This window comes from Arvicola amphibius, chromosome 4 (assembly GCF_903992535.2).
Source record: "Arvicola amphibius chromosome 4, mArvAmp1.2, whole genome shotgun sequence".
NCBI lineage: Eukaryota > Metazoa > Chordata > Mammalia > Rodentia > Cricetidae > Arvicola > Arvicola amphibius.
In genome coordinates this window covers 17,697,310-17,754,720 of record NC_052050.1, presented here as the reverse complement: position 1 = coordinate 17,754,720, position 57,411 = coordinate 17,697,310, and the positions used below count along the sequence as shown (strand labels likewise).

The window sequence follows — 57,411 nt, the reverse complement described above, 5'->3', positions numbered from 1 at the left end:
GGGTGACCTCAGACAATTGAAATCTCTCAGTGTGTCCATTTTCCTGACTTTAAAATGACTGCTGCTTGTGGTGTCTGTGAGGGGTGCAGGAGGGCGGTGTGCCTGGCACATAGTAGGTGCTCAGCCAGGAGCGGATCTGGTCAGCCAGGTTTCCAAGGAGCCATGGGCTGGTCTGTCTGGCTTGCTCCCCTCTTCCATGATATCCTCTTTGTTGGAAGTGAGTCTTCCCACCTTGATCTTACTAAACCCCCTGGCTGCCATTGACAGCGGCATTCTGGCGGAGGTCATGGTGTCCCAGCAGGTGAGGGGTGCAGGAGGGCGGTGTGCCTGGCACATAGTAGGTGCTCAGCCAGGAGCGGATCTGGTCAGCCAGGTTTCCAAGGAGCCATGGGCTGGTCTGTCTGGCTTGCTCCCCTCTTCCATGATATCCTCTTTGTTGGAAGTGAGTCTTCCCACCTTGATCTTACTAAACCCCCTGGCTGCCATTGACAGCGGCATTCTGGCGGAGGTCATGGTGTCCCAGCAGGATCGCAAGAAAAGGGGTGCCATTAGCAGGAAGTACTTCCAGGGGTAACTGGGCCACACTGTCAGCTAATGTTCCTGTGAGTGACGTGACTTCCAGGTTTCAGAGTCTGGCTCGCCACATGAGCTGGCTTCCTCACCCTGTGGTCTTTCTAAACAATCCCCCTGCCTCCGTTGTCATTCGTGTCTACTCCCTGCCTCTTGCAGCCTGTGCATGGCTCGTCACAGCCACGGTATTCTCTCCATGCGGCAGACATTCAGTGCTGGGGCTCAATGCATCCCAATACATACGGCTATGAAGAGAGGGGATCTCATGTGCATGCTTTCTGGGCCTGTCAAATGCTTTGGGCAGTTGAAAATTGGCTTTGGAAGGGCCATGTGTTTGCACCTGCTCCCAGGATACTGTGGCCATAGGAACAGATTCAGTGCTGTGAAGCACGGCCACAAACATATTTATCCAACAAAATAAGCAACTGATACACATTGTTATGAGTAATATTTGAAACTCATGGAAATCTATTTGAAATTCTTTAGAAAGGAAATCACCTTTGCAAGCTGTTATGTGCGGTGAATCCTCCCCCTTCCCCAAGTCTGCCCCCATCAAATTGTGCCAGAATTGGGGCTGAGGACATAGTTGGGTTGGTAGAGGGCTTGCCTAGCACACACAAAGCCGTGAGTTCAATCCCTTGCATTTCGTAAACCATGTATGTTGGCAAATGCCTGTAATCCCAGTATTGTGGAGCTACAGGCAGAAGGATCCTAAATTCAAGATATATGATAAGTCTGAGGCCTGGACCAGACAGCCTGTTGATATCTAGATAGATAGATAGATAGATAGATAGATAGATAGATAGATAGATAGATAGATAGATGGATGGATGGACGGACAGACGGACAAACAGACAGACAGATGGCTGTGGATATGGTTCGATCAGTAAAGGACTTGCTATACGAGCATGAACATCTGCACTGGATTCCAGCACCCAGTGAAAAGTCGGGTGCAGCAGCAAGCCCATATAATCCCAGATCTGCTGGGAGTGTGCAGACAAGAGGATCCCTGGGGTTTTCTGGCTATGGATTGGTGAGTGTCAAGTTCGGAGAGAGCCTGTCTCAGAAAATAAGGTGGGAAACACCAAGAAGGAAACTCAATGTTAACCTCTAGCCTTTACACACATTTGCACATTCACATAAACACACACACTCACACAACACACACAGAGAGAAAGAAATCCAAATTTGCACGGACTCTCTCTGCTTAAGGGCTGCAGCCAATACGACCTCGGAGAACAATCTCCCACTGCAAGCATGACAGGTGGGTTGGAAGAGGGGCTGTTTCCTTCCCCACAATGATCTCTGAAATAGGATGAGTTTTTCTGGTGTTTGTTTGAAATAGGATCTCATCATGTGACCTCGAGTTTATGGCAATTCTCCTGCCTCAGCCTCTTGGGTATAGGATTACAGGTATGCCTTTGCACCATTTCTTGTTTTTGTTACCTTGCTTTTAGAAAGATTTCTTTTCAGTTATGTGTGTAAGTGTGATATGTGCATGTGAGTGTGTGTGCCGGCAGTTGTGTGCTCTTGGCTGTAAGAACTAGAAGTTGAACTCTCCAGAATAGTATTTGCTCTTAATCACTGAGTCATCTCTCCAGCCCTACTTCTGTTATTTTTTAACATAGTTCCTTGTGGTCTCTCCACTCCTGGGCTCTTTCTTACCTCCTCTTTCTTGTCTTACTCTCCATCATCAGGCTAGCCTGAATCATTTCCGGGTCACCTCTGAGAGAACAGGGAAGGGCAGGGAATGTGGCATCTGTGTCCCCATTGTTTCTGTAATGTGTTTGGTGGGTTTTTGTTTGGTTGGTGTGTTTTGTCTTTAAAGATTTATTTCTATTTTGTGTATATGAGTGTTTGCCTGCACACGTGTGTGTGTGTGTGTGTGTGTGTGTGTGTGTGTGCGTGTGCGTGTGTGTGTGTGATGTGCATGCCTGGTGCACACAGAAGCCAGAATAGGCCATCAGATCAATGGAACTGGAGTTATAAGGAGTTGTGAGCTGCCATGTGGCTGCTGGATTCTCTGCAAGAGCAGCAAGTGCTCTTCATTGCTGAGCTTTTTCTCTGACCACTCCCTTTTTTGTTTATTTTTAAGTTTTTTTTAGAGTTTTTAAATTTTATTTTATGTGTATGAGTGTTTTGCCTGCATTTATGTAGGTGTAGCACCTATGTGTCTGGTGCATGCGGAGGCCAGAAGAAGGTTCAAATCCCTTGGAACTGTATCTACAGATGGTTGTGAATCACCCTGTGGGTGCTGGGAACTAAACCTGGGTCCTCTGCAAGAGCAACAAGTGCGCTTAAGCACTGAGCTATCTCTCCAGCCCTGTTTCTATTCTTGAGACAGAGTCTGGCGCAATGCAACCAAAGGCAGCCTAGGGTTTCTGGTCTTCCTGCCTCCACACCCAGAGTGTTTCATTACAGTCACATGCTCTGCACTTGGGCTGTCCAGGGCTGGGAACTGAACTTGAAGCTTCGTGTGCGCTAAGCAAGAACTCTACCCAATGAGCTACACCTCAGCCTCCTCCGACCACTTCTGCAACAGTAGGGAGGGCTCAGAAAACGAGAGCATTTCCTCTATCTTCACCCAGTATAGGGAGTCAGAGCGATGGCTTGGGGCTGCGAATACATAACTATACACATGGACAAGGCTGGCAGGACACTGCCCTCATAGGGCCCCTCAGAGTGATTCAGAAGGTTTCTCCTCTAGGCACGCCACTTCCAATTGGCAGATGACAGTCACTGCGAAAATGCCCCTCATGTCCTTGGCGTCTCTTCTGTGGAGCACAGCATGCAGAGCTGCGCTTGTCCCCCCTAAGGCATACACCAGCTTTGTCCTCTGCAAAGGGTACGGAAAAGCAAGCCTTTGGGATCATTACCTGTCCCCACGCACATGCCCTGAAGAGGATGTCAACACCTTTTCAGGAAGCCAGCTTCAGCCCTTTGGAAGGACCCCAGACCCCCAACTTTGACATAAAAGGAGATCTGGAGTCACATATCAGTCCCTGAACTTGCCAAGACAATGACCTCCACCAGCCCTCCCGCCTCCCTGGGCCGTATGTCCCTTGTTTGCGAAACATAGATAGCACCAACCAGCTCTTACTTGGGGCTCTGTTGTGGACTGTGAGGGAGCAAAAAGAATACAGTGACATCAGGCCTGGTCCCACTGAGCCCCTCGCATGGGTCTCATCCCTCCAAGATGCTTCTCCATGATAGCTCACAGCCCCATGGGAGGGATGTCAGACTCAGGCTCCAGGACCGCGTGCATCTGGCACTCAGGCATCATAGCAGGGTTGATTCTATGTAGGAAGGGAGAATGTGGGAAGCAGAAGGGATCTCACACACCAGCAAGAGACCCTTCTGCAAAGACCTTCTGAAAGCAGACGGGTTCTTTCATTTACTTCGGCACAAACGTGTGTGTAGACGGGGGGAGACCGTTCTTTCACAAACTCAAATCCTCACGTGTTGGCTTCTTCATCCACACATCTCGCTTTTAAATCATTCCATAGACAATGAACAGCACACTTGGGTGTCAGGGCAGAGGTCATCAGGATAGCACCCTGTGGTCTAGACAAGCTTACCCCCAAACCAGCTCACCAGGGAGGCCAGCCACTCTCCTCAAAGTCTTGGGTATGAATTGCACCAGCTCTTTGAACATGTCAGGTGTCAAGCACGCTGCTATTCATCTTGTTGCCCTATTTAGTCCTCCCGGTTCCTTAGCAGCTGACATTTTTAACCATTGATGTCTGGGTGTTGACAGTACTGAACTTTGCCCCCTCTTATCAGGGCAATAAAACACTAAGGTATACAAAGCACGTACCAGATGTGTGTTTGTCCTTTGCCCCCAAAACCTATCACACACACACACACACACACACACACACACACACACACGAACAACTGGACCTGCTTCTGGAGACATGAAAAGCAAAGCGTGTCCTGAAACTCTTAGTTCATGAATGAAATGCAAAAAACCAGTACCCATGCCGAGGATACAATAAAGACGCTGCCTTTTCCTGGACTTCCAGATGGAATTCCAGTGTTTTTCCCCATGCACCCACCTGAGCCTCTCCCAAGGAGAGGGAAGAGGGGCTCAAGATCTAGGTGAGTCTCAGGATCCTGGAGGAGGTGCTATTGCCAGCTGCCAAACTTCTCTCTTGATGCTATTCCTAGAATCTCCACCAGGTGTCACTCTCATCCTTACCATCCACCCAGACCCCAGTCCTAGGTCTGTTAGGGCACAATTCTCAGCAGGGATATGGTGGCCTTAGAGATGGGACCATGCTGTCAAGTCTTACAACATCACTTCAGGGAAGGGCTATAAATCAGAAAAGGTGGTTCAAGGTCACAGCTCCAGCGCTGGGCAGAGTGGAGAAGGAAATTGGCAGCCTGGACCATCCTCCCTTCCTGCCAGCCCAGCTGGATCTCTCCACTGTGAATTAAGAGAAAGACCCTCGCGGATGTCACCACTGCCCCACTCACCTGATTCCCAGACCTGAACTTTGGAGGACAAACCTTGGCAACTGATCAGGGTCACTCTGTGTTCGTTAATCACTAAATTGCTGAAGATTTGAAAGCGGCTGAAGTCAGGGAGGCTCCCCAGAGGAAAAGACTTATATCTCAAGAAATGAAGCCCTGGCCCTGGCCCCACTTAAGACCCAGAAGAGGGGCTGGGTGCGTGGCTCTTTGCTACAGCCTTTGCCGGAGAGTGCGATGTCCTTGTTCAGCTCTTCACCCTACCGCACTATTCCTGGCTCTTGCTTTTCCCGTGGAGCAATGCCGAGGAACAGCTAGAGAAGCAGGGCTGCGGGGAGGCGGGTGGTGTGTGCAGGGGTGTCATCTCATGCAGCCTCCAGCAGTGCCCCCAGTGGTCAAAGAGAAGTCAGTGGTACAGCCGGGAAACTGAGTGGAAGGTTGTTCGTTTCCTCCCAACACCAGCACTGAATCTCAGGGCATTGATGTTGTGCCCAGAACTAGAACTGGGCTCAGTGGCCTTGGCCCAGAGACTTGTACTCTCCATCAAAGGAACCTGGAAAAGCTTCAGCCAGCTTCCATGTGCAGCTTCAGGCTTGCTGATTGCCCCCTGAGGCCTCTGAGCCATGGCACCTGTCCCAGCTTATGTATCTCCCCATGGACAGGCAAGGGTCTGGGATACTTGAGAACTGATTTTGTCAACAGTCCTCACCTGTTAACCCTCCTGGCTGTGGGACCCCATCTGGCCAAAGACCTGACCACTGATAGCTGTGGGTACAGTCTTTAAGTACTAAGACAGAGTCCCACTGACTTCTTTTCTCCGTGGGATCCAGCATGTCAGTTCAAGAGTCACCCCATTCTGAGTTCTCTGTTAAGGCTTCCTGGAGTTCAGACACCCCCAAACCCCAGTGTTTCACCCAGAACCAACAGAAATACATGTCCACATGTCCACAGAGAAACCATATCACGAGCTCCTGGTCTCAATGCATCTACACTGCTGGCTTTCCTGGGCCCTGGCTGGTGTGCTGTCACCTCAGAAGTGGCTGGGAGCTTGCAAGTAGCCAGGACCACCGCTTTCTGAGCCTTTTTCAGTTCCTCTGCAGGCCAGCCCCGTTCATCTGTAACCTCCAGGAGGGGGAGGGCTGGGGGCACAAGAGGCTCTTGGGGCAGCAGGTGGGGGGGCCGGGGTTCCCCTAACTGCAGAGGCTAGCTTTACATACCCAGCAACACATGTCCTCCTTTATGGCCCGGGCTTTCTCTCGCTGCTTAAAGGCCACAGTGAAAAGAGCAGCGCTGATTCTGGCTGCCTGGCCGTCTCCTGGCAACAGGCCTGGCAGGAGGTCTTTCTTTCTCCCCCCCCCACCTCCCTTCTCTTCTCCACCACCCTCCCTTTTCCTTTCCCCCCTGTGTCTTGTGTTGTGTATCATTAAAACTTCCCTCCCAGCCACTTGGCAGCCAGTCACCAGGCCCTTCTGGGGCCAGTTCCCTCAGGGTAGATCAGCTAGCCCCAGGGGTGAGGATCCGAGGGGTCAAGCCCCCAGAGTGGCGGCTTTGTGTGATGGAATGAGGTTTAAACTCCAGTTGGCAACCTTCAGCACACTCAGAGGGGGCAGCCACTACTGTGTGCACGCGTGCGCGCTGCACCTCGGCTTTCTCTCCTCCCCCCGCCTCTTCCAGGACTCCAGTGTCTCCCGTGAGTGCTTGGAGTCTGCCAAGAGGGCCAATGGGCACTGCCCTGTGAGTACAACCCTTGTCCCAGACAAGCGTCCATGAAACGCTGAGGCAGCCACTACCAGGGACCCACAACTAGCTCCTATCTTGTGTCCGGGTCTGCCCTGAGAGGCTAGGGCATCAAGGATAGTGGCCATTAGTAACAATGGAGAAGTAAAACATCCAGTCACCCGGTATCATGACCAGATGCACTGACTTCATTGGACCATTGCAGTCTAGATCCTGAGATCACACAGCCCATCAGCAGAAAACTGGTTGGATACCTCGACTTCCCACCCTATCCTCCCAGCTCTTGTCTACTTCTAGAACGGTGTCTGAGGTAGGTATCTGAACCTGACCCATCCTCCTCTTCTCCTTCCTCATCCCTCTCCTGAAGAAAGCCTCTCATAGACCAGAAGGGCGATCCAGAACCTTGGCTGGCTTCTCTGGGCAGGTGAGAGGCAGTCAAGTTTCTTGCCCTACTAGGAATGTCTGGGTCACAGAGGCCTCGGTACTGACCCATGCTGTTACCCAACTCATTCATAAGGCTGGATTGTTGCCTCCAAATATATCTGATACATTGAGGCATGGATGATGCTCATGATCATGGTGATTCTAGATACCGCTATAGAGGGACTCAGCGCTACCCTTAGCTGCAAAGGACAGCCTCAGATGGTATTTTTTTTTTTTTTTTTTTTTTTTTTTTTTTTTTTTGGTTATTCGAGACAGGGTTTCTCTGCAGATTTAGAGCCTGTCCTGGAGCTAGCTCTTGTAGACCAGGCTGGTCTCGAACTCACAGAGATCTGCCTTCCTCTGCCTCCCGAGTGCTGGGATTAAAGGCGTGTGCCACCCACTGCCCGGGGACAGCCTCAGATGGGACTAGAAAAATGCATCATTCTGTATCATAAGAATCCAAGGCAGGATTCTGCACACAGTTATTTTCTCTGCAATGGCTTGAGAGGCTCAGTCTCTTCCTTCCTCCTTGTTCTATAGTCTCTCCACTTCCCTCTCAGTCAGTTGTTCTCACAGCATCCCACCAAGATATAATATCCCAAAGCAAGAGAACTGGATAACAGTGCCCCAAAGCCGGGAACCTCCCACTCTGTCTCTTTTTAAAAGCCCCCCAAAATGCTTTCTAGAAACCTCGAATCCTCCAGCTGGCTTCCCATCGTGTCTTCTTTGAGTCAATGTAACTCAAACCCTTGCAAATTGACTCTGACTAGTCAAGGTTTATCTCTGAGTCAGGGGAGGGAGAATGAATTTGGGCTTCTGCAGCCTAAATAAATTCTTTAAATATGTGTATTTATGTTTGTATATACTGATTTACATATGTATGTACCGATGGCCTACAGCAATCAGGAACTCCAGTTCCAGGGATCCTGACCTCTAATCCAGCTTGTAGATGGTACACACACATGCATGCAGGCAAAGCACTCACACACATAAAAATAAAATTTAAAAATCGTAATTAAAATAATTAATTATTTTAAGGATGCGTCTTTATCACTCAGCTCCAGCCAGATACCATTTCATACACAGCAGGTGTCACCATTGCAAGTGAGGAACCGGGTTCAGAGAACACAGGAGGCAGCCCAGGGTGACGCAGTAAGGAGGTGCCATTGGCCCCTAAGGCAACCACTCAGGTTCGTCCTCGGCAGACAAGAGAAATCCCACCTGGGTAGAGTCTGCTGGGATGTGAGCAGTGGCAAACCAAGGACCCACACAAACATCTGCTCCAGGGCCTCTGCTGGTGAGGCCACTAGGGTCCACTGAACCTTTTACTTGTGTTCGGGCTTTCGGGGCCCAGAGCTCAATTCTGGTCCAGATTCAGGTTCCAGCACTGGCTGCTGGGCATACTGGTCTGTGGAGAGATGATTGGTGCACAGAGCTCTGGAGGGTGCAAACCAGGGCATGCTGGGAAATGGTCTGTGCTATCTCCCGGGATAATAAATAGCAGGTTTATTCTATCCCATTTTCCTAAAGTGCCCTTACCAAAATCTTCTTTCAAGAATCTTTATGGCTCTTAATTTTGCTGTATAGAAACACTTAATTGATCCTCTGGGGCTTGACTCCCACCAGCAGATGGAAAGTCTCATATACTCAAAGCACTGTTGAGACTCAAGACCGCTTCTGGGGGCTGGCCACATACAGTGAAGTCATGAATGAGCCACACAAAAAAAACCCTACACAGAAGACCTGTAGACAGCACAACGGGGAACTCTGTAGCAGCACACAGCAGTTTGCTGATTGCATTCCTGTGCCCAGAGCCCAGGTAGAGTAGCAATGCTTAGTGAGGCTAGAGATTGCAGAGACCAAAGACGGCTCCCAGCCACCTTGGACTGCAACTGCCTGCAAAACAAGAAAGACCGCAGCAAACTTACAGTCAGTCACAGAGGAGTGACTGTGCTTGTGCATGCACACACACACACACACAACACACACACACACACACACACACACACACACACACACACACACACCTGACAAGTTCATGATAAAGCCAGGAATGGAACTTGGCTTGTGCCCAGAGCCTTGGCCAGCAGAGGCCTGCAGCCCTGAGGTTCAGGGTTCTGGGTGAAAGACAGGAAACATAGTTGGAAGGAAAGAGAAGGAAAGAGAGGGGAGAGAGAGATGCTACAATGTGTCTGCAGGGTCCTCCAAGCCTAAGAGGCCTCCAGGTGGCAGTGATTTCCAGCCAGGTTGACAAGCCCTCATCTCAAACCATCAGGCAAGGCGGATGTTTCCTTTGAGAAAAACAGGGCCCCAAACCCAGCATAGTAGCTGGCGTGGACAGATCTCTGGGGAGCATTAAGCACCTGAAAAGACCACAAGGAACCCAGTCCTCCCCTCTGAGACCTCAGTGCCCTCTCTAGGTACCGATGTTTATACAGGGCCACCACTAGCCCATCCTGTTCTTGGTGTCTGAGGTCCCCTGCTCTCAGAGCAGTAAAGGTCAACACATAGCAGACAGGCTTGGTATGTGCCATGTTTAATTTCATGTCGGTGTTAGGGGCTTCATGGAAAAAGAAAGTTGCTAGCTGTCTTAGTTGGGGTTTCTATTGCTGTGAAGAGACACCATGACCACTACAACTCTTAGGAAAGAAAAAAAATTTAATTAGGGTGGGTGGCTTACATTTTCATAGGTTTATTCCATTATCGTGGTGCGACATGGTGGCGTGCAGGCAGATGTGGTTCTGGAAAAGAAGCTGAGTATCCTACATCTTTCAGAAGACGGGAAGTGAACTGAGACACTGGGCGGTATCTTGAGCATATATGAGACCTCAAGTCCCCCTCCACAGTGACTGACTTTCTCCAATAAGACCACACCTACTCCAATAAGGCCACACCTCCTAATCTTGCTATTCCTTTTGGGGGCCATTTTCTTTCAAACCACAACACTGGCTCAGAGGATCAGAGCCATTGGGTAGGGGTTGGCCACTAACAGGGGTGGGGAGACTCCAAAGAGATGCTGAGGTGGGGGGTGTGGTGTGGAATAAGTCCTACAAGAGAGGACTCTGGGGTCCTCACAGATACTAGGTCAGGATAGAGGGAGAGGAACTTTCCTTGTCATTGAGATAAAGAAAGCCAGGGTTTCTTTACCATCTAGGTCAGGTGGCCTGTTGCATTAACATTTAATCTTATCAGCCCCCTGGGAAACATTAAAGTTCCATCCCCACATCCCGACTGAGGGAATCCTCCTGGGGCAGCTGCTTCCACTAGTGAGGCTGCCCTGCATGTCACAGTTCCTGCAAAAGACTCAGGCTCAGCATCACCTTCCAAATTGTCCCAGGGCCCTGGGGCTGCTGTGGAATGGTTGGATAAGGGGACACCTGGCATCTTGAGGTCTGGGTGGAAGGCACCGAGGCATTATGGGGTCCATTCCCAGAGATGCCAACCTGCCCCACAATAGCCAGTCTGCCAACTGTCTCTACGACCTGCAAGTCCTCCCAGGTGACTCACAGTGCGGAGGAGAGGGGAACCAGGGGTACCTGATTCCCAGGTAAGAACGAAGATTGCATATAGTAGATTAAAGGAATTCTCTCACGAGGATGCCTCATTAGCCAGGCTTCCCAAATATCCAGGCTACTTAGGACTGGAAGGCGGCCTGACTTTCGCCTTCCTATCAGTACCCCCCCCCCCGAGGGGGGTATGCGAGGCAACACAGAGGAGGCTCTGAGTTCTGGGACAGACACCCGCATTGGAAGGCGGGGTGTTGGGATACCCTACTCTGCTACTCTGCAGGTCACAGGCTTCCTGCACACGGAGACTCCTGTCTCTCCTCCTCCGAGGATGGGACCTGCATGAATGGAATCGTGCCCAATTAATTTCTTCATCTACCGACCACTCCATGGACCTCCTACTTCCTAGGCTACTCTCTGCTGTCCAATATCCCAGTGGCCTCCGGGAAACTCGCCTGAAATCGTGCGGGAGGCTCCTAGTGCTATTAGGAGACCCCTTTCTCCAGGTCTTGGAGTCTCCCGTTCCCTTTGGTATTGACTCTCTGCTTCAGGTCCACTGACCTTCGCACTATATGCCTCCCCGCTTGCCCGCCGTGGTTTTCCCTCTCCTCCATCCCCACATTGGACTGGGCTGGTTTGAGCCCCCACCCCCATCCCGCGGAGCCCCGGAAAACAGTTTCAGCAAAAAATGAATGGCAGTCAGTGCCTGAGTAGGAGATTTCCTCCTCCCTCCTCGCGACAGACTGGCAGCCTCGTGAGGGCGGGCGGGGGCCTGCCTGGCTGCCGAATTCTTTGTCTTCGAGGTGCCTCGGCAGGGGTCCGGTGGAGCCGTGCAGAATACACAGAGACTGACCGAGGGCTCCTGGAGGGAGAGCACTTCAAAAGGAACCTCCAGGCAGCTACAGAGGTGGGGGTGGGGGTCCCCATCCCAGGTCTGAAGTCCCTGTCAGTCACCTACAGCACGCAGGCTTCCCACGTGCCACATCTATTACTGCAGGTTGGTTCCCTTCCCCGCCCACCCCTTAGCCAGGAGACCACCCTTCCTATCCAGGACCGAGCCTCGTGTCCACTCTCACTAACTGGTTTTGGAGTAAGATTAACCTTTTACCGCCATGTGCAACCGACGCTGAGGTTGGGGTGCCTTTCAGAGAGAAGAGGCTCCTGTGAGATACTTGTGGCAAGGGGGCTCCCTCACTGCCTGGGCAGGGTCCATTCCTACGTTGCCACCCGCAGGCAGGAGGAAGAAAATTAAGCTTGTGTTGAAGGAAGGACACCTGGCAAGAGAGACGAAAGGGCTCCGGAATCCCCTCCTCTGGGGAACTTTCAAGTGGGGGGAAATCCCCACGCAGGCCTCTGCTCTCTGCCGCGGCAACATGCGCGCGGCCACTCCCCGCCGCTGGTCCCCTCCTCCTTTACTTGCACTTTTCCTTGTGTTTGTTTCCTACCCGCTCAACAGCACCTGGGGCTGCCTCGGGCTCTAGGATGCATGTAAGAGGCACCTGCATACACACAGCCCGAACGACCAGTTTTAGCCACACCAGGACAGCTTCCCACGCTTCTCTCAGACAATCAGCATCTCACCCAAAACTACCAAGGATCTTTGCCACCACCGTCTAGGGCTGGCACCTGTGGAATCTAAAGGCTCTAAATGACCCACAGAAGTCGTTTAGATTAGCCCCTGCCTCCACACCACAGTGGCGTGTTGGAGGCAAGGGAAGGCAACGTCCCAGCCCTCAGAAACACTAGTGTTGGGCTGCGGAACCCCAAGCTGTGGTGCAGAATTTGAGCCCGCATCGATGTTCAGCAAACTCTGGGAATCTCCTCCCATGAGAAGAGCTGCAATCCAGTACTCAGCTAAAATACTGCACCGCAGCCAGTACCTAGCAGCTAAGAGCCTGTGGAAGCTCTCTTGACTAAAACTTCAGCCCTGGGGCTCTACATTCCCGGATAGTGGCCAGCCCCCTCCTACTGCCCTCCTAGGTGAACCAGAAACGGGACTTCAGAACCTAGGGGGCGTCTTTTGGGAATGCCCAGCCCCTGGGGGCATTTCTGGGGGTGCTTATCACAGTACCATCTACCAGCCCCATGAGTGTTCAGCAGGTGTGTGTGTGTGTGGGGGGTTACCTTGAGGCTCCTTAACCCTCTTCTTGTCTTCCCCTTTTTCCCCCTTCTTCCTCCGTCTGGGAGCTCAAGCTTGTCCCACCCCATCTCCGCCCCTGTTTTCTGTCTCAGTGTCTCTATCCACTTCTCTCTCTCTATCTCCCCTTCCTCCCCTCTTTCATCTCTCCCTCTACCCCCTCCAGCCGAGGTTCGGGCTAGGAACGCGCAGAAGCAGTGACAAGCCCAGGCGGCTCTCCCGACCCTTGGTGCCCCCAGGGGCCAGTTCCTCACTCTTCCAACACCAGAAGCAGCAGTGTGCCGAGAGCCGACCAGCAGGGGCAGTGGATCCGAGCTGTGGGCACCAGCCGCCCGGATCAAAGGCTAGGAATGTCTGCTTCCCTGTGGGACTTCCCCCAACCCTGTCCACCCCTATCAGCGGAGAGCCTGCCGTTCCTGGCCAGGCACGTTTGGGTGGGCTTCTTTTCTGGCCCTCTACAGAGTTCGGAGAGCAGGTCCCACTAAGGTTCCTCGGGCTTGCTTTCTTGACCCCAAGTCAGGAGCATTTCAAGGGCCAAGTGTCTCCTGTACCCCGGGAGAGAGGCCGAGGGCAGATACCTAGGTGAGTCCTAATAACCTAGGCATAATCTCGACATCACTAGTGACTTAGACCTAGCTCCCAGACTCTGGAAAATAGGAAAGAAGGCCCCTTCGAGGCCTGGTCGCTTCCCCCGTGTATGGACTACAGTAGGTCATGGGATGAATCTGGTGTCTGACGGGACAACGCTTGAACACAGAACACCAGGTTCTAGTTTCTCATCCGCAGAAGAGCCAGAAATGCAGGTCAAAAGACCTGGGCACAGGAGAGGGAGGGTGCTGCTGGAGGCCCCCAACCACTACCGGCCAGGGCTGCCATCTTTCATTGGTCCCAAATGGTTCCACCCCAAGATCCAAAGGAAACTGCAGGTGCAGCTGAGGTCCGGCCTGCAAGCCCGCAGGAGAAAGTGACCGAGTCCTCCCGCAGGAAATGCTAACGGCGGCTGGTGTCAGTTGCAGGAAATGCAAAGGCTGCAGGAGGTCGCGATACCAATCTGACTCTTGACAAAAGACTCAAATGACACTAGCTCTGTCCCCCGGCGCCGCCGGCTGGCAGACCTTCGAGCCTCCGCTGACTCTCCCGTGCGCCCCTTGGACACCCTGGAAGAGACCTGCGACCGGCTGGCGGGGTCGCCAGCTCGCCGGCACGGGAAGGCGGGAGTCTGGGAGGGGTTGTATTTCCCGAGCCCCGATCCCAGTCGCGCGATCTGCAAACAACCCCTTGCTTTCTATTCTTGATTCCTTACGAGCCCAGTCCCAAGGGATCACAGTTCCACCGACAGAAAAGCGAGCCACCCATCAATGCCCAAACAGACCCATTCACCACGTGAACGCCGGGTCAAAGCCCCAGCTCCCTAAACCTGACTCGCGTGGTCTGGGGAGGGAGCGTCTCGGGCCGGCAGAGAATCCATCGTGCCGGGTCCTCCCGAGGCCTCCGTGCGCCCGGGGCGCAGGCTTTGCCCAAGTTTGCCGGGAGATGCCCTTCCCAGAGCCGGAGTTGTGGGCCGGGAGGGAGGGGCGCGTGATTGACAGGCTGAACTACAGACTCATCTCTTACCTTAGGCCGCGGGCGCTGATTGGCTGCTCGCTGACATCCTCAAACCCGGCTGCTCCGCGCTGGGCTCCGGAGGGGGGCGGCTGCGGGTGGAGGTGCGCTTCTGACAAGCCCGAAAGTCATTTCCAACCTCAAGTGGACTTTGTTCCAACTATTGGGGGCGTCGCTCCCCCTCTTCATGATCGCCGGCAAACTTCCTCCTCGGCGCTGCTTCTAATGGAGCCCCACCTGCTCGGGCTGCTACTCGGCCTCCTGCTCAGTGGCACCAGGGTCCTCGCCGGCTACCCAATTTGGTGGTAAGACTTGCCTCCTGTCTGCTTGCGGCCCCGATCTCTCGGCCGCGCCCGGGAACGGTGGGGGGCGCTGGCCGGGTCTGGGCAGCGGCAGGCCTAGGGCTCCTTTCTCCTTGCTTCCTCCAGCCCCCCAGCGGTCCACCCTTCCTGGATTTTCTGCTGGTGTTGCCTACCGAATCCAACTCCTAGCTTCTCCGATAATCACCATTTTCCCTGCTACCCGCCGCAGAGGCGGGAGGGCTCTCCCTACCCCTGAAGGTCTCATTCTCAGTCTTCAGCCTCTCCTACTCTAATTTGGGGGGGGGGGGGGCGGAGACCCTTCATTCGCTTACATTTGGATTTCTGTGCTGTCCCTGGGGCCCGGCCACTCCTCTTCTCCATTTTAGGGTCTATACATGGGCAAAATTATTCTGTCCTTCTTCGCCACCCTACCTCTTCCGTGTCTCGGTCAAAAGATTGCTTCCACAATACTCGCGTTTGCCTTCATATTTCAGACCCTAAGGGCTTTGGGGATCCTAAAATGGGACTTGGGGGGCATTTCACCAGATTTTCCCCACTCTGCTCTAGATTAATTTTGAGCCTCCGAAGTGAATGTAGAATTTGCTGGTCCTAGATGCCATTGCTGATCCGGGTATATTCGTTCTTTGCTTGTCCAGCCCGGAGAAAAGAGGGTTGGGGGCTCTTCGAAAATGTACTTGTTTTGGAGGGAGAGGTTTGTGTTGTTCTTTGAGCGAAAACCCAGTTCTCCATGTCAAATTCGTTGCATTTGGGAGACGGAGAAGGGAGGAGAAAGGAAGAGGGAAAGGGGAATTCTGTCCCTGAGAAATACGGATACAAAAGGCATTTTATAGTAAATAAGACTGGGAATGCAGGCGGAGTACTTCGGGGCTCACCGGGTGTGTGAGAGAACTGACTGGAAGATAAACAGCCTTTTGGGAGCCCCCCCGGCTCCAAGGATGCCCCCGTTCTCCAAGCTCCACTGCTGCTCCCCCCTGCAGGTCCTATAGGGAAGGCTCTAAAACCAGTTTTCTAAATTATACCCCAGGTCTCCCAGTCTCCAGCCTCCTGCATTCCGGAAAACTTTAATAAAAGAAACCTCCCCTCTTGGACAGCGGCAGGCGGCCTGGGGGTGGGAGGCGAGGAGGAGGAATTTGGGACCTGTGAGTAAGATGGAGACTGGCCCCTGGGGTGCAAGTTAGAGAGGAGGTAAAGTGCCTACCTGAATGTCCCCTCCTTCCTGCTACCTGCAAGCCTACAACATGAGGCTCAGAGCCTACCAGATGCTGGGCCACACCCCAAATCTTCCAGCTGCTTTAGGGATATCTGGGAGCTAAGCCATGGCCCGGCCAAGGGTCTATGTAGAGGGACCAGGAGTTGCCCCTGAGGCAGATACCCCAAGGATAGACAGGCTTTTCTCCCTGTGGACTTGGGCTGGTCTGAGGCCTTCTGTGTGGTGTATACAGAGCCTGTGCAAGCTGAGGGCAGCCAGGGATTCCAGGGTGGGGTTCTGCCAGGTGCCTCTTGACTCTTTTCCTATCCCTCAGCCGAGGCAATGCTCTACCTTCTCTGGGAGCAGAGGCAGAGATGCTTGGAGCATTCGGACATGGATAAATGAATGAGGAGAGTGGGCTTCCTAGTCCTGTGAACTGGAAGAGAGCACTTCCTGGGGCAGTACCAGGGGGTTAGATGGTGGTAGCAGTAGGGTTTGTGTGTGTTGGTGTCCAGGAATGTCTAGATAACCAACAAGAAGCGATAACAAGAAAACCTAGAAGGCTGAGACAGGCCCTAACATAATGCTACACACATGGCCTGTTTGGGGGTCGAGGGGGGATCAGGTGGCTGCTTTGTCTGAGAGAGAGAGAGAGAGAGACAGAGAGACAGAGAGACAGAGAGAGAGAGAGAGACAGAGACAGAGAGAGGAGATTTCAGAGATGGGTGGTTTGTCGGTGCCTGTGGTTGCCTCTGTGTATATGGTGCAGTGTGTTCTGGGTCTATGACCCTGAGAAGTATGTATGTGCACCAGTGTGTCTCTCTGGGTGAGAGCTGGTAATGCCTGAGACCTAGGCAACTGTGCATGTGAAATCTTGTGGCCTGTGCCCAGGAGATCTGTGGCCTACTGCATACAGGTATCAGCAAGTGGTTGGTTCTGTGACGTGAGACAGAAGTCTGGAAGTATCTTTGCTTGTGTAAAGGGGACCACCTGGCTTCTGCTTGTTATACTGGACGTTACAATATGTGTGTTTGGATCTGTGAGTTGTTTGTGCATGTGTCTGTGTAAGACCCTGCACACTTGAGCATGCCTTCTTGACGGTATAAGGGGGAGGCTCCGCAAATGTCTTTGTGCATGCTATCGGTGTTTGGGGCATGATCTGCTTGTGGTTGGAAGTATGAGAGCGAGCCTTGTACCGATACCTGGAGGAGGGCTGTGTCTAGGCCTGCTTCTGATCTTGTCCCCTGGTGCCAGTAGCATAGTTTTGTGCCAGTGGCTATGTGTCTGTGGCCGTGTTTACTGACACCTGACTTGTGGGCGTGAAGGACACCTGAGATAGAGTGCTTGGGCATCCATGGCCCTGAGGGGAAGGACCGGCAGGAAGTGGATGTCTTAGAAGGTAGTTGCAGACACAATTGACTTGGGCTCCCAGCTGGAGTGGGGGCAGGGCCTTCCTTGGCACCAGCGTGCCCCGTCTGCTTGAAGACTAGGGCCCCTGACCCTCCTTCTTTTGCAGTTTCCTTTCGGTCTTAGAGCTGGGGTGGGGCATGAATCACCTTCTTAGGGCTGGAATTGGAGAATGGTAGGCCTCGAATTCTTGATTCCCCCTCTGCCCCCAGGCAGGCAGATTCCAGTCCTTTTAGCGTGTGAGTCCATCACTGCCTGCCCTCCTTGGCCCACCCAGCGCACACATTCCCCAGGAGGGGTTTACAGGAGAATTTTGGTCCACATCACCTCAAGGAAGACACCCCCCCCAACCCCCAGTAACCTATCTCTGTTCTTCCTTGCTTAGGCCCTAAGACTGACAAACTGCAGGTGAGGAAGGGGCTCTGAGAGGCCTCTCACTCTAGAAGAAAGCCCTGTGCTCCAGAGGCTCTGAGCTAGGCAGTAGCTGCACTGGGCCAGGAGAAGTGGCAGCAAGCCTGATTTGTAGAACTCTCCCTGTCAGTACTAGTTAGTTGCTGGTAGAGAAATCTATCCTCTTTCTCGGGAAAAACCCATCTTCCGAGGGCCCTGCCTGTGTCATCTGTGCTCCACAGGAGATGCCCGATAAAAGGGGCTTGGTTGGCTGGGTGGCTCATCTCACTGTGTGACTAAGGACCGTTGACCCCCCCCCCCCATTCTGGGCCACTTTTCTCACATTTTATCCAGAGTCACCTGCCCACCCAAACTTGCAGTTTAAGGGAAGATGCTTGCTGAGGCCTCCAAGCCTGTCAGGATACCTGGGCTCTTATTCTACTCCAGGGCCCATCCCCCGCCCAAGCACCTATCTTAAGCCCTGCCTCAGTTTCTCCGTGTGTCACATCCTGCTGCCTCTCCCCTGCTCAACACCCACCCAACAGCCGGGCGTTCAGAGGCATGGGAACGTGTTCAGTCAAACCCCGGTGGGGGTCAGTAGGCTGGGCCCAGGGAGGCACCTGGAGACTGCGGGGGAGGAAGGCCCCAGGCCAGGTGTTAACACTTGTAACAGGCAGGTATTACAGCTGGCTGGGGCTAGAGCTGGTGAGGAGCTGAGCTGGCTGGAGGCTGTTGATCCCACAGACAGACAGACAGATGGGAGATACCAGATCGGATGGCCAAGCTTCAGCAGGGTGGTCGCCCATCCAAAGAAGATCTTGCCTTGGGGGATTCGTCTGGGGGAAATGAATGCAGGCCCCTTGGAAATGAGTTCATGGCCCTCCTGCCCAGCCCACCCCTATTGTGGCTGGAACCTCCAGCTCCAAAGGGAGCTCAGTTGGTGGTAGATCTGTTGGTATCCTTCTGATGGCATCATATATTGATTGTTAAGTAAACAAACAAAAAAAGAAAACAGGTCCAAAGATGTACTCTTACCAGGAGCTGTGTCCTTGGGAATAACCTACTGGAATATATAGGAATGAAGGCATGTGGGAGGGGGGAGACGCAGCTCTCAGGGGAAAGTCCCCCCAAATTTCCAAGTGTCTAATTGACAGCTTTGGGACCAGGAGGTAAAAGCTGGTGTGACCTGCTTCTCCATCTGGGGAGATTCTGAGGTCCTGGGGATCCGGGCTGTCTATCCTGTAATGAATCCTGAAGGCAGAAGAGGTGACCTGGGAGTCTAGATCCATTATAAAGCTGGTACCTGCTGAGCAGCTGCTGGCTCTAAACTCAACTAGAGCTCCCCAGGGCCCGCATTCTCTCACATCTGGGCTCCTGCATCCGATTAAAGAGGCATGAGGCAGACAGCAGGGTGGGTGGTGTCTCAGGTAAGAATTCCCAAGGAACAGACTGGTCCAAGCCAACTTCTCCCATTCAGTCACTACAGAACTCAGTTTGTGGAGGATGCAGCCAGCTGGGGAATGAAAGCTAAATCCAGAAGCCTCTGACCAAAGCTGCCGAAGAGAAGGGCCTTCCCTACCCCTACCTACCTAGAAGGCTAGGCCCCCACATATTTTCTTTCTTTTTTGGGGGGCAAGATCAAGACAGAGTTTCTCTGTGTAGCCCTGGCTGTCCTGGAACTTGATCTGTAGACCAGGCTGGCCTTGAATTCGGAGATCTGCTTGCCTCCTGAGTGCTGGGATTAAAGGCCTGTGCCACCACTGCCACTGTCTGGCTATCTATTCTGTTTCTATATATTCACACTGGGTGCTGAAAATTGTTCAGGCTGGGAGTAGAGAGACTCACGTCCAAGTTCTAAGTTTACCACCAGGCTGTGTGACCTGGAATGAAGCTCTGTCCCTCTCTGTTCCTTCGGTCCCTGCCTCTTCTGGGCGTCTCAGTGTCCCAGGCATATAATGGGGACTCCACAGCAGACACTTGGGACCTAGTGCACCCCCCTTTATCGCTGTAACTTGGTATACCTGCCCTAAACCCCAAGCCCCTGTCCCACTACTGCCAAGCCTTCATGATGCCCTTCCAAACCTCCCCTCAGCATTTCCTTCCTGTCTCCAGGCTGCTGGCTCACATATCTGTATTTTTTTCATGTTATCTGAGCAGCCAAGGCACAATGACCTCTCCCAGACTCGGTTTCCCCATATGAAAAACAAACAGAGTTATAGCCTCTACCTTGTGCAAGCTCCTAGGATACTTCCCAGAGACAGGAAGTACATCTCGATGTGCGACCCTCTCTCTGGTCCCCAGTCCAGACTCGACTCTTCCAAGAAACCTTCCCAGGTTGGTCTGCATGGCCCTTGTTTCTCCTTGTCCTATAACGCTTGGCATTAGAGCCCACAGACTTGTAACTTTCATCAAAAGTAGAGGAAGTTTAGCCTTTTGCTGCCCAGGGAAGGAAGAGTAAGGTAGATAGAGGTTCTGGGGTCTCCCCTAATCCTCCTGACACCCCACAGTCTCCCAAGCTTTGAAGCCACTGTCATTTCTAGCTGGGACATAGAGCACACGGCCTGGTAGGGAGGGGTAGGCTCGGGGCACTGGCTGCTGGAGCAGCCCCACGAGATGAAGTGGCTTCTGGAGTTGGGGGATGACTCAGAGGGTGGTTTATAGACAGAAGGCAGAAAGCCTGGCTCCTGGCAGAAGCCTGCTACCTAATTACATTCTCTGGGGGGTGGAGGTATGGGGGGGACAGTAGGGCAGAGACTTCTACCTCATTGCCTCTGGGCCTGATACCTGTGATGTCCTAGCTCCAAACAGGGTTCTTCTTAGAGAGTGACTCCATTGTCCTGAATGCTAGGCCACTGAGAGGAGGGGAATGTGGGAAAGGACAGAGCCCCATGGAGACGCCCCCAGGACAGACTGATTAGAAGAGTGGGATGCTGGGAAGGGTCCCTGGGTCCCCTACCCTGCTTCTGTGGGAGAATAGCTAAGCCACCTGGGCTGAAGACTTCTAGAATCTTCTCCATGTAGCAGCTCTCCACTTCCCCTTAGTGTCCAGTCCTATGGTTGCCTGTGAAGACCTTCAGGTTGTCCTGGGGCTTGGGTTCTGGTGACCCATGGGGGCAAGAGGCCAGGCCTGGAGTTCAGAGGCTGATACCTAAGTCTTTGTGGTAGACAATATGTTGCTTGGAACTGTGATTACTGCCTTGGGAGCCCAGAGGTTTTCCTGGTAGGATCAGCCTTGTACTAGAAGGGAGGAACCCCGCTAGCCCTCCTTTAAACTAACTTTTCTGGGAACCCCAGAGCTCACCTGGCTTCCTGGCAACACACGTCTGTCTGCCCATGCTGGCCAGTATGGTGACTCCAACAGTCTCTACTTCAGTCCCAGGTACTTTATCTCTGGTCCAGGGGCCAAGGAAGGTATGGGGCAGGCAGGGGTAGGAGTGCTAAGGCCTGCAGCACCGGTCTGCCTATTTGAGCTTGGTTAGTACAGCTGGCAAGAGTTGGCAGGGGTCAGGATGGGGACAGCAGACAGCTCTCTGCTTTCCCCTGAGGCAAGCCTTCTCAAAATGGCCTCATTAATGTATGTGGAGTGAATTCCAACAATGTCAGGCACACTGACACATCTAAAGGAATGATGGGGTCCCAGAAGTGCGCTGTGCTAGGGGACAAGAGGAGTCAGACTGAGAGATGGTCTCCAGGTAGGGGGTCAGGGGACCTGAGCTGTTGAACGTAGTTCTTCCTCTTCCAGAATGATGCGCTGTGCACGGGGGTCAATGGATATTTGAATCATCTGTGCCTGGTGGGAGACTGGGAACAGATTCCAGGGCAAGGTACAGACTATTAACTTTACACTCGAGCAGCCGCGAGGTGCTGGCTGAGTTGCCAACCTTCCCAGGCCTCAGTTTTCTCATCTGCCAAATGGACATTAACACAACTTCCCGGCCTGTGGAGCTGCTAAGAGCTCAGAATTATCAGTCTTGCCAGAATCAGCAGCTACCATTGCTAGAATGATGACCAGGGGGCTCCACCTCCTACCCAGGGGAGGTGCAAGAGTAGCTACAGTGGACCCCCAAACTCTGAGTAGAATCTGTGGGAGCAGAACCCTTGCTTGGGTTTAAGACTGAGTGACAGCAGGCATGCCCCAGTTTCAGCTCCGGAGGCTCACTCAGAGCCCACAGACCTAATCCCCACTGAGAACTGGGGTAGAAGGTCTAGGTGGAGGTGAGGGATATGAGGTCAAGGTGGGCATCTGCAAGGGCTCTTCTGAAGCCTGAGGGCATCAGGAAATCAAACACCCCCAAGGAACGCCAAGAAAACCCACAGTAGCTGTCTCTGTTCCACAAGCTGCTGGAGAGGCTGGAGGAGAATGTGTGTCCCTGTGCTGGCAAGGGGGATGGGAGCAACAGGACCCCATGCCCAGGTCTGCTGGGAGGGCCTTTCTGCCAAACCTGCCCCTGGGCGCTGAGTCCCACTTATCTGTCGGAGCCAGCTGGATCGGCAAAGAAAGCCAATCTCCCAGCGCCTGCTAAGAATGCAAATGGAGGCTTGTGACCATGTGAACCAGCATGCCGCCTCCCTCCAGCTTCTTGTGACCATGTGAACCAGCATGCCGCCTCCCTCCAGCCTCTCCACCCTTTATAATGTGGCTTTCTGAGGGTGTCACTCTGCTCCTCTTAAACCTCCCATGGCTCCCCACTTCCAGTCTAGAGCCCCTTTGTTTGTTTATATACCTATACAACAAGCCTTTCGGAACCCCTCTCAAACTCCCTCCTCAAACCCAACATCAAGTAAAAACACAAGCCCCCGTCCGAACTTATTCACTGGCTTCTTCCTCTTCCTCTGAGCTGGGGAAGGCAGGAAGACTCCAGGTTGGCCAGGGCTTATTTCTGCTCTGCTCATCATGGGTCCCACCTGGCTCAGGTCACACAGCTGGCAGCCCTGAACTGTAGAGGGGCGGTCGGTGTCTCCTAAGGCAACGGGACCTTTCCCTGAGCTGCTGCCACTGTTCTAGATGCTGGGGCAGCTCCACCATGTCCATTCCATTGGGCTGTGTTGTTCTTTCTCAGCCCGGATTGCAGAGTTTTTCTATTTATGTGTCCTTCCTCCAGATTTACCCAGCTCTTGCTATGCATCTGAAATTGGTAGGGCCTAGGGGCAGGTGTCCTTGGGTACTGCATGCTGTGTGGTGGTCTACACAGACCTCTGGGATCTAAAAGATATTCTCCCAAGCTTAAAGATGGGCAGGAATGTCACATAGGCCACACATGGCAGGAGGAGGGTTGGAACACATGCCCTTTCTCCTGCCCCACTTAGGTTTGCAAGAGGACTCCCTAGTTCGGATGAGAAACTGTTTATTCGCGTAATGCTTTGCTCTCCAAAAGACCATTCTGAGGCCAGATCTTACTCGACTTTCAACTTGCGAGCCGTGACTTAGTGTATGTGGATCCCACTCTCAGGACCCGAGGAACTCTTACTGGGAACAGACGCCTGGCCCCGGATGTGGTCAGACTGTCCCCAAGCTGGGACGGTATAGTGTAGCATGTGAATGTTTTGTTGCCCTTTGCTAATCTTGGCCAATCATTGGTCCTCTGTTTTCTTAACTGGAAGATAGGCAATGATCACCATGGTTCCCGCATACTGCCTGGGCCACCACCCTCGTGGCTCCCTTTCCTTGGCATCTAATCTTCACCCTGTGGGGGCCAGAAGGAATTGTGTCTTTGTGTGTGGGCAGGGAGAAGCTATGTCTGAAGATGGTTAGGAGGTATGTTCATGTGTGTATTGGAGTGTGAGGCCAGGGTACAACCTTGTGTGGCTCCTCAGGCACTCTTGTGTTTGAAACAGTCTCTCACTGGGACCTTGGTCTCACTTATTAGGCTAGGTGGACTGACTAGTGAGCCCAGGAATCTTCCTGCTTCTGCCTCCCCAGCAGGATTACAGGCACACCACCACGCCCAACTTTTTTTCATGGGTTGGAAAGACTGAACTCGGGTCTGGATAAGCCATCTTACGTCCCCAGCCTCAGAATCCAAGCCCACGTCCTCGCCCTGAGTGGGTGCCTCAGAGCTGTGGGTTTTTCACTTGACTTTCACAGCTAAACCTTCGGCATTCTTTGCCGCTGAGAAACTAGAATGCTGTCTCCCTTCTTCCAAAGCATGTTTCCTTTATGTCCCAGCCATTAGGAAAGCCAGAACCACACTTGATGCCGGATGCTTACATCTGTGCTGACCTCGAGGGGCATGTTTGCCCTCTTCTTTGCCAGGTCCAGCTCTTCAGGCTGCATTCTGTTATTTACCCAGAAACATTTTGTATTCTCAACTCCTCGCAGGTAGACCCCATGCCTAGTGCATCTAGAATTCTCCATGCTTGCTCTCTGTGTAGTGGTTACCGATGCTCCATAAATATTTTTTTTCTTCAGATGGGATGTTGGGCTGCTAGCTGTGCTGAATTCTTTCTGAAAAGAGTCAAGGCACACAAAAATGAAAAAGCAAAATACATTTTTTTTTTGGTTTTTTTGAGACAAGGTTTCTCTGTGTGATGGCCCTGCCTGTTCTGAAACTCACTTTGTAGACCAGGCTGGCCTTGAACTTAGAGATCCACCTGCTTCTGCCTCCCAAGTGCTAAGATGAAAGGCACACACTACTGCCAAGCAGCAAAATAGACTTTGTTGGCATGGTGGTAGTATACCTGTAATCCCTGTGTCCAGAGGCTGAGACAGGAGGATTACAAGTTTGAGACCAGCTTGGGCTATACAGTGAGATCCTGTCTATAAAAGAAGAAAATGGTGGGTGGGGAGAAAAGTCGCTGTTTCAGAGAAACAGCTCTGAGCAAACAGTTTGGGGATGGAGAGAGTGTACTCAGTGTCTATGGTCTCCTTCTCCCAGTCTGCAGAGACCTTGTCTTCAGGGATGCTTCTTGCAGGGATGCCACCACAATACGCTTTAGTCTAAACTTGAACGTCACATCTTACTTCCAGGGATTCTGTTTCTTTTTCTTCCAAGACAAAGCCTCCAACATTGTAGCCACGGATGATCTTGAACTTCTCATCCTCGAGTTTCCAGCCCCCCCAGTCCTCGGACTAGCACTCACCACCATGCCTGGTTTTATTTGGTGTTGATCATGTGTGCTAGGCAAGTGCTCTACCAATTTAACTATGCCCCGAGTTGGGGGACTCGGCGGTGGCTGTGCCTTCCCTTTGCTTGATCCCCAACACAGCTGTTTTGTCCCACCTCTTTCACTTTGGAAGCTAACTGGTGCTCTTGGTACCAGGTGGCACACACAAGTACCCAAGTAGCCCTTCCCCTTGCGACAGACCAGTTGCTGTTATTCCAGAAGTCACTGTGGAACTACCAACCTGTAAAAGGTTAAGGTCGGCAGGAGAATGGGAGCTAGCAGAGAAGATGGTCTTTGGATCGCACAGGGTGGCCTCCCCTTAGCTCAGGCTTCCCTGTTAGCCAAGCGCTGGATGGACAGCCTGGCTAGGCCTTGTCTGACCCACACCACTGCTGTTGAGAGCTGGGCATTGTGATACCTCTGACCCTGACACTCAGGAGGCCAAAATAAGCAGATTTCTATAAATTCAAGACCAGCCTGGTCTACATGGCAAGTTTCAGGATGTCCAGAGACAAGAGAAGCCCTGTCTCAAAAAACCAAAGAAACAAAAATAAAAACCTAACAGATGAAAGCAGAAGTGGAAGAGAACTTTGGGGTGAGGGAGGGGAGGGTAACCTGCCTGCCACCCAACAAGGCTTCAGCTTACCTCTCAACTCCTACCCTTGGTTGGCACCTCAGAGACCAGCCCACTTAGCCCCTTGTCTTTGGCAAAGAGAATGTCCAAATCAACCCTGGGTGGCCCTCCACCTCAGTGGAAACTTCTGCAGGGTGAGAGATTCTGGAGCCTTCCAAGGATAGCCATGACTCTGGCATGTCCTTGAAGCTAAAACAGTGCTCTTGTCTCCAGAAAGTGAGGAGCTGGGGGACAGGATTTAAGAACCAGCAAGTAGTCAACCCATCCTCTGGGTGCCCCGCCCCCAGCCTCGTGTGCATGCCAGTCTTAGATGCATGTACTCTCTCTCTCCCATTCTACAGGTCACAAACTGAGGCCCTGAGAGAACCACACTTCAGTGCCCAAGGCTTCTCAGCCAGTAGACCTCAGCTCTCTTTACAGTGCTGACTGCTGAAAGCCATGCCCTCCAGGGTTCCTAGCCCCTCAGTAATACTACCTTCCACCCCAATCACCAGGAAGCTCCCTAGAGGTCTATCTGCAGATTTAATCTAAGCCCAGATGCATGAGCATCACTGAAAGTTCTCAGTTTGCATTTGAAGCCTGGATGTACTGGTCCTGGAGTCTCCTTTCTCCAGAACAGTCCCTTAGGTTGCATGCCTTGAGCCATTTGTCCTTCAGGACTTTCCCAGAATCCTTCACTAGTCCTATGATTCATAGAACCGCCTTCAGCTCAGGTGAGGAGTGGTGCTTCCCTGGTCTTTGAGGCAAGAGAGGTCTGCTTTACCGTCTGACAATTATGCTCCTCTCTATAGGGCCAGGAGAGTGGAGTCCCAGTGCTCACACCCCCAGGGTCCACACCCACCCTCATCACACTCCAGGTATCCCAGAGTCTGGGGACACTTTCCCAGATGACCCTTATCCCCGTTCTGAGCTCTGGAAGTTTTTCCTACAGGGGTGAGTCACACTGCTGATGGCACCAAAAGAGATCAGGCAGGCTCTTTGCAGGGACTGTGGCTACCTGGAGGTTTGGCCAGGTGTCCAGCATGGAATGATAGAAGGATGAGCACAGCAGAGGCCAGGGCCTCTTTCTGTCCATGCCATCATTTTCTAGAATGAACTCCTTGGAGAAATAAACCTTTCTGGTATTTTTCCCAGGTAACAGGCTAGTATAGTTAAAAAAAATTGCATTGGTATATCACACACACACACACACACACACACACACACACACACACACACGGCTCCTGTGAGTTCAGGTCAGCGGGCTCAGTAAAGTGCAAACATTTGCTAACCCGAGGTGAAGGTTTTCAGTCTGTGGTACTAATCGTTCAGTAGTCCCACCCCACACACTCTGGCAAGGCTGAGAAAGCTGGATGGGAAAGTCGGTCTATCGAGGTTCTGCCAGCACAGGATCTGGGAGAGGGCTTGGTCCTCACTCCAGCCCTGCAGCAGGGGCTCACCTTCGCATGTGAGTCTCTTGCTCAACAGCAGTCCTGGGGACTGCCCCAGCTGTGTTCCCTCTCCACTTCAGGCCCCTCTCGCTAATCTTGGGTCTCCTCTTGACACTCTCAGTCTCAAATGACCTTCCCTGGTGCTTAGCCAGCTTTGTGGTTTCCGATGGTGTGATCAGAAGGACGGTGGCATCACCAGGTAACACAGCTGACTGCGGACACTGGCCCTGCCTGGCTCTCCTGGCTGCCTGCTTCCCTTCCGCCTTTCACTTGCGACGATTAGAGCATGGCTCCTGGGGACAGTTCTGGGCTTCTGTCTAGGTAGCCGGGTGACCTTATTTTCTCTGAGCCTCAACTTTTCCCTCTGTGAAACGGGGATCGTGAGGATTAAAGGCTGTAACATATGAGACAGACAGGGTCTGGCGTCTACACAGTGAGTAATCCTCCCATTTGCCATCATTAATCTCGCTGTACGTTTTGTTGTTCTTGCGATGCGTCACCTCGCTGCGCCTCTGTGCATCCCCTACCTTCTCTTGGGGAGGTTGGGAGGACTCCTGTCCACCCTGAAAGGTGAGGCTGGCACCATTCCTCACCGAAGCCCTCCACCAGCACCTGCCCCTCCCTCCTGCAATCTCAGTAGGACCGGCCCGGTCTTCATCATCCCTCCCCACCCCTGCCAGACAGCAGAGAAGACAGGCATCTTGAGGACAGGTCCTAGGTTGAAGGGACAGTGCTGAGGGTGTCCTGCTGGACAGAGGCTCAGCCTTTCTCCTCTAGGTGTGTTCCCCCCGCCCCGATGTCCTCCTCCTCAGGACGATCCACTGACACTTGTCGTCTGTTTCTTGGCTTCTAAGTCACATCTTGTGGGCATCCATATTATTTTCCCAAAGAGGGGCTCAGCTCTTGAGGACGTAGTTCTGCTCTGTGTCTTTGTCACGCAAGTGAGCCTCATATCACAACCTGAGGGATGAGGAGCACAGCTGGGCAGTACAGTCATTCTCCATAGCTAAGCAGGGCTTAGCTGCTTCCCACACAATGGGCAGCATCTCCGTCCCCCATGATCTTAGCAGGGCCCAGTTTTGAGCTTCTAGCTTGTGCCTTCCATGGACACACACCCCTTGCTGCTTATGAAGAAGAGCTGTCAGGGAAAATGGCATGTCTCAGACCTGTCACTTGGTGGCTCCCAGACTTTGGGGGGGGGCGGGAAAGGGTTACTTGAAAATTTCGGAGTCTCCATTTCTTCTATGTAAAATGGGGTGGGGGCAGTGTGATGTCAGGGAAGTTGTGAATTCCCCGCTATATAGGGGCTGAGCTGACAGTGACTGATCATGGCTGGTGTGCAGGTCATTCCAGTACAGCGAGGGTTGTCCAAGTACTCAGTGCCAGGAAAGAATGCGGGTCATCCTGCTCTAGAGAAAGGGCCACGCTGGGGAAAGCCATACACCCTGTGATGGTGTGTCCCAATTATCACCTTATTTGAAAACCAGAGTGGGAGTGGTTTGGTGCAGGATGCTAGTGATTCAATGAGGACACTGGCCTGACCCTGTGTCCTGGTGGCCTGCTCAGCCCCTGGCTCCTGGGAAGGGGTGGGCAAGTCAGATGTGGCTTCGGTGAGTTTTACTGGGGCTCCTGGACTGGTCTGTGCAGGTTTAATACGGCTGAGGCACCGGTCATTTCAGTCCTGCAAAGTGTGCTGAATAAGCCCGGCTGAGACTCCTGGGAGTCTGGGTTGCTGTGCACTGGGAGTCTGGGTTGCTGTGCACATCCGTCTTTTAGGGACGAGGGCCTTGCTGAGCCGCTTGGAGGCCCACAGACAAGAAGAGGTGATGTGCTGCTAGTGTGGCCAACTACCTGATATGTGTCCTCCTCAGACCACACACACACACACACAGAGCAAACACATCATATATGGGATGTCATAACAAGACGAAAACCTGAACTTCCCCACACCCTGAAGAACCAGAACATCTTCATCTGTCTACAGGCGTCTCCCTCCCCACCCCATCACTCTCTCCCTCCAGATGTGACCACATCCTGAATTTTGCCCTTCTTGAGAGAGGGGAGGGCGGGTGTCTGTCACTAATTCGGCTGAACTGTCCAAGGAGTCCTGTCAACTCATCCCCTTGCTGGGGTTACTGCCACACTTGGCTGCCGATATGGCTGCTGGGGACTGAACTCAGATCTTCAAACCTGCAAAACTTCCTGAGAGAGCTGTCGTCCCAGCCCCTACATATTTATTCCATGACTAGGATTAAAAAGCCAGCTGAGTGTGGTGGTTCACACCTGTAATCCCAGCAGTGGGGAGGCAGAGTAAGGTGGATCTCTGAGTTCAAGTTCCAGGACAGCCAGGGCTACACAGAGAAACCCTGTCTCAGACAGCAGCAGCAGCAAGAGATATGGAGTTCATGTGTGATTTTCTGTGATTTTCTCTTCTTTTTTGAGACAGAGTCTTATGGTATAGCCTTGGCTAGCCTGGAATTTACTAAGTAGGCCAGGCTAGCCCTGAACTCACAGAGCTCTTCCTTGGCTCTACCTCCCAGGAGCTAGGATTAAAGGTGTGAACCAGCACTTCTCTCTTTGTTCTTTCTGTATTATGTTTCTAAGTTCCGCGCTGCTGCCGAGTCTTTCTGTATTTCCTTCATGTTCACAGCTGTGGAGGAGTCACTATGTCTGCTCACTTTCTTCCACGGACACACATCTTTCTGTGTGCTCGGAGGAAAGCTCTCTGAAGACCCTAGAAGCAGCGCTGTCGGCTGTGGGAGGTGTGGCTAGCAACTCTTCCTGACGTTCAGCTGTTTCCTAGACAACGATTCCATCTTTTTCTCATCTTTCCTCTTCTGGTCTGGGACCTTCCAAAACTTTTTCAAGTTCCAGCCTCAGAGTCTCCCTTATCCCAGGTCTCTTCCCAGCTTGGCTTCTCTGCCCCCCCGCACCCTCAAGTCCTCTGAGCAATATTTGGGTCGCAGCACTATGTCTCAAAGTACGTCTCGTCACACCAGTCCTACACGGTCCTGCTGGGAAAGGCTTCTTGGGTCAAATAAATTTAGACGTTACCCTTGTCCGTCGGAATCCCAGTGGCACCAGGCGACCTGCAGAGGTGACCCTTGTTCTCATTTGTCTAGTCCTTTCCCCAGAGTAGTTAGCCCTGGAGCCTTTTCTCCCCTTAGGTATCAAGTGTTACTCGTTTTGGAAATTTCAGTCCTAGAAAAATCCTCCTGTCCCTTTTAACTTTCGGTTTGTTTTCGTGCTCTTATCCTCCCAACCGGGAGGCTGTAAATTCTTTTCAGCTTTTTTTGGACCATCCTGCATGAAGTGAGTGAATTTGGTCCAATGTCTCCATCCCAGAGGGGCTTGAGATGAATGAATGGCCGCAAGCGTGAGCAATGAATGAAGCAGCAGCAATCAGCTCATTGCTCTGAGGTCCAGCTGCGTCTCTAGTCCTGGGAGGAGTCAGAAGCTAGGGACACTTGAGGCTGTTTGGCCAGGGCCCAACCCTGCCTTCAGTAGTTCTGCAAAGCCTTCCTCCAACACCCACGTGGAATGAATCACTCAAATTAGGCCTCCTGTCACTGGTTCTGAGGCATCTGTTTCACAGGGAGGCCTGGAGCCCTTGCAGGGCAGAGGCTCGGTTCCATACGCCCCTCTGCTTCTCAAGAGCGGCTGCTTACTCCCTGGCTGCTGGGTGAATGCCGGCAGGGGAGGGCTCCTGTTTATCCTTCCCAGGGACTGGAAGGCACTGTAATGAAGTCTGCAGGCTCTGGAGCCAGACCAGAAGGTCCTTTAGCTGCCAGTCTCTGCCTCAGCTTGGAGACTGGACAGCTCCTCCTCTTCCTCCCACCCACAATTACTCCACTGACTACGCAAGCCAGCATGGTTTTGTTTTATATCAGTGAGATGGGGTCTCACTTTGTAGCTCTGACTGGCCTGAAACTCAATAGGTAGACCAGGCTAGCTTCAAAATTAGGACAACTTTCTGACTCTGCCTCCCAAGTACTGAAATTACAGTCATGCGCTACGACCCTGACTTTTTCGTTTGCTTGGGAGTTCTAGTTGTTGGTTTGTTTACATTGAGACAGGCTCTCGCACAGCCTGGGCTGGCCTGGGACTCACTGTTGGGTGGAGGATAAACTTCTGACCTCCCTGCCTCTATCTCCAAGTTCTGAGATTACAGGACCACACTCAGTGTATGTGATGGCAGAGACGGAACTCGGGGCTTTGTGTGTCTGATACAAGAGTTCTACCAAAGGAGCTACAACCCCAGACAGTTTGTTTGTTTGTTTGCTTTAAGGCAGGGTGTCACTATGTAGCTCTGGCTGACCTGGAACTCACTATGTAGGCAAGACTGTCCCTGAATTTATAATGACTCTCCTGCTCCAGCCTCCCAGATGCAGGGATTACAAACTGTGCACCACCATACGTGACACTGCTGGGGGTTTTGTTGCTTTGATCCTTTATTCATCCCATCAAACTGGAGCCCATAACAGCACCTGGTTGGGTTTTTGTGGCGATGTGGCGGGGGGGGGCGGTGTTGGAGGGAGAGAACACATAGGCAAGCAAGCAGGAAGTGGGGAGGCCAGAGGCTGGCTAGTGCCTTCACAGCAAACCCGGGAAGCTAAGTACATTGAGACAGAGATCTCTTTGAAACGGTGTGGATTGAGTGCCCTGTGCTGTAGCGGTGTCCTAGAATAGAGGGCTTACTGCCATGGTCCTCAACCTCCTGCTATGTGTGCTGGGAGATGTTTGCACACAGAAGCCAGGACCACTTTCCCCCAGGGTTAGAAGCTTCAGGCAGCAAGGCCTGAGGATGTTAGGGGCCTACTTCTCACCTCTGAGGGACACAGGATCCCTGATTGTCCTCCAGCTCAGGGAAACTTGTCAAACTTCATCATTCCCCACTTAGAATGGAGACCCCACAAGCTGCAGAGCCTTCATTCTAGACGTTAGTGCTGGCCACCCAACAGAGTGAGCATGGGGGCACTGCAGGCAGACTGAGGTGACATGCGGACTCCAGGGATGCTCACTGAGGAGCAGTGAAGGCTGGGGGCTTCAGTGACAAGCGATAGTCCCCTCAGCAAGGCAGGGCAGAACACAAAGTGGTCTGGAGGGCAGAGGCAGTTTAGATGAGAGTACCTAGCAGGTGGTCCAAAGATGCTGCTGAGCTGACAGAGCCAGAGAATCTTCTGCAGAAAGACTGAGATCTTTGTGGCCTGCTAAGGAAGGCATTCAAAACAATTCCTAGACCTTTTTCTGGTCTTCCCAGAGCTTGACTGGTGTGAGGAGTGGGGAGTGGGTGAAAGTCCTGGGTTTTCATCCTCTCTTCAGTGATACATGGTAACTGTGGTAAGGAAGGGCAGCCTGAATTTCCCAGAGATAAGGAAGGGCCCTGCTCAGTACTGACGCCTCAGCCTCAAGAGATACTTTATCAGGCTAGACCCAAGAGTGTCAAGGTTCCTGTCAGTCTCCTCTTTTCAGACTCACAGGTGGCCCCCACATGGATGCCTGTGGGATCTGAACTCAACAGCTAGCTATCATCCCTGCCTCCATTTACCTTTGCCCCTGTGAGTTGGTGTCCTGCTTGCATCTCTGTGTCTGAGGTTCCTTTCTTCTGAGAGCAGAAAAATCTGCGTAGTGCACCCCATTCTCCCTCTTGCCTCCTGGTCCGGGTCCCACTCGCTGGTGATACCAGATTCTGGCTGAACGCATTTATTCTGCACCCACTGTATGTACTGCACATCAAGGGTTGCACTTGGTTGGAAAGAATTAAAAAAAAAAATTAAAAGCAACAACAGTGCCAGGTGTGGGGGCACATACCTATAATCCCAGCTCTGCGGGGCTAGTGCAGGGTCATTTCCATATATCAGAGGGCAGCATGGGAAGCATAGTGAGTTCCAGGTCTTCCCAGTGAGACCCTATCTCAAGGTAATATAATACAATATGCCAACCCCCTATGGATTATCCATCCCAACCTGCCCTGTGACCCCCTTCTCTGGGTCTCCTCAGTTTTGCCTGGAAACTGGCTGTGTCCTTGCTACTGTCCCCAGCCCCTGTGTGAATAGCCCCACCATTAGCATACACAGTCTTCCAGGTGAGGGATCATGACAGCATTGGGTTAGTGTGGGCCACACCAGGTGCAGAACAAATGTGTTCTGCCGGAATGAATTGTTACCAGAGGATGGATCTAGGCTGTCAGACAAACTGGCATGGCTCTAGAAGAAGAGATCCAACCATTTCAGGCCCTGTGCTTCCTTCTGAGTCTCTGCTTTCTCACCGGAGCAGGGACAGCAGCCTGAACCCCTGGGGCTTTTTGAAAGAACACATCCAAATTCGGGGGTTCTGGGAAAGAGCTTTGCAGTCTCAAAGGTGCCCAGCTTATCTGAGAACCCACATCTTCTAGGTTTGGTATCTTGGAAGAGGCCTGCTAACCTGGAATTTTCTGTGGTTCCTTGAACCCATGTGTTTTACCCCTCTGATTCTGGAATCGGGTAGGAGGAGTCTCTTGTCTCCTGAGGATGCCTGGGATACGGTCCTGCTTTGATACAAATAACATAAACGTTAAAGGTATAAGATCCTTATCAACATTCAAGAGAAGAAATATCAGTAGGCAGAGGCCCTGGCGTGGGTCCAGTGCTCACCCTGAGGCTTTGCACACTGTAGAGACCTTGTCCCAATAAATGTCTCCTCTTGCTTTCTTAGCAACCTCAGTACCACTATCACCAGCTGCACGCCCCCAGACATGTCTCCTCGCCTCTACACCCGTGTCATCACCTGTCAAACGGAGATAATAACGTCATTGGGTTCTTTGGCAAATTAAAGGATGTATTTCATGTCAAGTGCCTTACGTGGTACCTGGCACAGAGTCAGGCTCAATAAATGCCGTCCTTTACAAATAATAATAACCATTTTGAGTGTCCTGGAAGTAGTTTCCCTCACTCGCTTCCACCAGAGCTCAGGAAACGATTTCTTCATGGCCTTATTCACTACTGTCTCCCCAGATAAGTGCCCCCCGTATTACTTATTCACCACTGAGTATGTTCCTGTAAAAGCTCTCCCATTTATTTCATTTATAGTTGTTTCCACAAAGAGGCCCTCATTACCTCATCTCCCCCTAGTTTGTGGGCTCCTCCTGTCTGAGGCCACTCAGGGCCAGAGTGACTCCTAAGGGATCTTTAGCCATTGGTCCATGTTGCTATCTGGCTGCCCTCATGCTGAGCAAACAACTCCTTTGTAAAAAAATATCTATAATTTGTCCAAGTTTAATGGTGCAGGCCTATAAACCCACCTGTTCAAGAGGCTGAGGCAGGAGGATGAAGTTCAAGGTGAACATATGCCTTTAATACCATCACTGAAGAGGCAGAGGCAGGTGATTCTCTGTGAGTTCCAGGCCAGCCTGGTCTCCATTGTAAGTTTCAGATCAGCTAAAACTGTATAGTGACACCCTGTCTCACCGAAGGTGGTTAAAAATAGGAAGCTCAAGGCAGCCTCTAGAACTTAGCAAGACTATCTGTCTCTATCTGTATATTCACATTTATATTATAGAGAAAGGGTTATTATATTTTATGCATATATGTTATATATTATAACATAATATGCATAGCTCAGCAATTGAGGACTTGCCTAGCAGTGTGAAGCCTTGGGTTTAATCCCCAGTACTAAAAAGAAATCTGTAATTAGAGTTGCTTGATTTAAATATGTATGTGTGTACGAGAGAGAGAGAGAGAGAGAGAGAGAGAGAGAGAGAGAGAGCAGAGTCTTTTGTGCACAAAGCCTGTTCTCTTCCAGAAGAAACACAATAAAACACAAGACTGTGGAGACAGGAATGGCTGTGGCCTTCTGGAATGGCAAGGCTGTCCACACTGAGAGGAAATGGGTGACCCGGGGGGATTCAGGCTGCAGAGACATCCTTTCCCTCATGGGCTGTGTGAAAGAACTCAGACATGCCGACCCCTGGAGAAGGCAAGTCTCGAGACCTGATCCCCAGGACTGTTTGTGGACCCCCCAGCACGTCTGAGCTTCTGTACTCATTGGCATGTAAACCCCCACTGCAAGGCTCAGAACTCTGGGTGGAGAAATCAGGGAAAATAGCGGGAAGACAGACAGATACAAGGAGGAATGTGGTATGGGCAGGGGTTGGGTCCCTAACAGAGCCCGAGACAAGGTTCCTTTTCAAAGTATTTTTCATTGGGACCTTCCTTTTCCAATAGATGTTAACTAGCACAGGGTTAGGAGCAAGGCTCTTAAACTTCAAGCTCAGAGGCGCCTGTGATTTATTCCTGGTCTATGTAGATGAGGGACATGTCCAAACACTTTTCACTCGGCGCTGCTGATCAAAAACAGTTTAGCTGCTGCGGCTGTCAAGATGGAGGCTTGAGAAACCTGGAGCGCTAGGATGAGGGCAACACCAGGGCTTGGCAAAGAAAGGCAGGCCCACTCTGGGTACCAGGAAAGGATGTGCGGCATGGGGCGGGGCAGGGCAGATAGGACCCAGCAGTGGAGCCTCGTGAGTGACCCCAGTCTCCTTGAAAAGCAGGGAGGACCCACTGGGCACCCAGACCCCTTGCATACAATGGATGCGAGGTCTAGCAGACATCATTACTGTGAATTTCGCGTGTAGCCATCATTGAGACCCAGTGACCCTCCTCTGAGTGCTGGAATACCTAATGGGGTCCTGCTTGGGTCGGCCAGCAGTTTGGAGAGTGAGAGGGGACTCACAAACCCAGAGAGGAAAGGCCAGGTCCCGTGGAGCAACTGGAGGCAGGAGCACGGATTGGTAAATGTGAAGGTGTGGGTGTGGGACAGGGGGTGCAAAGGAAGGTGTTGAGGCTCGCTCCCGGGAATGGGTCCGGGAGGGAGGAGCAGGCAACGCTTTGAACTTGCGCGCAGCCTCCAGAAGCAGGGCGGGGAAAGTCCAGGTGCCGACCAGGCTGCCTTCACCTGCGGATCCTTGGCGCTGTGGGGGACGAGGCGCAAGGAAGACCTCCTGGGAATGCGGTGGAAATACCCACCTTGAAAGGCACAGAGCGGGAACGTAGCCCTGAGCGCCGGGTGTGGCGAGGCTCCCGCCCCCATCCCTACCCGCCCCTGGCTGCAGCCTGCGCACCTGCTGCCGCTGCCCGCTGGTGCCCGCGCCGGTGCCGGTGCTGCCAGTGTCAATTTCAGGACCCCTACTTGGTGGTGCCCCCAACAACTGGGCCATCGTGGTTCCAGTCCTGCGCAGATTCCATCTAGAAGTCCCCACAAATGAGTTGGGAGTTTCTATTGTTCTTCAAAGTTTTATTATGAAAATTGTTAATGAGGGCTGTGGAGCTTGCTTAGAAGTTTAGGACTGGCCTGGCAGAGCATGCTACAAGGGCCTGGCGCTCAACACCACGACGCATGGGGGAAAGTGAACCAGAAAAGTTGGAAGGGGGCAAATGATGTAGCTCAATTCGGGTATGCGAGCCAGGAGGGTCATAGCGAGTGCCAGGCCAGCCAAGGCTACATAATGAAAAATAATGCAAGGAGCAAGCATCTACATGCTTCCTAGAGCAGCCATTTTTAATGTTTCACACATGCATGTTTGTTTTTGCTAAACAATTGCAAAAAACAATCACATCACCAACTCTGAGATTCGGATATGTGAGGTTGGCCCGGACCTCAAGACTTCACGCTGCTTAACCGGATTCCCGGTGATTTGGGCTTCTGGCGGTGTCCCCTGCTGCCTTTACCCTAAGGGTTTTTAACCCAGACTCAAGTCATTTGTTGTCTCTTGTCTTCATTTCATCCTAAAAGTATTTCTTCGTGTGCCCAACACACTTTTCAAAATGGCACTGGCTCTTCAGAGAGGCATGGCCCGTAGTCTCTCATCATGTGACCTGTTCTCAGCTAGTCTGCTGGCCTCTGTAGCGTCATCTGTAACTTGTTTCTGGCTCTCATTTCCCTGACTGAAGGTTACCTATTAGGTCAAATGTTTTTTCTGGTGAGTTTTATAGAGGCGGTTGTGTACCCGGCATTGCGCCATCTCCGGCCATCCTGCCGTCCTGCTTCTCTGGAGCTGTTTAATGGGCTTTCCTAGTCTCCTTCCTAAATGGGCTGGTCCAGCGGGTTAGTGCTGGAGTCCATGTGTCTGGGGTGTGCAGATCTGCCCCTGGTACGCCGGCTGCTTCAGTATCTGACTTGCCTTCCTGACCTGAGCAGCCAGCTGGGCAGTGATCATCCTTGGTCCTCCAAAGAGCATGGTACGGAGGTGTGGAGAAAGGTGAGCTCTCAAGGCTCGGTTCTAGCAGTAGCTGATGTCTGCATTGAAATGGGCAGGGAGGAACCTAGGTCCCGGTCAGCAGCTCTAGGTTGCTCTGGGAGTAGGTAGTTCTTCTAAGATTGTAACTATACTCACAGACACCTATATGCTCTCAGTGTCTAGCACAGGGCTGGCCCAGGGTAACTGCCTCTGAAATAGAGATATACAGTAGGCTTGTGGCCCTCGTGGAGCCCCCAGAGAGATGATCTTGAGCTCAGCTTTCTGTGTTTGAAGACTCAGATAGGATTTCCCAGGCTGTGCAGCAGCTATGGAAAGAGCCCAGAGAACCAGCAGGATGACTTCTGCCCGCAGCTTGCCATGGTGGTAACCTGACTGATATTTGGGCGGGGGGTGACTGGGGAAGTCAGTGGGAGCCACTGGGTCTAGTCCAAGGAGGCCCTTCCAGGGCTCCTGTGCCCGCTGGAAAGTCAAACTCTCCACTCAGTAGTTTCCAGAGACCGAGACAATTTGTCCTCTGAAAAGTGCTGCCATTTAGTGGAGAAATAGACTCGGTAGATGGCTCAGTGGAGGTTGTTCAAGGCTATGTCTCCCTCTGAGAAGCTGAAGAGATGACCAGAAGGAACAGTCTAAACTAGAGACAGCAAGAGGGGATTTTAATCTCGGATCTTGAGGAGTGAATAGGAGCTCAAAGGGAAATGAATGGCTAGGCAGGCTGTTTTCTCTTTTACCAAAACTTGGCTTGAAGGGGAAGCTACATGAGAACCCAGAATAGTTTTGACCCAAGAAGTGGCCATCTTCGTTTCTTAGAACAATTAACCAGACCCTGTCAGGCACCCCTCTGCTAGTGGGAGACTGTCCCTGCCATCTGTAACTCTCACTTAGGGGGGTCTGCAAGGAGGAAGTGGTAAAAGGGTCAAAGGTGCCAATGAAGCAAACCGGGCTTAGGGAATGTTCATAGTTCTGATTGGCAGGTCGATGGGTAGAGAGACTGCAGAGCCCAGAGAGAAAGGGATAGCCAATCAAGCTGTGCTCTCAGGCCTAGTATACAGGCTATCTCTTTGATACTGCTCTCAGCTTCTCCTCACGAGATACTCCTGTTTTTTAGAATTCCTACCCAGGAACTCTTCACACTTGGTCAGCTGCAGGATACCAGGATACCTTTTCTGCATAGGGTTGGAGACCCCATCTCATCCATACAAGGCAGGAAATAAGCGAGTGACACACGGAGTCACCCCCACTGACGCGTTGCAAGGCTTGTGGGAGGTTCTGTGTGGTATCAGGGCAATGGAGCTCTGGCTGGCAGTCGGAAGGCCTTAGACCTCTTTGAACCAGTGAAGAACATTGGATGAGTCACATCACTTTTGGGGGACCTCAGTTTCCCCCAAGAGAATAAAGTTAACAGTCCCACCAAGCTTTGACATTTCATGACTTGATACTTTAATGTACTAGCTGGCTATGTGACTGACCATTTACGGAAGGCTTCCAGTGGACGTCTAGAGTCTCTTATGTCCCACATACTCTCTCCAACCAGCCGGAGGCCATCAAGGGACACTTTGCAGGCAGAAACTTTTATCCTACAAGACTTTATTGTATTTATATCAGCCTTGTACCCAGAGACCCCTGCCCTTGCCAGGGTTTCAGGGATGCTCAGCATCCCCCCCCCCCCCCCCCCCCCAGAAAGACTAAATGCATCTGGAGGGAACTATGAGAGTCGTTACAACTGCCAGGCAGGGATGGTGTGACCCAAGCAAGCCTTTGATCCATGGTTGTCTTTTCTGTGAATCAGGGCCTAACTGTGGTGTCTGAGGCTGGAGGCCAGATCATGGTTTCCAAAGGCAAGGACTTAACCTGCTCAGGGCCGGTGGGAAAAGGAAGCTCGTGGGATTCCCTTGGGAACTGCTTGGTAGGAAATGACTTGTTTTTGACCTAAGCTTCCGGAAGCCATGTCCCTGAGACAGCTGGCACTTCTCAGAGAGACCTTCTTGGGGTCTGAGGTGGGAGGCCCCTGGCCTGGCCCTTCCACCCTTGGATGTCCTGGGTTGAGTCTTTCCCCTGGTAAGTCTAGAGAAGGTGAACCAGGCCAGGCTGCAGAGCAAGTGCTGGCTGCCAGAACCCTTGTCTCCCTTTCTCACCTTCCACCTTTTCCCCTCCAGTTCTCCGGATCCCTCCTTCTCTTCACACACCTACCAACCCTCTTCCCTCCTCTTCAGGGCCCACCAGCCTGCTCCATACTCCAACCCCCCAATTTAGCCAGGAGGGACAGTCCTTCTGTTCCCTCCCCCTTCTCCACTGTGATCTACTCCACCTACCAGTGAAATGAGGGAAGGGGGGCTGGCTCACAACACCTCAAAAAACAGGTTTCAACATTTTCAGGCAGCCTTGTCACACCTTATCAGATCAGGGCCTGCAGGCCAGGCCCGCTGTGGCGGAGCGTAGACTTTGCTACATTCCATTCAGGCTGGGCTGTCTTAGGCGAAAGGGTCCTCAGATGGAGGAAGAACTACCCCTCCCCTCCGATAGGGGTTCAAGAGTGACCCCTTGGCTGCACGCTTCTTCTCATGTCGTTTTCTTGCTTCCGTGGCTGCCCAGCATCAAGATTCTTTGGGGTCCCCAGCAAGTGCACTGCTTCCTTGAAGGGCTCCGCTTGGCCCCAAAAGGAGCTTCTAGAGTAGGGAGAGAAGATCAGTTGGAGTTACTCCCAGAATGTAGGCAGTCGCTTCGCCAGCAGAGCCAGTAAGTTTCGTTGCTGAGTTCCTCGGGAACCTCAGGGAGAAGGGGAAGAAGACGAAGGCCACCCTGCCCTTCTCAGTTACTTCCTTCCAGAAGGAATGGCTTTGACGTTGGTTTTCTTTCTTCAGGCCTGCGGGTTTCACTCCCTGATGTGGGCTGCCAGCCTGAAATACCCCTTTCTTCATATTCTCCAAGAGGCTCTGCCTTTTGTCTCCCGCCATGCTCATGGTGGTCTTGGTGACACGGGAAAGACCAGCAAAGCCCAAAGACCCAGAGTTCCGGTGAGCCAGCCTGAGAAACAGACAGAGATGCTGGTCCTCAGGCAGCTCTCCCTGGGTGGAGAAGATCAGGCTGAGTGTAAATCCAGAAGGGAGTCTGCATGGGAGGAGGTTAGGTGATGGCTCCACCTGGCTGAGGTAAAGGCTTAGGGGAAGCAGAGCTCTCATCTAGATAAGGGACGGAAGAGGAAGGAACCATGTGATGGCTGCCCACACGTGCAGGCTGTGTGCCTCTGTAAGGACCATGAGCCGGAAGCCAAGGACGTAACCGATGGTCCCACAGGTTTTGTGCCTATCCGTGTGAGATTTGGCCCGGGCCAGTGTTGTGCCTCCTTGCCTGGGTTACCATATGGTATCAGCTGGCCCACCATGAGGCTTCCAGCTGGCCCAACTCCCCCAGGTACTATTTCTGTCCTCATTCATAACCTTCTCCCTGTCCCTGAAGCCCTTGTCTTGAGACAGGCAGCAAGTCCATCCGCTGCGATGGCCCCGGCTAACCTCTCCGGCGCACCTGAGCCCAGTGCCACTGAGGCCTCTGGCGATGGCAATGTGTGCCAACTGTCACACCAGCCTCCCAGCTGCTCCGCCAGCTTTTGATCTCGAGTGCTGTCCTTGTCCCACTGCACATGTGACAGATAGATCAACAGACCAAAGTCCAGCTTAGGATGCTTCAAGCTCTGCCAGCCTGCCTAGGGTGGCATAAAGCTGGGCAGGTGGGGCCCCTTGCCAGCCTCTCTCCCCTCATCTGTTCCTCTGAAAAGCCCAAGACTTCAAGTGAAAGATAAAATGGTCACTCAGGTGTGCCAGCTGGCCGCTCTCTGCTCCAGGTGCTTAAGAGAACCCGGATCTAATTACCAGGTGCATAGCTGTTCCTGATCACAGCAGCGGGCCTCCTGGTCTCACTCTGGAAGACTCAGCCATCTCGCCCTGTTCTATGGCAAAGATGACGGGGTTGGGGGGTTGTAAATGACAAGGGTCCAAAGACCATCTCCTGCCCATGTGTGGCATTCGTAGTGCTCTGAGCTGGCAGGAGCTTGAAGAGGGCTTGTTGGTCTGCTGATAGATGCCTCCTGGCCCGGGCGCTCCTCCGCGGGGCTTCATTCATCTCTGTGTTCCTTGCACCTGGAGCTCCGCCAGGTCTGCCGTCATCATTCAGTAAGAGACGTTGACTGAACAGGCGCTGAGTGAATGTGTTTACCAGGGAAGGACTTGAGCCCAGCTGCTGGAAGCAGGCCCTCCATTTGGTTCTCCTCCCTGAGCCCAGTCTGACGACCCAGACTCAGGCAAACTGGAAACCCAGCCCTAGGTTGGGCCCCTCCCTTTTCCTCTCAGCCCCCGTGTGTGAACTGAGATGTCTCTGTTCCTGCTGGATCTGGAAAGGCAGAGGTGAACCAAGCAGCAAGGGATGGAGAGAGGTCCAGGGGCCCCTCACTTCTGTGAAGGGCAGCATCTAGGTTTCCTGGGTGAGCTCCAGGCACAGCACCACTCAGACAGTCCCTCCTTGGCCATGCACTGTGCTGCTGGGAAGGGTGGAGTTGCATGCTCGGCTTGCACAGGGCCTGTGTGTGTCTGAGATCAGCACGGATTCTAGGAAGGATTCTACGGGAGCAGATGCATCTTGAATTTTGTCCTTTCTCTCACTTTGTCAACGTTTCTTGCCGAGGCGCCAGAACAAACGTGCCCTTCCAGGGCTGGCAGGGTATCCAAGAGCTGAGAGAACCCTGGCCCACCTGGCTCAGCTCCTTCCCAGCCCTCAGACACAAGAGGGAACTTTGTCCCCTCCTTTGTAATTCCCACCAGTTCTACCTTGTCTAAGTGGGAAGGCCATACCTTGGATCTTTCTGCTCATTTCTCAAAATTTTCTTTGGGCTTCTGGAAGTTTCCATATTACTCAGACAAGGTAGAGTTCTACTGGACCAGAAGCAGGTTGGGTCTCTGTTGAGTATTGTCTAGAAGCCAGCAGACAGTGTACCTGGCTCTGTGCCTTTATGGGACTTTTGGAAACCTCGTGGTCTGTGCAGAAGAAAGACCTTGGGGGAGAGGGACCCTCCTCTCCCTCCCAATCCCTGGGTGTTTATTTCATGAGGTCCTAGGCTTGTGAACCAGAATCTCATGGTGACCCCTCTTCGAGGCTGGAAGGATGGCTACTGATCTCCATGAGAAGGCAAGGGCAAGGACTCCCATGATCCCAAGAAGAACGAGATAGGGGTGACTTGACCTCAGAACTCATCCTGAGACCAATGAAGGAGCTAGAGAGCCTTTTCCTTATGCTGTGGGCCCAAATACATTCTGTCCACTCCTCCGAGTTCTAGAGAAGCTTCTGATAATGTGCTTTATCATATCCTGGGGCTCATAGGAAGAGCCAGGGGTGCAGGGGGGAAGAGCCCGTTGGCGATAGAGAGCTGTGGCCACGGCGCCTGATCTTTCCAGTCAACTGAGTGACCCAGAGAAACAACAAAACCTATCTGAGCTTTGGTATCCCCATAAAACTGGAGCAGACCAGTGGCTCTCCAAAAGTTTCTTTAAAAGTTGAGGAATCCAGGTAGACACAGTCCTGGTCATTTTAGTGATTATTAATTGTATAAATCAATACGTTAAGTACATTCCAAAGTCATGTGACTATCACCATTATTTCTAGAACATTCTCATCATCCTAAACAATCATTACTGTGGAATATGAACCTAGGCTGGGACTGCTGGATCCTATGGAAATTCTGTACACACACACACACACACACACACACACACACACACACACACATCCCTCTTTTTAAATATGTTTTAAATATAGGGAGAGGAGGTAGGTTGTGCTTGTGGCCATTTTCAAACAAAAATAGTTAGCAGTTAAGACAGCCTGAACCTGGGTGACCCCCAACACCTCCCTAAGCTCTAAGATCCTGTATTGGGAGGCTCTAAACTTAAAAGCAAACAAAACAAGCCGGCTTGGGTACAGGGGAGGCTACCTGGTATGATGAGCCTGGTGTTGACAGAGGCAGCCTGGCCCCGGTAGGGGCTCAGTCATGCTGGGGGATGCAGAGTTTGCAGGTATTCGAGGCCACAAGGACACCTCTTTGTAAGTCAATGCAGCAGCTAGGCTGCCCTGAATTCTCTGACTAGGGCTCTGGATGTAGCTCAGTTGGCCTTCAGAGCCGGCAGGAAGGCCTGAGTCTGGTCTCCAGCACTCTATTAACTGGGTGTGGTGGCTCATGTCCACAATCCTTGCACTCAGGTATAGGTTCAGAAATTGAAAACCGTCCTTGGCTACCTAGGGAGTTGAAGGCCAGCCTGGGATACATTGAGATCCCTGTCTCTAAAACCAAAACAAGACAAAGATTCTATATCTCACTATGAAAAGTATTAACAGGCTGCTTGTGCTTTCTTTGGGAACCGCCCCAGATCTTTACCCCATATGCCTTCAAATTAATTATGTATGTAAATAAAGAATATAAATTAACCCATTAAAATTGTTGCTCTGAGCTGGATGTGGGGTGCACACCTATAATCCTAGTACTCGGGTGTCTGAGACAGGAGGATTGCAAGGTCAAGACCCGAATGGGCTACAGGCTATGGTCTTGTCTCAGAACACTAATATCTAGGCCTGTGACTCAGCAGTGGAGCCCTTGCCTACCATGGGCGAGGTCCGGTCTCCCTCTCCAGCAAGGAAATCTTTATGTCCTGTCTTGTCACCATGTACACCCACCCACAGCCTCTATCCACGGGTGTCCGAATAGGTGATAAAGAACCCCAGGGCAAGAACAGACAAGGCTATAGGGATGTTCTCAGTCTGGCCTAATTGGAGAGTGGTATTTCTCCCTTTGGGGTCAGCACCCAGGTCCCTATGATCAGCCTGTGGTTTGATGCCTCCTATGGCCCATTCACCTGGCTACTTGGATCTGCCTGGGCCCAGCTGAATGGCGGGTGGTTGGGATGAAGGATGAGCTGTCCCTGGGGCTGAAGGCAATAGGACTTTGGGCAGAGCAGGGCAAGAAAGGGACAGGAGCTGGGTATAAATAGCCCCTACCCAGTAGGGCAGGCCTGGCAAGCCCTCTGTCCTCCCCCTCACCAGCTGCTGGTACCAGCCATGCCCCAACCTCTTTTGGGAGCCTGGCCATCATCTCAGATCCTCACTGTAGGAAGTCCCTCAGCGGAACTGAGGAGTCTTGTCCTGTGTGTGGGTGCAACCTCCGGCTGCCTGGAACCTGCCGAGTGGGGGCATCAGGCAGGCTCTTTGGGGCATCCTCTATTTCTTGCCTGGAAGCCCAAGTGTGCTGGTGTGTGTGTGTGTGTGTGTGTGTGTGTGTGTGTGTAACAATAGAAGACACGCCCCTTTTGTGACATGCTACAAACAAATTAGCCAGCCTTCTGTGGTGAGGAGGGGAGAATGGGGTGCAGGCAAAACTCAGGCTAGGAGAAGTTATTTCTGCTTTGGAGCTCATGGAAGTCTTTACAAGTGATTCAGGATGGGTTTGCCTTGGGTATGGGCTGCAGAGAGACACTCAGGTGGAGGGCTCTGCCTGCGCAAAGGGTGTGAAGCAGTTTCAGCTGCCCCTAAGGCAAATCTAATCAAAGCCACTCACACTGGGGAGAGAGCGAGAAGAGGAGGCTCTCATGTCAACTCTCCCTGGGGGACAAGCTCTTCTGTAATGGGGACAAGAAGTGGGTTATATGTCTGCGAGGATGGAATGTCAGCCGTGCTGCGTGGGCACAGCTCAGGACCGGCAGGGCATGTCTGGGAGGGCAGCTGTCCTACAGAATTCAATCCCAAGAAGAGCCCAAAGCCATCCATAGATCTGAGCCGCATCCCTAGAGGCTCTGGCTAATTATCACAGGATGTCCAGATCCACTGAGACCTTTGACCAGAGCATCCTGGAAATACTCTCTGGTTAGCTTGAACATCCATCCAAGTCACACATGGCTTTGCTCAACTTGGCCTGTCAGTCAGGGGGATTTGCTCTGCCGGTCCTGACAGGGCTGTTGGTGAAGGGTCTTCTCATGTATGATGGGAGGGGGCTTTGGAAATTCTGGAGTGTTGTACCAAGTCAGGGAAACAAGGATGAGAGAAATGAGCCAGGGACATGGCAGGGACAGAGGACTGATGGCAGGGAACCTGAGTTGGCCACCATTCCTTGAGGGATTCCGACATGCCCGGCACTTAGCTCTGCACCTTTACTTCTCCTGTGAGGTCTGTCTCACAGACGAGGAAACTGGGATGTGGAGAAAAGTTAAGAAAATTGCTTGGGCCGGGCGGTGGTGGCGCACGCCTTTAATCCCAGCACTCGGGAGGCAGAGGCAGGCGGATCTCTGTGAGTTCGAGACCAGCCTGGTCTACAAGAGCTAGTTCCAGGACAGGCTCCAAAGCCACAGAGAAACCCTGTCTCGAAAAACCAAAAAAAAAAAAAAAAAAAAAAAAAAAAAAAAAAAAAAAAAAAAAAAAAAAAAAGAAAATTGCTTGGATTGGCAGCTTGAGGAAGACAGAGCTGGGTGTGAGCCAGGGTAAGGGTCCAGGTTTGGAGGGAGGAGGGAGCATAACTCAGGGTGACAAGCTGTCTGCACTGAACCCTGGAAGGTTTTCTTTTCTAGTAACTGCAGTGCTTGGGAGGTGAGACTAGGACTGAGTGCTGGGAAGGAGCATGGTAAGGGGTAGAAGGGAGGGAGGGAGAGAGGGAAGAAAGAGAACATATGTCAGGAGGGAGGTTCAACTCCAGCACTTTGAGCCCTGCAGATCCAGGCAGGTTTCTTAGTTTCTTTGCCTTGGTTTCTTGTCTGTGAAATGAGAGGTTAGTGAAGACTACAGTTTCTACGTCACAGACCTATGAGGATTAAACAGGATAAAGATATAAACATTTAGAACTATGCCCAGCCCGGGTCAGACCTATAATACATGTTGGAGTTTTCTTCTATACACGGGGTGGAGCAGATGACGGTTTGCTGAGCTCCCTCCAGGGCTTCATGTGCTATGTGCCATCAGTCTGGGCTCACCATTGTCTCCCACTTAGACACGAGCCCACTAAGCTGTAGACAGGCCAGGCCTGAAGTCACCCCAGCTCCTTGGGGACCCAAGCAGACACTGTCTATAAGGCAGAGGTAAGTGACTTGCCCCAGAGCTCTGGAGCCAGGCAGTGTAGTTTCCAACAGTGGTCCCATGTGTGGGCTGTGATCTGTGCAGTTAGTAGAGTCCCTACTGTGTGCTGGGTTGCTATCAGGCAACTCGAGGAAAGGGCACTGAGTGAGGGGAGCTGGTAGTTAGCCATGATGGTGTGCCACGAATGGCTTCAGTGGCTACCCCATTCTTTCTTTCTCACTCTTGTTCTGTCGTAATGTGACAGTGTCGTGTAGCCCAGGTTAGTTTGCAATTCCTGATCCTCTTGCTTCTCTAAGCACTGGGATTGCAGGAATGCACCACCACGTCCCCGACTTTTCCTTTTCAAAAGGATTCAGAACTTGGGTTGGGGAGAGCTCAGTGGGGGGGTCACTTGCTAGGCATGCATGGCTGGACATGGCTTCTTAAGGTTACTAATTCCAACCCCCTAGTTCTGCCTCCCCACTCTCTCTTCCCAATGAACAAATGGGAAAACCTGGACTTCCTCCCCTGGTAGCTGAGGCCAGAGGGGCCTGAAGCAGTGGTGCTGTGTGTCACGTTGCCCTGGAGTCTCTGGATTGAGCAAGACTCTGAGCATCTAACGTGGGGGAAGGGTGCTGGGGAAGCAGCTCATAGCCTATGCTGATTGGCCTGGGGCAAGCGGTCTGGAAATCCTGATTCTCCATCACAGGACAGAGATGATCAAAAACTGATCAGGCCCATTTCGTGCAAGGTGCTGAACAACCAGAATCCATAAATGGCCAGTGTTTGGTTCACCTGTGCCTAGCCAAGGTAGTTTTTGTGTGCTTTCTTCTAGCCCACCCTAGAGGCCTACCCTAGGCCCTCTTCCCAAAACTCCCGCACCCAGGACTTGACCTTGGCTAGTGTCTAGGTTACCTTCTTCTAGGACACTGCTACTTATATGGGGCTGGCCACAATTGACTGTGAAGTTCCAAGACACGTGACATCATTTCTGCTGTCCCTTTCTTGGGAAGGGGGAAGGAAAAAGTAGAGACACCGGCAGTACTTTGATTTTTCTGGAGTTGGACTTCCCAACATATAAAATCCCGAGGGTAGAATAGGGTGGCTGTACTGAAGCAACAGGGCTTGGGGAAATACCTGCTGAGATTTTTCCTTTTGCTCTCGAGTTAAAAGTAATCATGAAACGGAGCCTCTGTCTCTGGTGAGAGGGGAGGTGGCACTCTAGAAACTTCTAGGGAACTATAAAGATGGTGGCGGAGGTGCTTGCAGATAGAGCACTTGATGCCATCAGAGACAGACTCTTGGTCAAGTATGTCTAATCCTGGGAAAGAGCTGGGGGACTTGGTGTGTGTGTGTGTGTGTGTGTGTGTGTGTGTCTGCTGAGACTTATGCTTTCATTTTTGTTGTTTTTTCTAAGATGGAGCTAGAGTCACAATGGCCTCTGCTTCCTTTGTCCTTTATGTTTGCATTCCTTCCCATGAATGGCTGTTAGTCTCCACATGGCCCGTGAATCCTGGAGTCCCTGGGAGATTCCTCAGCTGGACTCCTGCAATTCCCACCAGGGCAACTGGGCCCAGGCACTGGGCAGAACTTGATCTCGGCCCCAATTCTATATTTCCAGTCCAGGGTTATTTTCATGACAAAGTACAGACCCACAAAGTCCCTCCTCCCCCAGAGGCTCTGCTGTTCCACATACCCTGCAAGTCAGAGGGACACTGCCCAAACCAGGGCTGTGCCCTTTGCGGACACCATGTCCTCAAGGAAGTCAAAAGCAGCACATGAGGTTATAGAGGCTTCTCAGAGCCATGGATCATCCTACCCCTCACCCCACTCCCTCCCCTGTGAAGACATGACATCCATACTAGGCCATGTGTTTTATGTCTACAGTGCCATCCCCGTTGTCTGTCTGCAGGTCCCTGGCCCTGGGCCAGCAGTACACATCTCTGGGCTCCCAGCCTCTGCTCTGCGGCTCCATCCCAGGCCTGGTCCCCAAGCAACTGCGTTTCTGCCGCAATTACATCGAAATCATGCCCAGTGTAGCAGAAGGTGTGAAGCTGGGCATCCAGGAGTGCCAGCATCAGTTCCGGGGCCGCCGATGGAACTGTACCACCATCGACGACAGCTTGGCCATCTTTGGGCCTGTCCTGGACAAAGGTACTTCCCTGGGGCTGGGTAGGTGGTGGCTGGGAGAGTGGGGGTGTTGGGAAGGGTCCCAGGACTCTGCCCCCTTCCTCCCACCGTGGGAAACTCTGAAACCAAGATCTCCCCAGGGGGGTAATAAAGCTGGTGGAAAGTGGGTGGGGTCCATCTCTGGACAGAGCTGGCTGTCTCCGCATCAGCACATCTTTTCTGGTGCTGCAGGGGGCTGGGCAGCCCTGAGATGCCTCAGGGTTGGAGACTGGAGGACAGGCACCAAGGAGTCCAGAGCCTTCCTTCCTGGCTGACACAGCAGGGGCCCCAGGCTTTGATGTGGACATGAGTGATATTTCCCTTATGCTGTGTTAAGTGCTATGCAAATACAGCTTTGGGGGTGGGGGTGGGATGGTGCCAGGCCTAGGTGTTCTGCCATGGAAAAGTCCCCTGGGTCTGTTGAAGCTGCCTGGTGTTGGTAGCACTGTGTGGCCTCCAAGGGTCCCCTGAGAGTTCTCGTTGGTTCCCATGTCCTGAAAGCAAGACATGCCCATAAACTGGTGGCCTCAGCTATCTTGAGACCTGGAAGTGTAACCAGCTGTGACCCTAGTGGATGAAAGTAGCCGCATTTGACTTTGAACATGGGGTGTAAGAGAGGGAGGATGAGTGGGGAAACTGCTCCTAAGAAGGGGATTTTGGCTCCAGAACCTCTTGTGTCCGGGAATTTAATGACCCTAGCTGGGCTGTCCTCGAAGTTTTGCCAGCCGGTGGGGGGTGGGTACTCCTCCTCCTATAAGGAATTGGTAAAAGCTGCCTTCACAGCCAGGAAGAGGAGGGGTGATCAGCTGAATTTAGGACAGAAGAACTGACTAACTACGCTACCTACTGGAGTGAATTAAGTTCCCTACTCGCCTACCCCCCTCCCCGCCCCCACCTGGGTTTCTAGAACGACCTACAGTAAAAAAAAAAAAAAATAGCTGGCTATTGTCATGGGACAGGAGGGCAATTAGCAAATCAATGGATGATGATTCTGTTTACGCTTCTATTATCAAAGCTAATTATTCCTTGTTTACATAAAAGGTTTGGCCTCTAATTGGGGCCAAGTGGCGGCGGCGACTGGCTTTTCAAACCTCATCTCGCCCGCCTGTTGGTCTCACCGCCTTCCGGCGCCCCACCTCAGTCCAGGTAGCGCTTAATCAAACAGCCCGGCGTCCCGACGCCACCCCAAAAGCAACACTGGCCTTCTGATCACGCGTCCCGCCCAGGACATCGGCCACCTAGACCTTTCAGCGTTTATACCGGTTCGCTATAGGTCTGTTGGTTGTTTAGATTCGCCTCAGGGGGTTGTGCTACAAGCTTCGGTCCCACTGCAAGAGGGCAATTTGTGTCCCGGTGTGCAAGGAATATGGATGGTACTGAGACTTTGGGATTTGATGAAGGCAGTGGGGTGAGGTTCCAGGAAAGTGTACCCGCGCCCCCGAGGTCCCGTGGGTCCTGTCCACTTTTGCTCATGTGCACATTTGCCCAGCAGGTGTGGGGTGAACTCCCGGAAGGCGCGAGGCCGCGGTCCCCAGCGGCTCCCCGAGGGCGCGAGCGCCGCCCCCCGCCGCGCGCCCGCTGCGGTCGCTGCACTATTCACACGCCCTCTGGCCGCCGCCTCCCGGGGATCGCGCTGCCCGGCGCCGGGGCTGGGGGCGCGGCCCGGCCGCGGGAGCCGCCCATTGCTACGCGGTGGCAGCCGGCCCGGCGGCCGAGGCCCGGCGGCCGCATTATGCGGGTAATGCGGTGTGACACCGCGCGAACAAAGGCGGATTGAGCGGCGCAGCGGGCCCCGCCGGACAGGGACCGGCACAGCGGGGCTGGCAGCGCCGCTCCCAGGCTAATCCCCGCCCCGCCCCCGCCACCCCCGCGGCCCCGGCGCTGGGAACCGAGCGTGGCGGGGCCGGGTCGCCGGAAGCCAGGGGCGCCCTCCCCTGGGGCGCGCGGGCCCGGAGGCCCGGATCACCACTGCGCGCAGCCCCCGGGCTGCGCCAGCTCCAGCTCGGCGTTCCCCGCCAGGCTACGGGGAAAGTGGGACGCGCCCCTGCTGTGCAGGTGGCGCGTGAGGGCGTCGTGCCAGCAGAGGCTGCCCCGGCTGTGAGAACTTTGTATTAAGGATGGGCCACGACCTAGGAAAGGAGACTTGGGTCCAACCACCTGTATAATATGGCACGACCTGCTTTGGGGTCCTATAAGAAGAGATTGCTGAACCTCTGGTCTCCCAGTGCTCTGTCTATAAAATAAGAGTTTAGAATATTTTAAGGAATAAAGCTCCCGAAAGACAGAACTGTATGTACGCAGTATTCATGGGGTGGCTTTTACTCTAACAAGGCTAGGGACACCCCTTGAGATTCTCCTCTTCCCGTGTTCCTGGGGCCAGAGACAGAAAAATTGCCCTTTGTCTCAACCCTTGGGGCTTAGAAGGATGTGGACACGAAATAAAGAGCTTTATGGCGGGAGAAGCTGCACCCATTTTACAGAGTGTAATGTAAAGCTCAGATGAGGAATCTGCCTTCGGGGAACGGAGATTCGGACTGAACTTGGATTAGTAGGTTTAGGTTGCAGATTCCAGCCTCGGGAGTAGGCGCTCAGAACTGTTTTGTAAATGAGTGCTTGTGAAGGTCAAGGTTGGAGACCAAGAGCAGGGCAAGGCCACCTTAGCTCCTCAGTGATCATTCCCGCCCCACCATAGACGCTCCTTTCATGTAGCATTGCAGTCCTGGCCTCAGTTTGCCCATCCGTAAAGCTAGAAGACCAGCTAGGGTCTGAACTCGCTAACGAGGAGCAGGAGGGCACCTGGCTCTTCTTCCCTCGATGGTTGTCCAGCCCTCAGAGGCAAGACTTTGTAACCTAGGCTCCAGCCTGACTGTCTTCTCCCGACATCCTCCTGCAGCCACCCGCGAATCAGCCTTCGTGCATGCCATCGCCTCGGCTGGTGTCGCCTTCGCGGTCACGCGCTCCTGCGCCGAGGGTACCTCCACCATCTGCGGCTGCGACTCGCATCATAAGGGACCACCTGGAGAAGGCTGGAAGTGGGGCGGCTGCAGCGAGGACGCCGACTTCGGGGTGCTGGTGTCGCGGGAGTTTGCGGATGCACGGGAAAACAGACCCGATGCCCGCTCGGCAATGAACAAGCACAACAACGAGGCGGGCCGCACGGTGAGTCAGCTGCCCACAACTCTGGGGACCCAACCAGGGATCCTGGCCCTCTAGGATCCCATCTACACCCCATAGGACGCTCTTGACGGCTCTCCTCCCACTCCCCCAGCTACTTCTGAGTGGGTTATTAGTTTTACGTACATTTACTAATTCATTGTCTCTGTGTATCCGTGCCATGCTGTGTGTGTGCGGAGGTCTGAGGGCAACTTGTAGCCAGCTCTCCCCATCTTGTAGGTTCTGGTATCAAACTCAAATCATCATGCTTGGCCCTGCTCCTGGTTCTTTGGGGGAAAATTACTCTGCCAGAGAGTGTGGCTGCCCTATAGGAGCAAGCACCTGAAGACTTAAGCTATGCTGCTTGACAGGCTTAGTCTGCGTAGGTCTGTGATGTGGTTGTCTGTGGGGACTGACTTTGAGTCCAGTCTTACCCCTTCCTGTGTTTGTGGAACCTTGAGCCAATCACTTGGCTCCCAGCATCAGCATTGAAGGGGCATGACAGTCTCTATTTTGCACCACTAGTGTGGATGCCACGTGAATGGAAAGCCTGCCAAGGCTTGGGATGGGACTAGAGACCCTGGTTTCCAATGAGGGTGTGGTACCCCAGGTGGGTCACTCTGGGCTAGCTGCTGCTCTTCTCCCCCCCCCCCCAGACCATTCTGGACCACATGCACCTGAAGTGCAAATGCCATGGGTTGTCGGGCAGCTGCGAGGTGAAGACCTGCTGGTGGGCCCAGCCCGACTTCAGAGCCATTGGCGACTTCCTCAAGGACAAGTACGACAGCGCCTCCGAGATGGTGGTGGAGAAGCACCGGGAGTCCCGAGGCTGGGTGGAGACTCTGCGGGCCAAGTATGCGCTCTTCAAGCCCCCCACCGAGAGGGACCTCGTCTATTATGAGAACTCCCCCAACTTTTGCGAACCCAACCCAGAGACGGGCTCCTTCGGCACCAGGGACAGGACTTGCAATGTCACCTCTCATGGCATCGACGGCTGCGATCTGCTGTGCTGTGGCCGCGGCCACAACACGAGGACCGAGAAGCGGAAGGAGAAATGCCATTGTGTCTTCCACTGGTGCTGCTATGTCAGCTGCCAAGAGTGCGTTCGCATCTATGACGTGCACACCTGCAAGTAGGGGGCCAGGTAGGGTGCAAGGCTGGGTGCAGGGCTATGCCTAGGACTGGGTGGGGAGTAGGGTGCAGGACTGCTTTCCCCTCTCCTCTGCTAGGACTGCCTTTCCGTTCCTAAGCTTTCCAAGACAAACAAGGCTCCGGGGCAGAAGAAGAAATCCAAGGCTTCCCACACTTACATGGGAATGGTCTTAGGCAGTGACTTAACAGATTTACACTAGGCTCAGATAATAACCGACGGTGTGCACATAAGCCACAAGCAATTGATTAAAAATCTTAAACAAATTAGCAATGATGAGCTAGACCGGGTTTGTTCATGGCCGCTGGCTGTCATTATTGAGTGTCTGTGCAGCCAGAAGAGAGATGCTGAGGTCTGGTCCTAGCTGTGCCCCTAATTTTTATTTTTTAGCGCCTCAGTGTCCTTACTGTCCGATGAGGAGAAGTTCAGACGCCAGAAACAGGATCTGGGTATGGTGGTACTGGCCTTTAATACCAGCACTCAGGAGGCAGATGGAAATGGGTCTCTGTGACTTTGAAGCCAGTGTGGTATACATAGAAAGTTCCAGGACAGCCAGGAATACATAGTGAGACCCTGTCCTGAGAGAGAGAGAGAGAGAGAGAGAGAGAGAGAGAGAGAGAGAGAGAGAGAGACCGAGACCGTGGGCTGAAAAGTCTCTCATACCCTGGGGCAGAGTCATTTCCCATCATCGTCCACGGACTAAAAGGGCAAGTTTTGACCTAGGCAAATCCTCCAGAGCCTAGGAGAGGTGGGGTGGGTGGGGGTGGGAGCAAGATCTGAAGCTTGGGTGGGGCAGGGAGCACTCTCACCAAGTTTATGGAGGGATATGGGAAGGAGGAAGGATCCCAGTTCAGAGTGACTGGTAGTGAGTAATCACAGGATAAAAGGCTAGTGGATTATTCTCCCAAGCTTCCCAGAGGTGGCCAGTGTGGGAGGACCCCGGGAAGGCCAGCCTAGAAGCAGAGTGATCCTAGAGTCTCTAGCATGCGAGGTTTCTAAGGCCAGCGTGGCCCTCCCTCGCTTCTCTCCTCCCCTGAGAAGGCTCTGCTGTGCGGTGCAGGCTTGCAGTTAGATCCAACTGTCTGTGAGCTTATCCCATTTGTCACCCAACAACTCTGGCTTCAGCATCTGTTAGCGTTCCTGAGCTGCTGTGAGGAGGGAAAAAAACACCCGAAGCCAGTGCTTGACTGATGGAAAAACAGCTTTCTGTCAGCTTACAGCTGGCCAAGGCAGTGTGTTCTACCTAAGCACCTCAGAAACACCGACACACAGGAGCTGGTGGCTCGTGTTTGTGTTGTGTAGGGCTAGGAGGTACCCAACATCACAAGAACTACCTCTGATTGAAGGGTGACACCCTTCTCAGCCCATCTGAGAAGTTCCTGTGGGGCTTACTTTCTGTCCCGTCAGGGTCTAGAACCATACAGGAGGGGTGAGTTTTCTGTCTCGAGGGCAAGGGTCGGGAGGACCACCGCTGAGTCTCAGCTCTTCACTTGCCTGCTGCTGAATGTTGCGCTCCTTTCTGACTTCCTCACATCTACCCTGATGGCGGAATGGGGACCTTGCTGAATTTTTATGAGGCTCAAGTTAGCGGGCGCGAAGGCGCCTCTGCAGCTAGCTCTCAGCAGAAGTGTCAGAGAAGCCATCAGAGCGCTGGCACGGGGTTGCTGCAAAGGAACAGTGGCACCTTGGTATTCCTTCTGCGTTTTGAAAGGCTGGGAGAAAAGTCAGCGAGTACGGAGACTCACAGGTAGTGCTGGTGTGTGCAGAGGTGGAAAGAATGCCAGAAAACCACGGGTGGTGGCCCTGCCACCCCAATCAGATGACACTAGCTCTGGCCGTTTTGAGGAGCGGTGGGAGTAGTCAGCTACTGGCCAGGTGGGAGGGCCATTTGTCTAGCCGCCGATTTCACTGAAGGACAGACTGAATCAGTGGCCTAGACAGACCCTCGTGTTTGTCCTCCCCTGTCAGCTTGCTAAGGCCACATTATCGGTGTCCCAAGCTTCATATTGGACCCATGGGAGCAGTGTGGGTCCCAGATACAGATCCTGTGACTCAGTTCTTGCCTGTGTGGGCAGCCCAGATCCTCCAGGAAGAGAAGGAAGTTCTGGGTTGGCCTTCGATGTCCAGAAAATCACTCCACACCAACCTTTGTGCTAAAAATTGACCCCCTAAGAAGAATCAGGTGTAGCTGGGTAGCAGAGCCCTTGCCAGCAGCCCCTTTGATTCATATTTCTACAACAGACACTTGTTGTTTTTCCAGTATCGTGCAGACATAACCATGTAGGTCACAGCCTCAAGCCTGTCGCAGGGTGGGGCTCTCAAACCCACACTTCCTGAGCTCTCTCCCACTGTGATGTCTTTTGCCTTTCTGAGCCCTGGTTTCCTCTTGATAAGATCTGTGTCCTGCAGGGCTGCTGGGAGCTTGACCCAGTCCTAAAGGGCCTGGCCTGAGGTCCCAGCAGGGCTGATCAAGAGTTACTTTCTCTAGGCTCTTGCAGCCTGGTTTGCCAAAGCTGGTTGAGATCTTCTTCCTTCCCACTCTCTCAGCCCTGTGGGTGCTACTACTCGTGGAACCCAAGAGACCAGTGGGCAGGGAGACAGCAGGCAGAGAGAGTGTCTGGCATTTTCCTTGGCAGAACAGGCAGAGAAGAAGCCATAGAGCAGAGCAGGGCAGGTCACATGCCCTCCATGCCCTCTGGGAAGAACTCAGCACAGTGGTAGCAGCCCCGCCTTTCCTAAGTGGGGAAGACGCATTCTCCATTGCGTGAGTTTTGTCCACTGTCTCCACTTAGCCACTGGCTTGGTACCTGAACACTGGTGGTTTACAACCATCAGGGTTACGGTTTTTATCCCTATGTTGGAAGAGCTATGGACCCAGCCTCATCTAACTGGCCACATGTCCTGGGTCTATCACTAATCTTTTGTCAATCTTGCTCTGCCTGCTTCCTCTCTGCCAGACCCACAGCTAAGGGTTGGCTGGGTGGGGGGTGCCTGGGAGATGCCTTGGTACCTCAAATCCCACGGGACAGGATGAAGGTTTAAACATTCTCAGTAGAGCATTCTGGGAAGGGATTCATCATAATTAGTTAAGTAGGTGCCTTTTGTTTTGGACAATCCACAGCAAGCTGCTGGTGACTGATCAGGGACACAGCGTGTCTGGTGGCACTAGCTCTGCTTGGAAATGACTGGTCCCTTAGACTACCAGGTTTCTCCAGCTCAGCATAGGATGGTGCTGCCATAGCTACATACAGCAGGCTTCCTCAGCTAGAAGGTTTGCAGATGGCATGTCCTCTCTCCACAGCAGGCTCAGAGGTTAAGAGGGAGCAGTATCAGCAGCTTGTGATCTTTGCATCCCGGGGGGGTGATGTCAACAGCAGTTATTAGGTTTCTGATTCTTCCTGTTTATTTCCCAAAGGGCACTGGGAAGGGGTAGATTGAGCGGCTGGATCCATTCATCGAAGTCCCACGGGAAGCAGGATCTAGACCTGGGCCAGCCTTCGGCACTGGCCGGCAAGGAGCATGAACTGTTTGCCAGCTGCATGTGATAAATGACCTGGACCCAGCCGGCCTCGGACGGGAGGCCCCTCCTTTCTCATCTAACGTTTCTCACCCTGCTCTGGATGGTGTGTGGCTTTACAGAGGGGCTTTCTTTATTTTGGTTTTCCAGGGTCTGCTGGGAACAGACCCGAGGCTTACCTTTGCACATGTTAAAGAAAATAAAAATGAAAAAAAAAATATTCTACTGCAACAGAACAGGCTGGGCTAATGCGAGCTCTTGGCCTGGTGGGAAAGACGAGAGCATGGCAAGGTTCTGCCTCCAAGCTGCCTCTACTCGTGACATTCCAGGATGAACAGGACAGAGCCCTGCTGTCCCTTTTGTCCATCTACTCCCATGCAAGCTGGACACACTTTCCCATTCTGAGAAAAGCCATAAGCATAGCCAGGGTGTAGTGGCGGGGAGGCCCTGGGCCAGTGTTGGAGCAGGATCTTGGGTTTTGAAGATCTCAGAATTCTGGGCGGTCTGGGAAACCATCTGAAGAATAGCCGAGCTCCTCTTAGGTCATTTTGTCTCTAGCCCTGCTCTGCATTAGAAACAGTCAGGTCATCTTTTTCTGCCATTCTGCAGCCTCCACCATTTCTGCAGATGTCTTTCATTGTGGATCTTGTAAATAGGTTGGATGCGGAGGCAAGTCTCTGCCAGCTCCGTGCACTACCTGCAGAAAGAGGGGGCCGTTCTGCCCTTCACAGCCATGCTCACCAGCAGACCCTAGAGAGCACAGCTGGGCACCTTAGTTGGCTAATGGCACCAGTAAGAGAGCAACAATCTTGCAATTGCAAATTGGCAACTGGCAGGTGGGGCCGGTGGAGATTCCCATTTCCCTTGTGTTAGGAGGGCAGGTCTCCCTGAGTCCTCTCCTCCCTTTGGATTGAGTAACCCCAAAGGCTAGCTCCTTAACACAGCCCTCCCCCATCTGTGAGTAAGATAGCCTATCTCAGTTCCTAAGGATCTGAATTAGATGTTCGAAAGAGGTGAGCAGGGCAAAGGAAGCAGCTCCCAGCTCAGTTCCGATGCTTGGTGGTCCTGCCTGGGGCTGATAAGATGGGCGTGGCAGCACGGATCAATCCATCAACTCTGTCTTAAGGAGAATCAGAAAGAGGAGATGCGACAGAGGAATGGAGTGGAACAAAAATTCGTCCTTTCCCCCTTCTG

At 52.7% G+C, this 57,411-nt stretch overlaps 1 protein-coding gene across 1 annotated transcript; it reads left to right on the top strand.

Annotated features, from left to right (window-relative positions):
- Window positions 1-14,673: 14,673 nt before the first annotated feature.
- On the top strand, window positions 14,674-52,686 carry Wnt3 (Wnt family member 3). The gene is made up of 4 exons (XM_038328313.1): window positions 14,674-14,753; window positions 48,141-48,382; window positions 51,291-51,556; window positions 52,207-52,686. Exons 1-4 carry the CDS (start codon window positions 14,674-14,676, stop codon window positions 52,684-52,686), a joined length of 1,068 nt encoding a protein of 355 aa, XP_038184241.1.
- The last annotated feature ends 4,725 nt before the right edge of the window (window positions 52,687-57,411 follow it).

Bases quoted from the DNA above. Each gene is read 5' to 3' on its own strand.
- Wnt3 (XM_038328313.1), top strand. From the start codon at position 14,674: ATGGAGCCCCACCTGCTCGGGCTGCTACTCGGCCTCCTGCTCAGTGGC. The intron at 14,754-48,140 runs GTAAGACTTGCC...GTCTGTCTGCAG, and splicing joins GCCGGCTACCCAATTTGGTG to GTCCCTGGCCCTGGGCCAGC. The intron at 51,557-52,206 runs GTGAGTCAGCTG...CCCCCCCCCCAG, and splicing joins ACAACGAGGCGGGCCGCACG to ACCATTCTGGACCACATGCA.